This window comes from Rhipicephalus microplus, chromosome 2 (genome assembly GCF_043290135.1).
Source record: "Rhipicephalus microplus isolate Deutch F79 chromosome 2, USDA_Rmic, whole genome shotgun sequence".
NCBI classification, from domain to species: Eukaryota; Metazoa; Arthropoda; class Arachnida; order Ixodida; family Ixodidae; genus Rhipicephalus; species Rhipicephalus microplus.
The window spans coordinates 178,086,650-178,158,738 of NC_134701.1; the positions used below are offsets into that span (position 1 = coordinate 178,086,650).

Below are 72,089 nucleotides of genomic sequence, written 5' to 3' on the forward strand. Positions count from 1 at the left end.
TAAAGGAGACCTTGGCCTTAAAGTTGCAAGTGCAAGCTGAAAAAATTGACAAGCCTCGCATGTTTGACTAAAACGGCTTTATTTAACATCTCCATACATTCAGTATGAGCAGGCAAGGTCCTTAAACCTAAAGGACCTAAAACCAGAAAATGTATTAACAGTTTGGAAGACAGGCGAAAACAGTGCAAAGTTTGTTGTCCGTGGAGACAGTTTTTGCTTCCAAAGGCAGTCATAAGCCCAAGGTGCGGAGTGGTGCAATAATAAAGAACACAATGAGATCAAATGATGAGTGATGCCTCAACGTTGCGATGAAAGGTGCAAAAGGTTAAAAGGTGGTCGGAATGTGATGACAAAATCTCCATTATAGTGATTACATAATTTACCCGCAGCTGTTCACAAAGGCAATTACTGTAGCTAGATACAGCTTGAAAAGACAGGAGAGGCCTTGCCCAGATGGCTGAAGTGTGGCAGCTGATTCCAAGTACGACTATGGAAATAATACAGCCCATACACATGGTTATGTTCTCCGACAGTGGGGCCACGAACCGTTGATATTTTGATGTAATTTTAAAGTGTACACTAATTAGTACAGCCATGTATGCTTACAGCCTCTGATGGGGAAATGCTGCTGCTTTTTAAAGTTGTATCTGAATGTTTTGAAATGGGAAGATTACCCCTCTTGAGGAGCAAATTATTTGCCTTTTTTTTCTTTTGCAAGCCACAGCATACAACAGGTAAAGAAAAAGAAGAAATGAACAATTTTCTCATCTCTAAGACTAAATCATGTGGAAAAAGAAAAATACCTCAGTAGAGGTGGGTACAGTCACTTGGCACAAGATTTTAAGAAGGTCGAGAGAAAGGGGGGTTTGTTTTTCTACAGCTCAAAATTACAGTTTTATACTATACTTACTCCCCAGAGTTTTTCTGGCACTCCCGACTATCAGATGCACTGTTAAAGCAGGAAAAAAAAAACTTCGTTAAATTAAATGGTAAATTTTGAGCACGGCACATACACAGGCAGGTGTATCGATGTTATACAGCAAGTCTTAATTTTTGTTCACCAATATTTACAGAATTCTCACAGCAGTTTGTCAAAAATAGTGCACTTAAAATGTTTTGGCCTGCTTATAATAAAGCACTCTGCTATCTCACAAAAATAACCATCCAAAAATGATTTAGTCATTTTTTCACAGTAGCCATCACAACATTAAACAAGAAAAAATGCTCCATCAGGGCACATGTACTACAGCAAGTGGAACAAATTATAATTAAGGCACATTACACAAAAGATAGCTACTCCGTAGTCTCCACACAAAGTTCTTATTTATTCTAAGTAAACTGAAAGTTGAATTCAAACCCTTAGAACAAATAAATATCTTTGTGCTAACTCAAATGTTTTTAACACAATGATAATAATGTACACACATCAAATTTTTAGCATTAAGAAACCAGGATTGACAGCTGAATTGATAAATGTAAGCCTGCAATGATCAGGACAGTGCAAGTGTTCTCTGTTATTTAAAGCAGCAGAAATGAACACAAACGGGAACACTACAATTTGCCTACACCACTATATATGTGTCTTGTCATTTGCACCACTTTAAATAATACGAAACCGGACCAACTAGCCCAGCTGTCGACATCACTACAAGTGCCCTCTTCTCGCTGTTTGGAATAACGGACACACCAACACATTTCAGCCTGTAGAGCTGAGATGTATTATTCGTGTCAAATTAAACACAAACACTGGCAAGTGTTTGAAATGGTATAGTACACGTCATTACCATAGACAGGTACGCATATGGGCTGTGCAATACCAGCCTGAATGTGCATGCCTGTCCATGGGGATGACTGCATGGTGTGCACTACACCACAGCAAACGCTTGTCGCTGTTCGCATTTCATCTGATGCCGACAATACTTGTCCTAAATGCTCACAGGAACGAAAGCAAGAGCTATAGACTACAAAGCCTGACGAGCATATCATCGCATTCCATTCCGTTTTCTGCATACTGCCAAGAAAGGATTATAAAAGGCAACTGCGAAGTGATAAGTTGATGGCACCAATCGCAAGAAAAGAAAGAACAAAATAATATCATTCTCAAAAATATGGGGTTTGGTCCATTTCTCAGAGCAGCCAAGCATGAAAAAATTGCTTTGAAGTGTTCAGTGTGCTCGTACATGTATCCTCACTGATTTTTCTGTAATGCGCTCGCCGGCGAGGCAGTCAATGCGTACACGTTAACATTGCACATACATACAATCCATCGTTGTTGTAGCTGTACAAGCAAGATGGTAACTGAAGCTAGAAATGCCACTTTCGTGTGCCCTTCAGATTATTTAGTGTAACAGCCCATGGGACTACAATACCAATAATTTGAGAGAAAATGCCCTTTACCGTAATATAATAATTGCTGAGGCTACATTTACGTGGTTTCGCAACACCACAAACCACTGGCAATATCACATGAAAAAAAAAAAGGAGAACATCTGAGTGGAGTGCAAACCTAATTGAACACACCTTGTTGACTTTGTATAAAATACAATACGTTGTAAACATACAATAAATGCTACAACATCATTTAGACCACCTGTAGCATAAACATATAGACATAGCACTTTTCCTATGAGCAAGCATTGCCTGCACAAAACCAATGTTGACTACATAAGCATCACCAAGCAATAACTATAATTAAATGTGCCCACCCATGCATAATAACAATGTAACAGCTGCAGTGAATATAAGGGTGCCCTACTTTTAACTGTCAGTGCCAAAGGGCCTAAGCTATTAAAGGGGCACTAACACAATAATTTTAGGCTTGCGTTTTTTGCTGCAATGTCTTCCATCGTTTTCTGCAGTGCGTGGCAGATAATCAATTACAGACCCATTATTACCGACCAGTGTCAGTTTAAGTTTCAAAAATGACAAGCCACAGGGTGCAACTATCACGATCTAGCGGGTGCAATGCTTGACCATGTCAGCATTCAGAACTGTGGAACACTTCTGGGCGGTTCACATCTAGAAGTTTTTTCGAACAGCAAACAGGACAGCAATGTCATCGAACAGAAAACTTTCAACTCTTGCGCTGTGACCACAGACTCGCGAGCAGCTGCCGAGTAATAGTCTGCTGGGGAAAACATGACCTAAGAAAAACAGCGACTATGACGTCATCGTAACTTGCTGCAGCGTGCTCACGTGAGGAAAGTAGGGCGTCCTCAAGGGTCCCCTTTGAGGGTGTCAATAGCCCGATGAAGTCGATCGCTGCTGCAAACTTCAAAATACCTTTAAAATACCTTCAAAGCTATATATGATGCTGACATATTGCAGAAGATACACACATGTTCATGGGAATTGATCCCGCAGGCTATCTCGGCCACGAAATTTTGTGTCAGTACTCCTTTGAAGTAAATACAGCACTAGTGATTGTATTTGATCAGCATGCTATAAAAGAGGCATTCTCGATAGTTATTTACTACGAGACTAACATAAAATGCCTGCACTTCAAGATTTAATAAAGAAAGATGAAAGAATTGAATTGGGCATCAAACTAGGCCCATAAGAAACAAAAAAAATTACTACAGTTATGCTAACAAACAGCTTCTTTGATTTAAAACAGTAGAAGAAAGGATGTTGAAAAATGACTTCTTTACACTGAAGCTATAAGGTAAATGCTGAATAATGCTGACATAACAAACTATGTATAAAATCTCGGGGTAAGAATAAAATGGAACAAAAGTAGAAACGTGAAACATCTGCTATATACTCTGGCATTAATATTATATTTCACGAATTCAAATCAATAAAAATATAAAGAAAGCTTTTCTAATAACATGGTGGATATTGCCTACCATGCACACTTGCCTACTACGCAATGAGTTAATGCTTTGCATTGAGGCAGCTCTGCAGAGCACCCGACCCGGGGCCCCTGCATTTGTTTCAAGATTGATCTCTAAACTGTTCTAATGCTCTGCCTTATGGGACAAGTTTCCTAATAAGCCGAAAAGTGGGCACCTCAGACTAGCTGCTTACTTCAGAGCAGATGAGGCTACAATGACTCAGGTGCTACAGCAGACAGGACCATGCAAAACAGACAAGAAACAATACAGTGTACAGTGACTTTGATTCCTGAGTGTACCCATCCATTCATAGAATGTTACCAACTTTTATCAATCAACTGGAAATAATTTTCGGAAGCTTACATTGTACAGTGTGACACACACACACACACACAAAAAAAGTAGGTTCATAAGCCTGAATACTGCTGGTTAATGACTTCAGGAAGGAACCTTTGAAGATCAGCACATTACCTGAAGTGCGCAGCGTTCAGTGAGCTCTTGTAATTCGTGCTAGAAGGAGCTAGTTGTAACACACACTAGCAAGACAATCTTGCAGATGGCCATCAATGTGGCACTACTGAGCGAGTGAGTTTGAAGAATCTCCTGACCTAACTGCGTGCTAATCCACACCAAATATCACCAAGCAGCACGAATAGGGATGACAACTCTCGACACGCGCTGTTTGACACTGCGTTTGGATGGAACAGACAAAAATATTTGCAATGAATCCCAACACGAGGCAAAGGCTCGACTTGAACCTTCACTTAATAATGGTTTCAACATTTAGGCCTCATGTACGCAAACAGGTGTTTTCAAAACTGCCAAGGTCTAACTACTAAACAGAAGCAGAAGACGCAGCTTGGTGCATAAGCAAACAATACTTCGCAGCTCATACACCATGTACACACATAAGGCAGCAAAGACAATAATGAAAATAAAACAAACACATCCGGCCCCATAGAACGCACGTGTGGACCATCTCTAACAAACAGTAGTAGCAAACTACTGCTGTACAGTGGATATACTTATACATGAATAAAAGAAAACAGGTACCTAAACGAAGGTGTTACCAGCTACATTCTGGTTGCTTGATGGTTCAAGTCGGGTGAAAACAACACGTAAAATGAAAATGCACTCCACATGAAGTGCTATGTGCACCATTGTCTTAACAGCCTTCTGTTATGCAAAGCAGCGCCTTAAATTCTGAGAGTTCACAGTGCCCTCCGTACGTAAAACACGTCAAGATTAAGCACCCTTGACCAGACGAGGAGCTGCACAAGTCAGTCAGCCAGTAATTACAACAGAAAGTGGCATAACTGTAAACCACGTTACAAAGACTTTGCTGTCAGGGGCAAATTATTGCATGCCAAGTCCTGTAATACATGTAAAGTAAAAATAAACATGATTACACAGCAGAACAAGTTTGAATTGAACATGTAATGTAAAACAAATGGATTCTCTAAGTATCAGTGTGTGTGGGCTGCAGCTGCTACAAGCGAAACAAACTCACTAATTTGCCACAATTCAGGATCAACTTTTGCCGTGGTACAAATTTGCACAATCTAGTGGTGCCAAACACATCCACATAACTTTCGTAACTGCTTGCACATGAGCGGAAAATGTGAATTGTTGGTTGATGGCAGAATCGCACAGCTTCTATAACATTACAACGAGCTAACATCTATCTCTTTTATAAGATTTATAAAGGATGCCTGGGACAGACATTTGTATTTTACACTGAGATACCTATTCATAACAAACATACATTTTTAATTACCGAAGAAGTGCTAAAATGGAAAGCTACTGTATTGCTTGGGTATTTTGATTATGAGTGGTACAAACAATAATAACAATATCTGCAATTTTTCATCCCAAAACCACAATACCATTATGAGGTACACTGTAGGGGAGGGCACTAGAAATTTGGCCAGACGATTTGCTTCAACGTGCTCTGACATCACAGTGCACATTATTAAACACAGGCCTCCAGTGAAAACGTGACTGCCATGACCGGCATCGAACCCGCAACGCTCAGGTCAGCAGCTGAACACCGTAATTGCTGCACCACAGCAGCGGACGTGGTGCAAAGAAATGCGAGGTATGATGTTGATATCATGCTCAAAATAACAAAAGAAGTAATGCATATTTTTCAATATTTTGACTGCACAATATGCTTTCGATAAAGTGCTGAACAAGCCTGCCTTTTCTTTAGGAAAAGAATTGTGTGGCGCTATAATATGGTCATCATGTTTAAGACCTATTTATAGAGACTACCGATGCTAGCAAATGCACAAATCTAAAGAAATATAAGAAATAAAAGGGTACAGGCGACAGGACGGATATACTACCACACATTCTTTCCTCCTTGTCTTTCAAACCAACGACGATCCACATCGCAGTAGGCTATGACAATGCATAAAACACGTATCTCCTTAGCTTGCCCTGCACTGATTGAATTAGGAACAACGTTATGTTGGCACTCTGCTGTAAATATGGGGGGGGGGGGGGGGGGGTAAAATGATTTTAAAGCCGGTGCAAGTGCTGCTCTAACCCCCAGCAAATGCACTAGGCCATGAAACCTTCTTAATGAGCACCAGATCATCTTGTGAATATTAACTGAAGAAGACAAGATAATCACTGCGGACTTCCAAGTCTATTGATCCCTGTTTGACTCACGACATTAAAACTGACAAACTGGCCTGCCACCAATCATATAAGCAGTCTCCAAAAAAAAAAAAAAAAACATGAAAAAAACGAAAAAAAAAAAAAAACCCCAGAGTGATGATACAGAACGAAACGCAATTTACAATACCACAGGCAATGCTCTATGCCAAACACTGAAGTTGAGCTAGAACCGCTAGACTGAGCAGTTGAGTCTGACAAAGAGGCAAAGGCAGTTCCTATGCCATGCAAAACAAGATGTGAAAATAATACTAATATATGGACAACTCTCAATCCACAAATGATGATGGTACTAAAATTTATCAACTGGATTTGTTAAGTGCTTCATATAAAGTAACATAACTATATATAATACATGTGAACCTTCTGTGCACTTCTTGGAGACCTGCATACAGAGCAAGCTTTCCTGAGCTACATGTTGGTGCTCTGTTTCCTGAGCTGCCTTATAACAATGCTAGTGCCTCAAGCCAGCTGCATAACGCTGTGGCAACGAGAAATACCTATATGACTACCTTATATGCATCACTTCTTAATTAAACAATAAAAATGGGACACCATAACTGGAGACGTCTGAAGGCTGAGGAGACAAGGCAGCCGTCAAAAAATTCACCTGAAGTGCTAGAAATCACATATAGTACAAGAAATCAGAAGTTTGTCAGTAACACACCTCTGCTTGCAGTTGCCCAACAACACATGATGGATCTGGGCATAAATCTCTAAAAACAAACAAATGCTTCAAAGAGGAAAATCGTTTGCGGAGTAAAGAAAGTAAAAACATTTAACATTCAAACGTGAAACGTTAACATATGAACCCACATACTATGCGAGTCTACTTGTTGTCTTCAGTTTCCAGCAAGGCCAGCCACACCACATTTTTTCAACTGAGTAGTACTACTACTAGCAATCCCTCCGAAGTGATAAGGTTCTGGAGGGATTGCCAGTAGCTGCAACAAAGGTTCGTCTGTAGGTTCGAAAACTCAAAACCAAGTGGCATAGCTGCGTTCGTTGGTGTTTGCACCTGCGATTGAGACATGTGTCTACAGTAAACTTGTTTTCAGCGAAAAATCGCGAACATTGGCTCTGGAAGTGGTCTACAGCCAGCAAATGCAAAATTTCCGTACCTTCTATGACTCAAAGTAAAGCCCTTCAAGCGGAGAACGTGGAGAACGGCGGTGTGTAGAGTGAGGTTGCAGCTGGCCCAGCCGAGCTGAGTCGAGACTTGGCGACTTCAAGACTGAGCCCTGAAGTGAGAATGGTGGACTGGGCGTGTTGGTTTAGCATGTCAGAAATGTAAAGCATGAGACAACGACAATCGACAGAAGGAGAGCACGCGCAAAGTGACGCTCTATGTGTGTGCACTCTACCTCTCTCCGCTGCCATTGTCGACCCTTAAACTTCAAATGTGCGAGCTCCAGAGGCGAGGGAGACGACAGGCGGTCAAGGCTCATCAAAAGACTGTGCCACCATCGGTCATGGGGTTCACCATGTAGTCAAGGTACTCCTGCACGATCTTGCCCACACTGTGGGGAAGAATACTGGAAAAGGCAAGAGAAATGGTAACGTTAGAGAGGTTGAGATATCAAAGCTCTAGTTTGTCAAATCGTACCTAAACAAAAGTTGGCCTTAATTGTGGAGTTGAGTCAAAACATTTATTTATTTATAGATACTGCGATCTTTCTTCAAGATCTTGGCAGCATGGTACATAACAGGTGAACACAACAGAAAAATAACAATGGGAAACAAACATATAAAAATACTTACTGACGCACTTTCAAGACAAAAAAAGACAAGCAACATTATTCTAATTCAAATTGCACAGAATATCCGTTAGCACAAGTAAAAAAGAAAGAAAAAAAAAACGCATGAAGCATCTCGGTTAGACACGGAAACTGATTTCTACTGAAGGTGTGACTACAATTGCGACAGTGAGCCCTGTGTAACAGTTTTATTGGGCAGTTTGTTCCACTCGACTATCGTTCTAGGAAAGAAAGAGTACTTGAAACAGTTGACACGTGTTGTAGTGAATGAAGTAACAGCTAGTGAGTGTGTGTGCCTGGTAGCATAATTTGTTGAATATGCATGGTGTGACGTGTCTATTTTGTACTGACCTTTTATTAACTGAAAAAAGAATTTTACACAACATACACGATTTCGATTACTTATAGTAGGTAGGCCACTTTGAGATACAAGGTTAGTGATTGATGTGCGGCCATACATATTGTAGATGAATCGAACAGCTTTTTACTGTAAGCTTTGAAAGTTTGCTATTCGGTTTTAGTGAACATCTCATTAGACGACGGCATATTCTAAAGCAGGACGTACGAGTGTTTTATATGCCAACAAACATACTGCTGGTGTTGACTATTTTATTACACACCTTAAAAAGAATAACTTACGTCTGCAATTTGCTAGCGCTTTGTCAAGGTGTTTTAACCACGAGAGATCACTTGCTATGTAGAGGTCCGATCCGTGCGCATTCATTATGGGAGAAAAAAAAACATTGAGCAACAAAAATGATTCTTCGCGCATTTTGCGGGCCAAAATAAGCAATACGGTCATGCAAAATTTTCACTGTTATAACTCCCATGACTTCTTTCTCCTGTGCAATGAACCCTCTCCCCAAACTGACGTCAACTTTTCTGAAAAAAAAAAAGTGGGTTCAATACGCGAGTAAATGCGGTATATTAGCACTTCTTTTTTTAATGTTACCCGCATGTACACAGTCTTTTCAAAATTGATGCACCATTGCTTACACCAACGAACTACCATAGTAAATCCCTGTTTAAGCTAACCTAGTCTTTCCGATTTGTTATTTCTTTATATAGCACACAGTTGATATATAACAAAAAGAAAAGTGGTCCAAGAACGGATCCCTGTGGAATGACAGACTTGACAGAAACTATATCTGACACGGTTTTATCCACATCATTGAACTGACAGCGGTCAGTTAGGCTGTAAGCCATTCTATCGTTTTTTTCATTTTTCAACACAGCGCCCGGCTTAAGAAGTTTAACATGAGAGACCTTATCAAATGCTTTGCTAAAATTCATAAATATGGCATCTGTTTGTTTTCTTTTGTTCACACTGTTAGCGAAGTCATGTACAATCTCAACGAGCTGCATGATTGTCGAGTGGCCATTTGTAAAGTCATGCTTCCTATCTGTTAACACTTTATCTTCATAGAGAAAACTAATTGTATGTTTGTAAATGATATGCTCTAAGAGCTTACAGGAAGTTTAAGGTAATGAAATTGGCCTCTAATTTTTTATGCAAGCTTTATCCCCTGATTTATGCAAAGGCTTCACCCTAGAAATTTTCCAGTCTTTCGGTAATGTTTCCTTGTTAACAGATCTTGTAAACAAAACATTAAAGTATTTCGCACAGCACTCTGGGTAAAGCTTTAAAGAACAGTTCAGGATACCATCAGGTCCTGGGGATTTCTTTATATCAAGCTTTAACAGTAAATTTAGAATGCCATGTTTTGAAATAGTAAGGTCAGGAAGGGAAGGCAGTTTTGTAGAGAAGCATGGTAGACAACTGTCATCACTTATAAATACACTTTTGAAATGGTCATTAAATTTACCACACACTAATTTCTTATCCCGCACACTTTTACCACTTACAAAAAAAAAAAGTCAGAAGATGGAGAAGCCAGCGTTACAACCCTCCAGAGCCTTGTCAAACATTCAAGCCAACTAGGCAGAATATAAAGTTCTGTACTTCTATGTGCCGCTACAATAAACCTTTCTGTCAGCTACTGAAGTTATCTTGCCGACCTTGCACCACCACACAGTGGAGTCATTAGAAGGTATCGGTGTTCCCGCCCCAAAACGAGGTGTACAAGGTTGCCACACAAGACTGGCGAGACAATGAAGCCCGCTGAACTTGTGCAAGATGTATGCATGTAGTTACACTTTCTGTCCCTTAACAACTGTGACTACTTCAGAAGCAGCACTCACAGGGAAAGCTTGATGATGAGGTTGAAACTCTCTGGCAGAATGATCAGCTCCTGGTCTCGGAGCACCCGGCTGACAACAGCACGGGCCGCCACCTTGGCATCCACCGGGGGAAAGATTCGGGGGAACCTACACCCAAACAAGTAACAAGTTCAATTTCTCGCAATCAATATTTGTTAGACTGAATGTGAAGTAACAAAATATAACACCCTTGGACACCCAAAAAAGGAATAGCGAGCCTCTGCATTGGTTATAAACATTCAAATTCTTCACAGCTTGCCAAAACTGACACAATTCTAGAATATGTTTGCCTTGTTGGTCCAGATAAGAACACTGTTGTAGAGAACAATGAAATAAGGACTGTGGTGGATAGAAATACATTGAACATGTTTTTTTATACCGCTACATTAAAAAAATTCAGCAGATCCCGCGTACCTTGGGAACGCAAAGCATGCGGAGGAAAGGTGACCATGCTGTAATTGTTCCTTGAGCGACACGCCATGAAATGATGCCCAATATGTGTATAAATGTTGCATGCACAGATTTATGTTCAAGAGTTGCAGATGTTTATATATCCAGTTGTTTGCACTTGCACAATGGTGGAAACAGAAAAATGAGTATTAGCAATACCAGAAGCGATGAGTTGATATGATGAGCGTGTGGTTGCGAGGATGTTAGCCCTGGACACTGCTACATAAATCAACTTGAACGCATGGCACCCAACCACAATTGGCGTTAACCCGACATGGCAGCTGTATCAAAGGAACACATATGTGGGTTTGTCTTGCTATCAGAAATTCATCCAGCTGCAGCCATCAGAGCAACACAGTGGTGCTTACCAAAGCATAAGCCATCCACTTCCATTCTGCAGTCATCAGCCTAGTCCGCTCAACTCATTCATACTACGTTAGCTCTCATACTTGCCTTTATATTTCAGTAACGATGTACATCCAGACACACGCTGGCGATGAAATAGCTGCCTTTTTTAGATACGCTCGTAATCAGTGGCACAGCAACATCAGTTCACCACAGCTGCATCTAGATGGTGCTACTGCTTCTATTTAGTTTGATCAGTTGCCCATTTTCCACAGAAAAACGAAAAGGAGGAATGCAGTTGTACAGATTTGGGCTGTTGGTAAACGGTGTTTTTGCGCACAGGCACCATGTGAGTTGGTGTTTCACTCCTTTATATGTTAATAAAAGGCTAGCTTGTGCCACACAGTGCAACATGTGCTTGCATTCATACAGTTTCCTAAAATTAGCTAGAGGAAACACTGGTGCTGCGATGGTTCAGGGACCATGAGAAATAAGGTTATGACATAAATTTGCCTGGTCCTCAGGCTTGGCGACGGCGAAGTGCACAAGTGGCTTCGTTTATTGCTGTGTTTTGGATTTTTTTTTCTGAAGGAAAGAACAAACTGTTTTTCACTTCGTGACTTGATTTTAAGTGGCAAGCCTAAAAGATTAGGGTGGTGAAGCGTAACTGCGGAACATTTGCCTTTTTTTTTTGGCCGCGCGAAGCCAGAACAAACATAAAATACAAAGACTAGGAAAATTCATGTCATACTCATAATTCCCATGCTTGCTGAAGCGCCATGCGTTTCAGCTTCCATAGACATCATCAGCATCAGAGCTCCCTCTAGTGTATATTTAGAAAACTCTGTGCCTGCGTTGATGCTGACACGCACACTAATGCTTAAGTAAATGTTTTATGCTATGCCAAAGGTCGCCACAAATAAGCCTATGAAAGAATGACACCTGCTGCACCCACCATGCACTCAGGTAGGGCAGTCCCATGTTGGAGAAACCGTGGGACAGCACGGCGGGGCAGATGGTGGTCAGCCGGATGGCTCGTCCTGCCTCGGTTTGCGAAAGCTCTCGCTCCAGCGACATCATTAGGCCCATCACCGCAAATTTCGATGCGCTGCAAAAGTACGTAGAAAGTGAATGTAGCGTTCCAGTGATTTCCTAACCAAACTGGTAGGAACCTTGACAGCTTAGAAGCAGGTACTCAAGCAGTCAAGTTTGATTTAATGCCTGGGAAAAAATACACCAGTTAAATGCACGTCATTGGAACATGCTGCTCAGATGTTCTTACGTTCTGTGATTATTGGAAAATATATATTTGCATTCAATAACATAGTGCTATATAGTCACAGGCATACGTAAACAGTGGCATATGTTGTCTACATTACTGGTCCTATGAAAGGTCTCCAAACAGTTGATAGCCGCATTGGTGGCGGCTAACAAGTCAAGCCTCCAAGTAGTAGATTGATTGATTGATTGATATGTGGGATTTAAAGTCTCAAAAGCACGATATGATTATGAAAGACGCCGTAGTGGAGGGCTCCAGAAATTTCGGCCACCTGGGGTTCTTTAACGTGCACACAAATCTGAGCACAGGCCTACAACATTTCCGCCTCCATCGGCAATGCAGCCGCCGCAGCCGGGATTCGGTCCTTCCTTGGAACTGCGGGTCAGCGGCCGAGTACCTTAGCCATTAGACCACCGCGGCGGGGCTTCAAGTAATAGAGAGCTCTTGATACTTATTAGTGTCAATAGAATGGGCATGCGAATATCGGCGCATGAAAGTTTAACATGAATGCCATTTAACATGACGAAGTCTTCAAGTACATGGCGATGAGCTCTAATAAAAGATCTTTCCTGCCTTATCATACGATGCAAAACCTTGTTTTATATTTTAGACTTAAAACTGCACTGATATACTGGTTCAGTTTCTGTACACGCCTTCCTTGACAAGCGAAATGATTATGCTTACCCTCTCGAGAATTATACTCGGAGAATCTAGAAATTTTGCAAAATGCAAGCAGACAAAACAGCTTACCAGGTCAAAACTGCCTTTATGACCTTACACTAATAACAGCCTGCCTGTTTCTTCATTCTTCATCACGGGAAGTTGTTTACACTCAGGCAAAGCAATTACCTCAATCAGGTGGCTTGGTTGGGCCGGTGATGAGAAAAACAGATTGATAAAAGCAAGTGGTTCTCACATCTAAGCTTCTTGCCCCGGTTTCCAAGGCTCAAGACTGGCGCACCTTTATTCACGCTAAACTTACTAGACTGCACCGTCAATTTAACTGATCTTCGTTAAAGAGAAGAGTAAAAAAAGATAAGAAAACAAAGCACAACAAGCATGGTGCTACCGTACTTCCAAATAACATTTGTAGAAAAGTTAACAGAATGCATAATCAAAATGAAAGATAACCTGCAGACATGACACACAATGTTAACACCACTAAAGGCAGTGTGTGAGCTGGGTTCAAGACACCAGAGTGCTACCGTGTTTGACAATGACAACAGAGAACTGGTCGGTCCTTTAGGGTCAGAGCCGTAACTAGGGAGGAGTTGAGGGGGTCTTGACACATTGTCCAGTGATACTGAAGTATCAACACGTCTTCCTATTGACCACCATTTGCCAAAGTTAGCTATTCTATACATATATATACGTCCCCCCAAAAAAAAATCCTGAGTATGGCCCTGTCTCCTGTGGTATGAATTTTTCCTGCTTCTGTAGCCTCTCCTGACCACTTGACACATTCACCGTAAGTATGCATAATTGAGCCATTATAAAAGAGCTCTTTTGAGTTAGTTGCGAATTACTGAACTCGCTCGAACCCTTACCCCGTTGATTCATCGATTTGGGTTGAATGCAAGCCTAAACCTAGAAGCTGGGGAATGCCACTAAAACGCCGGCGCCATTGGTGGCATTCAAATGCGCGGCTCCACGGACGTATGAAAGAAGAGCGTAAACCGCAAGCAGGTACGACAGAGGTGAATTCTAACATCTCAAATCTTATTGCTGAAAAGGTGTAGAGTGCCTTCAAAAAGCCAGCATCATGTGAAAAGCCCGACCTGGTACTTGCACTCACCAATATTCGGTGTAGTTTGCTGCTCCCACCAGCCCAGCGAGAGAAGAGACCGCCACGATGTGTCCCTGCTTGCGCTCAAGCATCTTGGGGAGGAACTCCTGGATCATCTGAAACCAAACGAAGTTTACCAAAATAAAACACGCTTGCTTTGGACCAACGCTTTCAATAACACAATCACAAACCCAAATGCACAACTTTCATGAATAATAATGAATAATTAATTTATTACAACTACCAGCAGCAGAGGAATAAGGTCTGTCCCCATTCTTGCTGCAATAAGTGCCCGCTGTAAGAAAACCAGGCATAGTTGTTACCATCCTCATCTTGTGCACTCGCAGGCTTTTTAGTAAAATTGACAGGGCTGAGCGAGATACCACTCTCAGTGTTTTTGTGGCACACCCACTGCTCACTTTTCGATTTCGTACTACCCAAAGCAGAAAAATTTTCCATGTTAAAATTTATTATTAACTAGTACTTACTGTTCCTATGGCCAATCTTTTGGTCAGTAACAATTGCAGACAATGGAAAATGTTCTAGTGTGGCTGAAAGAATATTGTCACGTGCTTGCTCAAGAAAGACGGCAGTTGAGCATGTGCCACGAAGGACTAGGAAATGGACGAAGGAGAACTCGCTTGCGCGTTCTAATTAAAAAAGATCGACCTGCTTCTGGTGTCTCAATCTCTGCGGCAAGACCTCTGTTTTGATGTCGTCACAATATGAAAGACATGCAACATAAAGCAGTACTATGAACTGCATAAAGCCCATACAAAAGCAGCTATATCTGTGAAACCTTCCATCTTTCAGATGTCAAAACTGTGTTAACCAAGTTCCCTCAAAATATATAGAAAGACAACGTTATTTTTCAAGACGCATTCGATTTTATGGAAGTTATAATGCCATATTATGAGCACAAGCAAGACAGAAACAATGTGTTATTGCTCAACCGATCCACAATCCACATTTTCATTACACTAAATGCATCTGGCATATAGTTTCATGACAAAGAAACTAGGCAATATCTCTATGTGAACCATCAATATGGTCAATTATTCAGTGCAAAATTAATGAACTTGCCTAAACTTGATCCTTCTAACTTTAGGATTACCCCACGACTTCTTACATCCATGTCTCTGAAGTAAATGCCTAACCTCAAACCTTTGCAAGACAACGATTAAAGACACCTTAGCTTCCGATTTATCCAACTTAGTAGTTTTCAGTACGTCACAAATTGACATGATTAGAAAAATTATAATTCATGGTCAGCTGCTTCATTGAGATTACCTAAGATTTAGTGCCAGGTGTGACCATAAATGCCTCAATTCAGGCTTTCAAACATTCTGCCACAAATCACGTTGAACACACTGCCCAAATGAACCAGAAAGAATAAACAAACCTGACAATATGCTTTCCTCAATGAGTCCAAACCAGGTAAAAAAACAAAACATGCACTGCCTAGAATTTTCATTGTGGTTGATAAAATGCAGCCTGGAATTTCCTTCTTGTCATATTAATGTGAAATTAGATTTATGATAATAGACTAGTGAGGGCGAAGGTGAACTCAATCTTTATTCCTTGCACCTTTTAAGGTGTCTTAGAAAAGTTTACAGTTCTAGAATTACACATAGTTCCCTTTGTTTTACATGACATGAAAACAGTGTAGACACTCTTTAAACGAAACCTGAAGGGACCAGGAAAAATGTTTTCTTGAATTAGCGGTTCCATTTACTGAGACGAACAGGGGTGGGGAATTCGAATACGAAATCAATCATATTAGAGGCAGTTGTTTCATTTAAGCAGCAGTTCCACTGAATAGATGTATGTTTTCCAAGAGTCTACTGTATATCACTTACCCAGAAGTGGGACAGGGTGTTGACTTCCATGGTGCGACGGACCTGGTTTGGGTTCATGTTGAGGATGGGCATGGCCTGAGCGATGCCCGCATTGTTCACCAGAATGTCCACATCTCCGATGAGCCGGCCGATCTTCTGCGCTGTGTTCTTCACTTGGTCCTCGTCGGTGACGTCGCATGTGAACGAGAATCCTTTCCCGCCTGATGCCCGGATTGTCTTGGCCAGTTCATTGTTGCGTGCCTGCACAATCGACGTGAAATTTATTGTACTGATTCATGATTAAAAAAAAAGGAACATTGCTTAACTTTCACAGTACAGGGTAGTACCAACTTGCCGATAAACTGAACTTTACTGCAGAATTTCAGTGGTTCTCCATTGACAAGCTAAAAGAGAGATACGATATGGCACAAAAGGTATGAAAGAAAAATTGCAAAATTATCAAATAGTTTAAGTCTTGGGTTATTGGCATAATCAAAATTAAGCAATAAATAAGAGCCAATTAAGATGTAGTAGGCCAATGTTATTTATAGTGGAGGGGTATAATTATATGTAGCTTTAGTTTGAATTAAATGAGCAAAAAAGAAATATAAAGGCTGCAATGTGCCATAGAAGATTGTGAAAGGTGCAAAGTAAGTCTAACATTCATTCATAACCAGTATAATACAGGCATCTTTGATCCTCGACATTGTGAATTAGCATCAACCTTTTGAGGCAGGGTTGCAGGAAGAAACTTCAAAGGATATACTAGGTTTGAAGTCAAGTGTAGTTGAAGATGCCCTCCAGATGAGCTTCGTTTGTTAATTCAAGCATACTGGCAGTGGCTTTATTCATCGTAAGCTGTCGGCAGGCAAAAACACACACGCACACTTGACATTCGTATTAAAAGAACTTTAGATGTCTAGTGCATGACGGGTTTTAAACATATAGAGAGAAAATGACCTGCTTATGTTAGTCTGTGATGAACTTTGTCACTATGTTACTTCATTTTGTTTTGTTGATATAGTAAACTTCCTATGGAATTGACAATAAGTTCAAAAGTGGTGAGAAGCTAATATGTAGACATGTAAGAAGACACTGTTACAAAAATTCTTTGCCAATACATGTGATATCGACAACGAGGTGTATTAGGTTTAAGAGCATTTGAAATACATTTCTATAATATGGAAGAAACTAACAGAGCATTGTTCACAGCTATCTTGAGCTACTTAGGCAGACTTCTGAAGTGAAATTTACGAGCTAATAAACAAATGCTAATCATGAAAATATTTTAATGTACATTGCAAGGCGTAAAGTTGTACCAGTAACTGTTGCAACACACGTGCAGCGACATAATAAAAATTGTTTCCTCGATCTTATCACTAAGGTGTTTATTTTTTCTCTGGGCTCTGAAAAGGGTGTACAAGAAATAGAACTACAGAACCAGGCTCTCAAATGCACAAACGACAACACTCTCAAACACGCCTCGAAACAAAGAAGGGCTGCGTGCACATTTTGAAAGAAAGTAAGCAAGCAATAACAGCGTCCAGCAAGCACTTTGCTTTGAATATTGAAGTGAGCCTTGGTCCCAAGATATCAGAGATAGGCAAACAAAGAACCCGAATGCAAACACACTCATCAGAAACCTTTCTTTTACAACTTGCTTTGCCACCTCGGAACACAAATGATAGCACTATCATCTAAAAGTGCGAGAGAACAATTATCTCATTCTTTTTTTCCCACTTCGTGGGGTTTCTTCTCAGCTTGAATAAAGAAACAAACAAGATAACAGTGAGCAAACAATTTCAATCTGCCTTTCTAAGCTCGTTCAGCAGCTTTTAAAATGAAACCTATGATCTAAGGCAAACGTTACGAAGTTAATATAATTAAACTTTAACTAATTTGTAAACATTGAAAGTGAGTTAGCTAAGACAACTGCAAAGAATACACTCATAATCTGGTTCATCTAGGATGCACTCGCCCCTACGTTATGGTTAAATTATTTCAGTGCAAAGAGAAGTTATTTGCAGGAGCCTAATCTAACAAGGCAGCATCTATCGAGCACTTGATGAAAATCTGCGCACATTTATCGACATGAAAGTACAAAAAAAAAAAAAAGACAAAATCTGTGAAGCTCCTTTGAAGTCGTAAATGTGAATATATTTCAAATAGTTAGAGTAATTCACAATCTCAACTGTATTAGAATACACACAAAATTAGTACAAATCTACAAAATAGACAGGGCATAGGACATCATGGTCCTGCATGCTATGTCATTTTTGGTAGGTGGAATAATCTTTCATACCCCATGAAAAGTTATGTGCATGAGATGAATTTGCTTCATTTGTTATAGGTGTTTCGTTGGTGCTTGTAACGAAGAAACTACCAATAATAGTATAGGAAAACTGTTTTATGATTATTGTAATTATAAATTACAAACTTGCAAATGCTCAGTAGTCAAAAAGTATTCAAGAGACTACTTGTTTACGGACTAGTTATCTCATTTTATTCAGTCTGAAAAATCCCTGTTCACACACCTCTTGTAACAACGTTAACATATGCCACTTTCCCAAATAAACAGCATGTACGTTTCACAAAGACGAGGAGAAATGGACCATGATGACAATATTTTTAGGTGAACGAGCAATGGTTTCGATCATGCAACAAGTAGTAAGCAACCCTTGACATATTCAACAGCATGTGAGGCCCAGAGCAAGTGTCACCTCGCCAGGCAAAGTGTGCTTGCAATACTCAATTCTCGGTGTGATGGGCCATCTAGCGCAATGATCATGAAGCGACAAAAGAACTTTTCTCAGGGTGTGAAATAACTCGACAATTGAATATTTCGCGCCTTTCGGATATAAAAAATTTGAGAACAAAGATGAAAGAGAGCGCACATCTGAAGCTGTTGGCCTAGCATCAAATGTTGCCGTGAACTTCTAAACTTGTCTAGTAGCGATCGTCGCGACGTAATAGTTGTAGGCGCAAAAAAGAAAAAGAAGGAAACAACAACAATGAGGAGAAAGAAACGCCAGAACAAAAAAAAAATTCTTATGTATCGAGATGGCTTGTGGATTTCTTCCTCGTCCACTCAAGGGCACGCGCCCGTGAGCAGGAAAGAAATAAGAATCGGAGGGGGGGGGGGGGGGGGGAAGCGCATTGAAAACGACAAGAAATGCAATCGACGGCGCAACAGCTACGGGGAGAGAAAGTTGGTATTACACCGTATAAGGAAAAAACAAAAAACAAAAGAGGGGGAGGGTGGGGAGTACGGCGCGCGACAGGGAAGTCCATGCATTGGTATACACGCGAGAAAAAGAGCCATCAGGGTACGGACAAGCACTTGAATTGGTTATACAAACAGCTCGCGTCTTTAGATAAAGTTGGCGTTAGCCAGTCGTAAGCATGACGAGTGATGTAAATATAATTCAAAAGGAAAACCAAGTAGGCGCGCGAGAAAAGTACTAAAAAGATTGTCCACACACATGGCACACCACACCGCTATTTCGGGTAGCTTTTAGCGATAAACTCAATGAAAACAAACAGATAATAAAGCCAGGAAAGGTAGAGAAGTAGTTAATGTACTGTTTTGAGAGTGTTGTAGTAATCGTGAAGGAAAGTAAAGAGGAAGAAAAGACAACTTGCTGCCGAAAGGGCTCGAACCTGCTACCTTCGGACGACGCGCCCGATGCTCTACCAAATGAGAGCTACGGCTTTTTTTTTTTAATTATTACTATCGAATTGTGCAACGGCTGCAGCGAGGCTGCGGTCGTTCCTTAGAGCACTTTATCGGTATTTATGTGCACGCAAACGTGGGAGCGGAGTCGGAGTGCCAAGTTAACATGGGAGAGATTTCATAGGAACAAAAGAGATTGCTTCTACAGGCTGGTGCAGCTGCACAATGCGGTGTTGTCATCACGGTGAACTAAGCATTTAAATAGTTAAGAAAAAAAGAGCTGGTAGACTTAAAGCTTTGTCGGAAGCGCATTGGCTGCGCGTAGTGCACAAAATCCTTAGCTGTGCGCTCCGACAAACTCACCTGATCGATGTCGAGTAGCACAACCTTGGCTCCCAGGTTGGCGAACGAGCATGCTATCTCGCGTCCCAGACCTCGAGCGGCTCCCGTTACGACTACTACACTGTTCGAGACGTCCTTCCTCGACTTGGGCACGAGGGTGCGGTACAGAGACTCGACCGACGCCAGCGCGAGCCGGACGAACAAGCGTGCGAGCTCGACGCTGAAGAGGAGCCAGTTGAAGATGCACAGTATCATGCCGGTGGAAGGGTTGTCGTTGTTGCCACCGGAGTCACCACTCCCGAAGTCGTGGTTCGGTCGTCCGTTGCGCGTGTTTATCATCGAGAAGCTCCCGATGTCGCGCGTTGACGATTGAGGTGTTTCGGGTTCTGCGATGTCGCACCGTCAAACGGACCTTCGGATGCTCTGGCAGCTCACGCCTCCTTTCGTCGTCGGCGCCGATGTTGTTCGCACCGGCCAAAGATAGAGCGAACACGCTCAGCCAGTTCGGAAAACGCGCGCCGACGGGACGTAGCACGAGAAAGAGCGTGTGGGGATTGTTTGCTGGTCGCACGCACAATCGGCGGAGGAGAAAACTGGAGAAACTGAGAAGGTTATGCGAATCGAAGTTATCGAAGCCTTGAGGTGGACTCCTCGCCACTCTCGCTGAAGCGGAGATGGAGGAGGAGAGTGGGAAAGAGCTCTCATTCTCAACTGTTGTACCCGGTGTGTAAATTTGCACACCCGCGTTGAGCGTGTAGAATTTACTGGCTACAGCTGTAGCGCCCTTCGGCCACGCTGACAAGACCGGTGCGTCTCTCTGCGCTCGAAAATAAACACTTATTTCGTAGATAAACACTCGTGCGGTCGTATAATCCATGGCAATGTGCCTCGCAGCGGTGTGGCAGGGTCTGTTATCGTCACGTCGAAGACGCCGCGAGCGAGGTCATATATAACAGTCTCGCTTCAAAATACGTGCCTCACATACTGAAAATATTGGAAATATTCTGGGCAGTCGTAATATCTTGACGCCGTTACCCACAGAGGTGCACACGGCAGCATTTATGCCGTTTATGTTCTTCACATAACCAACTTGGGCACACATTTCCAGTTGACGTCACAGTTGCACAGGCCACTTTACTTCGATAATTCAACTGCAGAAGCGAAGAACGCGCCATTCTGATCGTTTAAAATGAAAAGTCATGCAATTCGTCACCATGCCATCCGTGAACTCGTCATATGCGTCTGCTATAAGGTCCGTTCGATTCGCCTGCACCACGTGAACCAGTTCACGAGGTGCTGCACCTTACCATTCGTTTCAGCGGTGCAGCATTGACGACCGCTGAACCCTGCCATTCGTTTCGAAAGGTGCAGAAGAGGTGCAGCACCGGTTCACAATTTTCCTGCACCTTCTTTGCTGACGGTGCCGGCTTGGTGCAGGCGCGCGTGCAGCTGAGCAGACGACGCAACACTTAGACGTAGGTGGCTTAGGCGCCGTACTCGCCTCTACAAATGCGGTGTCTTTTGCCAAGATGTTCTCGCCTCATAAACTGTCCGCATGTGCGTTTCGCCATAGATCGGTGTTTTTTGAATGTTGTAAATTAACCGAAAAGAAATAAGGCCAACACCTTGTCGGCACATCGTTATTCGTTTCGGGTGTCGTGCTGTGCCTGCACCGCTGAACTCACCCTGCACAATTTCTGAACTTCGCGTGCACAGCCGTGAACCTGTTCCGACCGGTGCAGATGAATCGAACGGACCTAAAATTTGCCCGAATTGAAAATGTCTCGCACATGTGTTCAGTATTATAAACTGCGCAGTTTTTGTTTTTATAAAACATATTTTATTACAACTAATCTGAATTCGCTTAAGATATTGTTTTGCGAAAAACAAAAAACAAAGCTAGTTTCGTACTAAGATTTTATCACAGCCAATTATGGCCAGAAAAAGTGCTATCCAAGTCAATCCTTGCCTCAACCTGGCCTTGTTACCCCTCTTTCTCATGCACATTGCAAGCGTGTTTTCCATGCGCACAACCGCTCTGTGATCGTATTTATTTAGCCGCAAAATGGGCAAAGCCAGTAAAATAAAGGTCGGCAAACAGCTCCACGGAGTGCCTCTGGACAAGCAGCTCCAGGAGCACGGGACGGCAAGAAAAGCCAGAGTTAAGTCGAGGAACCGGAAAGATGAAGACGAACAGGTAAGGAACTCCAGACACTACGTCATGTCGAATCAAGCGCATATTTCGGTGCCGCCTCGTAGATATCTGACTGCGTCGGTTTCTGTTATAGTTTGTCGACGGCAAGCTCACGAAAAAGATTCTTGACCAGGCCCGCAAGCAGCAGGAGGACTTGGAAGAAGAGCATGGACTGCAATCCAGGTAACGCGGACGACAGTTCGCCGCTTTTGGACGTACTCCTTGCTAGGCTAGTTGGTTCATGTTACTTTATAAGCCGCAAGAATATGGCTGTTTTGCACGACGCAAAACAGCCATTTGTGGCTTGTACTGTTCGCTGCTTGATGCATGCTCCTGCAACTGTTTCAGTGAAAACTTACAGTTAAGCTTGAACTAACATGACTAGCTGCCAATCGGCTGTATTGGCACGTGGTGGTGATGACATTGTTCGCGGTTGGGAAAGCATGTCAAATTGGTTACGTACATTGTTTCTTAAAATATTTAGTTTCACTGGAACACAGGTCGGCACCGTTCGTATCAATGCTTGCCGCCAGTTGTATCTGCTTCGGTGTTAAACAGCTGCCTTTCATTTTTCTATTTATTATGCACTGAGGCTACTGTGAATATTTAAATAGTGCCTGTGAAGTTACATGGTCCCGTTTATGGTTTACCAAAGTCCTAGTAGCTGCGTTTATGTTGACAGTGTACATTGCTACCTTGATTTATTGCTTTTGTTCTTGGCTACCTTTATTATTATTAATATTTTATACTACACAGTCTGCAGATGTTTATTACATGAGTGCTACACATTGCTTGCGTCGCTTCATCTTACCCACTCTGTTAGGCTTATATGGTGATGTGGGTAAGAGAGTATATATAAATAAATAGAAAAATAAGTGTCCATTAACACACCATGATCGTCGTACAGAGGCTGCGAGGAGGGGCATGCATTTATGAATATTTGCTGCAGCATATGCTATCAGTAGTCACAAAGAAAATAACGTAGTGTGCACGTGCGTCACGCAGCGCCCCTTTGTCACTCCCGAAATGCGCCATTGACATGCCCGGGTACCTACCGACTCCGTCGCCTACCGCTGCCGTGTTGTTTCTTCGTGCTTGCGCCCATTTAGTTTTGCCTCGCGATGCAAGCTTCAGAGCTGCTAGTGAGGCAAGTTGATTTAGTAGTCGACGAAGAGGGAGCAGAGCTTCGGGTGTTTCTGCGCCGAAAGTTATTACTTAAAATTGAGAACGCACATTGCGATTTTCCGAAAAATATACCAGCCTGTTTGGCTAGCGTGGATTAACGAAAACTACTTGAAGAACACAGTGATAATTGTGTCTTCAGGTGTAACTTCATTACGGGTAAGTGCCATAGCCAAGCACTTACCTGCAAACAGAGATAGCTTACCGTGATTACCGTACATACAAACTTGTCCACGACCACTGTGTACACAGTCAGCGTGTCAGGGAGGTGGTGAAAATTGTGATAGTGATCGCGGAAATTCGGGTATTGCATTGAAACAAACTGTGAAAATGGATGCGAAACCATATTAGTTTACTTTGAAGTATAGCCGATCGGTCAGAGTTGGGAGGGCTCAGGATTTTTAAAAATTGGTCAATTAATTCTCTAGCACAGTCTCCATAATTTTCAGTGACTTCACTGTACATTAGCGTACAACAAAAGTAAAATACAAGGTGAAAAAGGTGTCCAAACATACACGAAAAAAAGAGATGACCGGCATTACTGACCACGCGAAGTCTCCATCTGCCTCGCATATTTTCATCAGCTGTTTCCACAAACTTCAATCAAAAGAGGCTCAACATCAGCACTGTTTGAAACACTAGGGGGGAGGCGTTGCTACTTTGGTGGCGCGGGCCACTGAAATATATTAATATTATATCTCTTGTAAACTTGCCTAGCTCTGCACGACTCGTTTTCAATGGGAGCTGCTGCGCTTCGCTCAACCACTCTTAAAATTGCGGCTCGAAAGACTTTGGGCTTTCACTTATTCTTGGGCCATGCAATTTGTAGTGTTTGTAGAGAAAGCGAGATAATGGTCCCTTGTAGGAAGTGGCGAGCAGCCGGTTTACGCGGTAGCTGGTATACGTGTCGCACGTCTTGATTTTCTGGTCTTATATCGAGTGAACAAGCGAGGCCTTCCTGATTCGATGAGCTCGTTAAAGTACGACAACAAAAACCCAATGCTTCCCGTTCAACATCGTACACAGCAACAGATGACGAGCCCCGAACAAACCGCGCTGCAGCACCTGAACTGCCGTAGGTACCCAGGGAGGTACCCGGGCATGACGGGAGAGGAAGACAACGGCGAAAGTGACATCACATGAACACTATGTATACTTCCAGTTTCTGCTTGGCAAAAAGGTGCTCATATCTGTGCATGACTTGGGAATGTGCTCATTAAAGACGGCATGTCGGGCATTGTACCTTGTTACAATGCCCGTGTCTTTTGGGGGATTCAGATACTGTAGTATGTGCCGACATGACTCAGTATCGGAACAAACCAAGTAATATCACAGTTAAAAAATCGACATGTTGCTTGGAAAAATGTGTGATATGAGGTGACATTGATCAGTCTGCGCCAAGTTGGTTAGATGAAAAAGGACATCTGTTCTGGTTGCGAGTATGTCGGGACATATTTGGTAGTGTTCTTTTAATGTTTTTAGCCTTAATGATTCTGGTCTGGCAACATTCTCAAGAGGCTAGATGGTTCTGCACTCTGTGCATGAGTGCTTTTTGGCAGAAGTATCTTCCAGACAGATTAGTCTGTACCCTAGTGCAAAGGTTTGTAATGAATTGCCTCTTACAGTAAAAACCTCCCAAAAGCTTGAAATTATATTGTGAGCTATCTTACCTTAATAAAATTCAAGTGACCTATCGCAATGCCTATAATATTTACGTAGCTATTGTTTCTTTTTGTTTTGATTACATTATATTAGATTTGTTCCTGTGGCCTACCTGTAAATGCAGTTTGTCTTGAACCGACAGCTAAAATTTTGTCTTAGTTCAAACAAATGGGAAGTATTTTTCTTATCTGAAATGAATAAAGCTTATTGATTGATTGGCCTATTATTTTTTCTAGAATGGGGTGAAAAGTCAGCATTTCCTAGTGCAGCAAAATCTACCAGAGATTTCGTATCCTTGATCTGCCCTGCCTGTGTGCAGCTGATAAATTACATACGAAAGAAAGGAAATTTTAAGGGCCAGTTTGTCATTGTTAAGAGCAACTTCAATTCTGTCTGAGCGTCGGACACAATATACGAAAGTTGCTGGTTCAGTGCCTGGCAGCGTCGCCCTATATTTTAGTCCACTTTACTTTCATCACATTTATGTCATGTTTGCTACAGATAACCTCCTATATACTTTCATTGGCTTCCTTGTCTGTTAGTTATAATTAATGATCAATTTCGTAGAATCATAGGACTGTTCAGACTAAGTGCCTCTTTTTCGTATCTGACGTACTTATTCTGCACCTGAAAGTCGTGCGATTCAAGTCCTGTACCAGCTGTCGTGCTAATGGAAGCGAGCAACTTCTATTGTCTTTGCAGCTCAGCGAAAGTCGCATTTAAGGTGCCTGATGCCAAGCCACGGCTGCTTGTCAACAAGGGCGCGTCGAGTGATGAAGAAGATGATCATGAGGAGCCTCCCGAGGATGACACATTTTTTGAGACGATCGTGAGTTCTACTGTCGCAGGTCGTCAATTATTGTGCAATCTTAGTGGTCAAGAGAAAAAAGCATTTGTTCTAACAGAAGTGCAAATAGAGGAGTACTAACAGAAGTGCTTTAAAGGGGCCCTGCAACACTTTTTGAGCATGGTCAGGAAGCGCTGCCGATCGGTAGTAGAGGCTCCCGACAACACGCGAGCCAAATATTATAGCACAGCACGCGGACTTGAATTCGCAATAAATTATCTAATTCAGCTAAAAATTGCTTTCTCTTCTCTTGACAAATCACTTTATATGCCAAAAAATCACATGTCAACGACCCATCTATCAGCCATTTGCTGATTTGAACAAGGTGCGCTCGTTTGTTACAGATATGGATGCGAGAGACCGCTACTTGTCCACACGCACGCGCGATCACACTGAAAAAGTTGTGCATTCGAAGAAACAAAAAGAAAAAAAAGTGCTAAAGGTCGTAAAGCGCGCATGATGTTTTTCTGTGGCTCTGCCATGCCTCCCTGCATAGCTTCTAGTGCTTTCGTCGGGACGAGAGAAGAGAGAATGTAATTGCAGCATGCGACAAACCTTTGTAACTCTACTTGCACTGGACAGATTACTAAAATTTTTGCGGCGTTGAATTCGTGAGACAATAAGCTCTTCCAGTGAATTTATTCCATGGTTACTTGAAATAGTGTTCAGGGCCCCTTTCAACATTTGTTTTTTAATAAATATGCATGAATTTGAAAAGGAAATGTAAAAACTGCTATTTTTCAATACATTGCTTTATCGTGTATAGCTCCTTCGGGCACATTATATGAGCAAATATTCACATGGACATCGCAGGTACATCACGCACTGCGTGTTCCTTCAAATAGCTTGAAACGCAATGGGCATATTCGTGCATACTTCCTGAGTAAAGAAGTAGCTGTCGTTTAACTTCAGTGTGCTGCATGCTGCAGAAGACCATTTTGACGGCAACTCTACCGTGTTCGATGATCGTTCGATGTGCCGCATTCCATTTCGATTTGCGACGTTCTAGGACTGAAGTCAAGCATTTTTTTCTGTGCCCGTTTCGAGTACAACCAAAAACAAACGGCATGCATTTGAGGCCTAATATTTTATTCTATTTATGCAAGAATTGAAGTTAACTGCAGAATAATTAAATAGCTAATTACATGCTAATTAGCATTCATTACCAAAGCTCGCGCAACAGAATTCATTCCTTAATTTTCTTTTTTGGAGTGTAATATTGAGGGCCGTGAAATCATGCCATGTGAATTTGACACTTTTGCAGACAGTGTGTCATGGTTCGCGCCTCAAGGGGATAAAAAGTAGTGAAGCACACAGATTGTAAATTATTGTGTGGAAATTCTGCTGTGCACATTGGCTCTTGCTATTGGCAGCTTCGCCATTTAAGCTGAAGACAGAAAAAATGCAAGTTAAAAAATTGGTGTTCGTGCTTATTATGTCTATGATTTGGTCACTCATTACTCTGCTTTCTTGATGTTTCAACTAGTATACTAGGGAATCCAGGGTACTACAGCTACTTTATATCAATCTGCATTGAATAATGAATGCTATAGGCATTGATTCCTGTTCCCAAAATTGCATGGTAATTATGGTCGATATTTTTTGGAATGTCTTGGAATTTAAATTCGTATAACATGAATTCTGGTGCCACATGTATTCACTCCTCCCACTTATTTATGTATATATAAAAAAAAACCCTAAGCTGTTTATTAACTGCTCAGTGCATTAATACTGTCTCTTTTTAATTGCTGTCAAAGTTGTCGAAATCATTTGTATTCTTAATTTGGGACCCACAAACAAACTTGTGAGGCCTTAAAGATGTTAATGCCATATATATATAAACTGAAATTGAAAACGATATTGAAACTTAAAAGTTCATGTGTGACCATTTTATATCTGCTCTGCTATGAATTTCTTGAATAGGGCGCATGGTGTGGGTGTTTTCGATTTTTCATTTTGCAAAACCTTTTGTAGGAGATTGACGAGGCGGATGAGAAGGCTCTCGAGTTGTTCATGAGCGAGAACAGCAAGGCTCGGCGCACGCTGGCCGACATCATCATGGAGAAACTCAAGGAGCACGAGACAGAGGTGGCCACCTTGTTATCAGGCGAGTGCTCGTGCGTTTTGGCAAATCATCCACTTATCACCTTGTTGCATCTGCCTATTCAGGCTGCTGTTGAAAGGTGTCGTGTTGCCATCTGGATTGTTGAAACAACTAAGATTAGCACGAGGCTGCTCATTGCTGTTTTGCTTGTGACATTTATTTACGAACACGCCTGCATAATTGTACGGCACATCGTCAGTAAGACTCGCACGCAACTTGCTCGTGCATGTTTGCAGAGAGTTCTGGGATTTTCACTTGCTTACATGCGCAGCCATATATAAAGCGTGTAGGGGATAGTATATGGCTTATGGCCTTCAGGCATGCAGAATTGAAAAACTTAGGGGGTTGGGTTTTGAAACCACCTTGATTCCTCTGCCATGGCTGTGCCGTTGATGGCCTTGTCTGACTCTGCCTGTGCTCATGCACACACATGAACAAAAGCGCATACTCGGCACACACTGTACTTGAAGAATGCACCATATTGGAAAATCGCTGTCTTTCACAAAAGCTTATGTACGGTATTTACTGACATAATAGGCGCACTTTCTTTTCCAGAAGATTTGGCACCAAGTTCAGGGTGTGCCTATTACTCGGGGCGAAATTCCAGAAAATTTTATATTCGACTACTGCATAGGCAGCCGATAGCGTAAGCCGCCAAAGTCACAAATATCCTCACTACTGTCGAAACAACCTTTTTCATAGGCTACACTGGTGAAAAGTGTGTTGAGCCTGCAGTTTTTCGTGTCCAAGAATCAAGGCATGAGATGTGATGTGCTTACAAGCATTCAAATTTTCCAAAAATAACCCTCGAAAGACCAGCGCTGCCATCTAAATGAAGGTGGAAAAAAAAAAAAACTATGAAGAGAAAGCTTGACTGCGGGAATTTGCTGGTTACGTTTCAAGCTGCCACCGTAATTTTGTGTGCTGAGCAATACGATTGTTCGAATTTCACGAGCTCACACCCCATATCCAACAACACTGCAACCGAATTGCAGACCACCATTTGAGTGTTATAAGCGCTACCCACGCCCCATTTCCTTCAAGTAGAGCCACCGCAAAAAGTTACATTGATTCCGTACAAAACCGCAACTTCGATTGTCCATGATTGCCAGCGAAAAGTAACCAATGCTGATTAGGCCTAGCCTAGGGTTCGGCATGCTGTCATGCCAAGTTTGTACAAGACAACATGAAGATTGGGCATGGAAAGGATCGCATTCAAGCACTTATCCAGGAGTAACACGTGTGATACGATGTTTAGGTTCGCGGCCGGGAAATCGATGCCCAGAAAGGTCTGCTGAGCTAATGCAAGTTCGCGTATACTGTAGTGGCAGCAAAGGCTCGCGTCAGAAAGCCGAAAAGCTTTTAAATTTGCGGACGAGACAGAAAATGCAATAACAACAATGCTTTTCCCGACAGGAAACCAAAAGCGCTCTTGATGGGGACGTGATCGCACGTTCCATGCGTAGTGCGTGTGGCCGGCACAAAGGCTACTCGGATGGCCAGGCAACTGCCCTTCCTCACTTGGCAAGCTCGCGCAGCAGTCTTTTTTTTTTCCTTGCTCCAGCTAATGTAAGAGGGCATCTAATTGCAACTGTGCGAATACGGTACAGAACTACTGATTGAGGCCAAGTTCGTGGTGTGTCTATTATGCGGGGGGAAAAAAGAAAACTGATTTCTCGTGACCGAACTAAGGGTGTGCTTATTATGCGAGTTAATGCGGTACTTATCCGCATTTAGCTCATTGTGCACCACATGCTGTCGAGGTTACCATTGGGTAGATTTGAAAAAGAGCCAGAATTTAAACCTAAATGTAGGTGAAGTAGGCATGCCATTAAACTTTTATTGCCAAACTTGTAGCTATATAGAACAAAGGCGTTAATACGATAACAATTTTTATTTTTGAATGATGAGTAACTAAAGTTTGATGAATCAAGGCCATAGCATTAAGGGTACACCTGTGGTTTCCTCCCTCTTTCTCGTTCTTCAAGCCACAAGACATAATAATAAAAATAATATCGGTGCATCCTCATATAGATAATGTGGAATGGATTTCGAGTTCTTGCCAGATACAGCGGGATATTGGAGCATTCCAGCCGTCAAGACTGCAGGAACGTGGAATCTTTAAACAGAGTTTTCCTGGAGCTGCTGATTGCGATTCATTAGTAGATTACTATAATTACTATAATGCCAGTCCAGCTTGGAGTAGTGAAATTTGTTTGAAGGTGAACAGCCTAACTTCATGTTGATGTATCTCTCTTTTGTCATGCTAGAGTGTGCCTGCGCATCAGAACTTGCGTGTAGCATCAGCATACATGGCGGGCAGTGCGCCAGCCATAAGTTTCCCATTGCGCATGAATTTTCAACACTCTGTATTTGCAGTCACCCTGTGTGTTGCATTTGGCCAATGTGCACGAACTTGCTTGTTGGGGGGGAGGGGAGGACGTCAAATGCATGGGCTGACACGACAGAAAATGCTTAGAAACAGCGTCTTTTATGTGCAAATAATAATAAAGATGGTTGCTTAATGCACCATAAGAGAAGTTGTGAAGCAGCCAGAAAGTGGCGATGGAGCCAACCTAAAATCTTCGCAGCCAGACGGGATCGTAAAGTAGCCAAGTAGCCATCAAAGGCAACCCCGATTACAATGCTTGCTTGTCTTTGTAACAGCAGGCGACCCGGTCCGGCTTTGGCTTCACTGACGTTTAGCTGCTTGCTGCAGTGCTTCCTTGTTTGTTGCTCTAATATCTGAATCATTGCAGATGCGGGAAGTATGCAAATGGCTGACCTTGATCCCAAGGTCGTGGAGATGTACCGTGGTGTGAAGAAAGTGCTTAGTCGGTACCGTTCTGGCAAGTTACCCAAAGCGTTCAAGATCATCCCTGCACTCTCCAATTGGGAACAGGTAAGCAGTTGATCCGTCTCCCTTTTTGTGGTTACGGAAAACTGGTATATGGCTCAGGGAGCCACATTTCTTCAAAACTGCAATCACTTTCTATTTATAGAAAATGGTAATGTGAACAAAGTGCTCATTTTTACAGCTACATATTGACCTTTCATAATTTGTAACATGCTGCATTATTACTGTGACTAGCTAAAGTTTTCAGTATTAGAATGTAAATGTTGTTTTATATTATTTAAAAACTGTTTATACTATGTTCCATAGTTTCAATCATACTTGGCAAAATATTGGTCTCTGTGTCGACAACACTCTGTTTGGCAGGTGCTGCACCTGACTGATCCTGATTCGTGGTCATCAGCAGCGATGTACCAAGCGACCCGCATCTTTGCTTCAAACCTGAAAGAAAAGATGGCTCAGAGGTGAGTAACTCTGCTCGTGCATGGGAATACTTCTACAATGAAACTATTGTGGGACACAAAAATGTTTGCTGTTGCAAAATTTCATTGCGTTGATATTCATGCGCAGACCCTTCAGAGGAAAAAAAATGGCAGCATATCCACGGAGTGAATGATGGAGAATGGGGCGAAGCATTCGTCCGTCCATTCGTTCTTGCTTCCGTCCGTCCCTGCGTGCGTCTGTGCATCCGCCCCTGCGTCCGTTCATGCATCCATCCATGCATCTGTCTGTGTGTCCGTTTGTCCATCTATTCAACACTCCAAGTACCACCATCTCGCATCTTTTCATCATATATTCCCCATATAGAAGCACCGCCATCCAGCGGACATTCCAAGGACTTAACGAGAGGTGGCACACGCACACTTTCTTACGGCTTGCGCTTCGGGTCTACTTCCCACCTTTAACCACTTTGAGTTCGTGGTATATACTAGTTCACTGTATTCATGGCACTGCGGCCCAACGCTCGCTAAACCTTTCTAAAATCAAGGAGGTTACGCTGAGCGAGTATGACGTAGCAACCTTTTCCTGTCAGATAGTGCTCAATGTACATGCCAATGGCTGCTAATGGGAAATGAGAGACAGGAGAATTTGGCTTTTACTTTCTTACTTCTTGCGCTTCGTATCTACTTATCACCTTTAACCACCTCGAGTTGATTCATAGTATGTACTAGCTCATTGTATTCATGGCACTGTGGCTCAATGCTCGCTAAATCTTTCTAAAACTAAGGAGGTTACACCCAGCGAGTATAACGTAGCAACCCTTTCTTGTCAGATAGTGCTCATTGTACATGCCAATGGCTGCTAATGGGGATCGCAGCGTGCGCGTTAATTAAAAGCTGAATGCTCCTGTCTCTCATTCCCCCTTAGCAGCCATTGGCATGTACATTGAGCACTATCTTTTATTGTTCAACAATCAACAGAAGAAATCTCTCACCGGCACCACCTTGGAGGTCAAAATGTTATACTTGTTACACACTACAACGGCTACGAGGGACGAACAGGTGCCGCTATGAGGAGCTTCGCCCCTAAAAGTAGTATGTGTATTATTTAATTGACACTGTGTTCGAGATCAATGCAGTGACTTGGATTACTAGAGACCCCCGGAATGCCTCTTGCACGCTGATGCACGAACGGTGAGTACAAATAGACCTTCAAAATGGCTTGACGATGGTGTTCCGCTCAGTGCAAAGGGAACGAAGCACAGTCAGTTTGCGTCGGGAGCGCAGCATGTATAGAATGCTGTACAAGCTGTGATGCCTGCCGATATAGCGCTTGTGCCAGCAATCGCGACCGCGTCCTTAAAGTCAAGGTTCACAATTGCTGCTCAAGAGTAGGGGTTCTCGAAGTGGGTTCCGCGAGCCACTTGTAAATCTTCCGTGGTTTTGCACTCACCCACTCAACTTGCATAGAGGGCGATCCCGAGGTGCGATTGATTTAGGAAACTTTCTATAGTATTCTCACCCGAGCATCAATAAGCACATCTCGGTGTGTAACAGAAACGTGGGAGCTGCACATTAAGTCCCGCCAGCAGTTTGTAGCCAGCCAGACTCTGAAAATGAGACACCCGGTGGCTTAAATCTTGGGGGGGCCTTGTCTTAACACAATGCGTATTTTGGCTATTTGAAAATAGGTGCCTCTATGTCTAGTGTCCGCGCATCTGCCACGCTCGTTTGTCCACCACCACCAATGGCCACACAGGCACGTCAGAGGGCTATGCGCAGTGCTGTAGACACAATTGTGCGTCGTTTAACATGACCAAGAGGGCCAAGCATGTAGAGTTTACCCCAGAAGTTTTTTGCAGTACAAAATCATAATTTATTGAAAATAAAAATGAAAGAAAACTCACTGCTGTGGGGGTGGGGTTTCTTGGCACTTATCTAATGTAGCTTAACAGGGTTCCCTGGCACAAACATGGTTGAGAACCCCTGCACCCCCCCCATCCCACCTTGCGTTCCTTTCTGACAGTAGCAATCGATGGCGGGCCTGGCGCGCGGCTTGATGCTGTCGCAGGCGCCCTCCGTGCAATGGAGATAGGTCGACTCTTTTTATCTGTGCCTCAGCCGCGATCGTCACCCATTGCACACAGTATGTAAAACATACGATGTCCAGGGGGGGGGGGGGGGGCATTATCGATTTGGACAGTACACAAAACATGACAGCAAGAACTAGTCCAGACTGCCCATATAATTGCTATTGTTCATTAGAAAAATATAGCTTTTGCATTCGAGTGTCGTCTTAGGCAAATGCATACGAGTCCCGTGTGAGTTTCTTTTTTTTTTTTTTGCCATTGCTTTCTGAGGGCACTAGCAGATTTTTGTTGTACAGGCAGAATTCCCTAGCCCAGTGGTTCTCAGCCATGGATGTGTTGGGGGCTGCTTGTGGACTCGTGGAAGTGATGAGGGACCCCTTGCAGTGGAGGGGAAGGAGGGGGGGGGGGGTACGTAGGTAAATTAATGCAACTGGAGCGTGTGACAGGCGCCTTTTACTGCTACCAAATACATCAAACAAATGTGCCATATCACTTCATTTTGCACAGTTCAGCAATACGTGGCACAGTCGCGCTTAAACAGAGTTGCACATTTGCAGGCACAATCAACCTGTTTCGGTACTTACTTTGAGTCACGGCCGGACTAAATTCCAAAAAATGTAAAAAAAAAGCAGTTGAGGGTTTCGCGGATTATAGAAGTGGCTTCACAGACCCCCATTTGAGAACCACTTCCCTAGCCATATACACTTTTGCTGCAAAAGGAAAACGAAGTTGCGTTGGTAAATCATGTTGTCCACCTTTCAACATACATCCTGACGCTGTCACGTAAGCTTAATTTAAGCAAATCCCTACATATGGTTAGCCTAGCGCATGCGCAATTGATAGTATGGAAGCACGGTGAGAATAGCCTTGCTCCAGCTAAGAGAGGCCTCACAGAGAAAGAAGGGAGTGCCGGAGAAGGTTGGCTCTTTGAGGCTACCTAAGTGCAATCATGTTATGTGCAGCAGTATAGTAAATGATAGTGAAGAAAAAGAGCCTCCCTTTCTCCTAGGGGTCATTTTAGGGGAATACATTTGGAACACTATCATTCTAGCTTTGAGACGATGTGTGTCGCAGCATTTGGGGGCCATGTCTGCTGACAACCACACAGGCGTATTATAATGTTATTTGATACAGTATGATTTCATTGAACTAGTATTATGTTTATTTGCTCTGAAAATGATCGATGAACAAGTTGTTCCAGAATGCTCAACCACCTTGCACCATTATTTTTGCATACACGTCTGAAATGGGGAGTGCTCCTAAGATGATTGGCTCCATGAGGGTTGCAATGAATGGACATATTTCTAGCTCTTCATAGGAGCCCCAAAATAATTATTCATGTCCTTGAATGTTAATGCAATTTGCTTCTGCAGTGTACTCCAGGATGTGAGTTTAGCTGCTCCAGAGTAGAGATGTGCACGGGCTCCGGGTAGCCCGACCCGACCCACAAGCTGGGCTCGGGCAGCCCGGCGTCTTTTCACCTCGGGCCCAGACCGAGCTCGGGCATCCTTGTTGAATCATCGGGCCGGAATCAAGCCAAAAATATAGATGATATGCCGGAATTCTCGTTCATATGTGTCCTTTATTTGGAGAGAAACCGGCATGAAGTTAGGGAGTACTTGCGTACAGAATCACTAAGCGCGTGCTCCAAATTTGAACTTCTTGAGTTTTGGAAAGGGAAAGAAAAGAACTATACGAAACTCGCCAAACTTGCAAGAAAAATCTTGGCGATTCCAGCTACAAGTGCCAGCAGCGAACACTGCTGCAGGATATGTAATGCACGAATGACGCACTCGATTGAAGCCCGAATCGATGGACAACCTTTTTTTTTCTGCATGATAATTTGTGAATGGTTCTGCATTCACTCTCGACTTTTAACAATTGGAAAAAAAAAGAAGCTACAGGGATGGGCGGCATGCTTTTTTTCTTAATATATATGCATTTTGATTTTCTTGTTGTCATGTGCTTTATTGCGTCGTTTGAGTCAGGCCGAGCCTTGGGTATAAGACGCCGGGCCGGGCCTGGGCGGCCCATCCTCAATACATCATCAAGCCGGGCTGGCCCGCCTGTGGCGAGCATCGGGCTCGAGCTGGGCCACGAAATTGCGGCCCGTGCACATCTCTACTCCAGAGTGCTTGTAGATGTAATATTACCTGCTCCAATGTGCTCCAAAATGAAAATTTTGCTGCTCCAAAAATTGCTCCAATTCAGAAGACCTTGATAGCATCACTGAACACAGTAAATGTGCGATGCAGGAGCTGTTATAGTGGCAGTCTAATACCAAGTGCTGGAATATGGACTGCTATAGACCTTTTCAGAAATGTCTCCCTGGGCGCCGCCAAAGTCCTTTTTGGGCTGTGCAAATTGGCCTGACCCCTCAAAAATGCACTGACAAGGCTGTGCCCTTAGCCTTTGTACTCCCGCGCACAGCCCATCATGGCGGTGTTTTTTTTCCTCCTGTCAAAAGGTGTATAGTTACCTGTAAACAACTGTAAAGCCGAAACACTTAGTTCCTTTTGTTATGGCATTATTGATTTAATCAACCGCCATGTTAGCCACATGTCGTCAGAGCTGTGAGGTCACTGGAGATAACATGACATTTTTTACTGTGAATTCACCTGCAGCAGTTGTGGAAAATCGTAGTCCTGGTTTGACTTTATGTGCGTCATTGCCACCTCTGACCATGACCGGCCAGTATCCATGATTGCATGGGTTATGACTCTGCTTTCATCTATAGTAATTGCAGCAAGCACCATCTTTCGGATTTATTGCATGTTGGCCGTGCCACCTATGATTGCATCGGTACTTATAGAGGTTTCATCTGGAGAAGTTTTGACGAGCAGTATTGCTTCGGCTTGGGCACATTGGCTGTGTACAGCAGTTTTAGGAGCGGGGTGGACGCTTTTCATAGTTATGTTGGTACGATTGCCCTTTTCACTGCGTTTGTGGCAATATGTATTCCCACCTCGACTCAGTGTACGTGCCTTCAGAAAATTGTGGTCGTGAGCCACAATTGGGATAGTATTGATGGCGAGAAGCACCTTCGTTGCAACACGTTGCTGTAACTATAGGTCGGCAAGCATGTGGAGCTCGCCCAGACTCGCTAAAAAATATATATATTGCTCCTGGGGCTCGCTTGCACTCAGACTCATCAAAACATTTCTCGCCCGAGCTCAGTCAGACTCGCGGCCCGATCGATGTGTGGGTGAGTGCGAGTGAAGCCATGAGTGTGTTTGTCGGCATGCGGGTGTGACACGATGTGCTGAGCATGCAATGTGGAAGACATGTTAGAATTTACTGAGGTTGAAGTAAGATTCTCCTGTGGCCTGTATACACAGTGAACTTGCCAGCTGCATCATGATGTATGGCCAATATATTGCCAACCTGCTCAATGACAGTCAACTACTAATTGGCATGCGTGCATAGCACATCTCAGGTGGATACTGTTGTGTTAATATCAAGACTTGTGATGCAGGCAGCTTGTAAAGGAAGCCACAAGCATTTATGAAATTGTGTTGCTGCTATATGAATTTTATACTTATCTTGGAGAAATGCTCCTTTGTGTCCAGTTGCATTTGGAAAAATTTCATTAAAGTGGAAATAGTACTACACTCAAACCTCATTATAGTAAAGTTGCATGTTACACAAAATGAAGTTTATTATATCCAAACATTTATTTTAAAGGTATATTTTTAACACTGTATCTACTACAAGACTTTGTTATAACACTTTCATTCACTTTGTTATAACAGATATTTCGTTGTATATGGGTTCGTTATATTGAGGTTTGAGTGTACAGTTAAACTCCAGTACAACGAACGCTGCTTCAACGAAATTTCCGCTACAACGAAAAATTCACGATTCTCTGTTAGCAGTCCATAGGAGTCAATGCCTAAATATTGTCGCCACATGAACACATTTTCTTTGATCGCCTTGCTTCAATGAAATTTTACGATGCGATTCCAGGCTCAGATACCTTTTGCTATGCAGTAAACCGAATCTTTAACATTTCGATGCATTTTCAGAGCCTGAAAATACGTCAACGAAGTCTAAAACAGGTGTTGGCACCACCAGAAACCGCCGCTATACCGCCGCACTTCAGCAAGCATGGCCGCCGCCATTGCTCGATAGCGATGGCAATGAGACTGCCCTGGCCCTGCTTTTGCCGCTTTTGAGCCACAGATGATCCGAAGCTGAAGCTCGGTAGTTAATGGTTTTCTTCATGCAGCTGCTGGGTGCAACTGCGGAACGATGCCTTTTCTAATGCTTATCATTATGTTCGCGCTTGGCCAGTGTGGTCACTAATCAGAGTAGCTGTTTGTCTACATTATCAACAAAATGAGGTAGCCGCGAGTGATGGATGATAAGAATGGCATGGAATAATGCAAAAATCGCCGCTCCACGATACCCTGCCTCCATGCCGACGTCGGATACTTTTGACGGCGGACAGCTGCTGGTGTTAACGTGTTAATGCAACTGTTTGTTCGTTCACGAAGGCAGTTTTAGGCATTTTTTTCAGCGTGCTTTTCACAGTGGCCCCGCTATGCATGAGTGAGAATGACGCCGTGACGCTGCTGGGAAAGAATAGGAAGCAGCGGACATTTTTTTAAATTTTAAGAATAAACTTTTCTTTGTTTTGCTAGCTCAGATCAGCTATATTTTTTCGATTTCACTATAACGAAATTTTCTCTTCACTGAAATTTTTTCCACGCCCTGTTAGTTTTGTTGTAGCGGGGTTCGACTGTAGGTCCAAAACACTATTTGTTTAGGGAAACTTTTTTGTATTGTTTTCTGTAGCCAGCTGACAGGGATCAGGTAGTCTTTTGTTATGATGAATGGGAATTTTGTTGTTGATGCACTTGCTGTAGTGAGATTTGAGTGTACTTGCAATCAGACCTTGTTTGTTCTTGTTTTTGTAAAGAAAAATGTTATGTAGTTACAAGTTGTTCTAAGCCCCAATTTTTCTTTTCTTTCTTTTTCCAGGTTTTACAATCTTGTCCTGCTACCACGAGTGCGAGATGACATAGCTGAGTACAAGAAGCTGAACTACCACTTGTACCAGGTATATCCCGGAGCCGTTGCTCTTGCATTAAGTGGCGGTAGTATAGTTGGCAACTTTAATAACATGAATGTTCACGTCTCAAGAATACGCATAGTTAAGAAAAAAGTCGTGAAAGTTAGTGACTTGGCTCAAAGGGGCAATCTGGATTCATAAGAAAAAAGAAAAAGAACGAAACAAAACGTAAGACTGCTTCAAGATGTGAAAACAGCTATGTGTTTGGGACATGTTGGAAGAATGCCAACTAATAATTATAGAGAAAAGATTTTTATCAGGAAAAAAAAAAGTTAATGTGTACTAGCGCATTGGCTTTCTTTGTGGCCTCAGTTGCTTGCGAGACGTTGATATACAGGGGTAATACATCTGTTACAAGGACATTTTTGAAAGACCATAAAGTTGATGGCTATCGAAATGCCGAAACTCTGTCGATCCATCGGAGTTATCGCTTTTCTGCATGGCAGTTTCGGACGGCCGTTGAGTGCTTATGGCATTTCTTGTAAGGATTGTGTGCTGCTGTAGATCTTCATTTTCGTGTTCATTCCACCGAAATTTGAATAATACAAATGTTAAAAGTACAAACATGTCTGTTATTTTTGTTTAAATGGTTCATGTGATTGTACGTTGTAATGAATACACATATTTAACTCTTGAGTTGAACAGTGATGTCAAATATGTCACTGTTGTAAGGAGCATGTGCAGTTTCCACATTTCAAGGGGTAGTGGTAGTTTGTTAAATTACACTGTTTGCGCTATTGACTTGGCAGTTTTCAAAGCATCACGTGCATCATCTCATGCTTGGCCATTCAGGGGTCTAAAACTCGCCTCAGCTAGTAGGTGACAGTCTCTAAGCTTAGTCTCCCGGTGGGCTGGGATGATTAAGGTTGGGATCTGGGAGGAGGGTTGCCATTTCAGCAAACTGCCAGCTATCGTTACTGGTTAAGATTTTTGCCACATCTACTATACATGTCAAATTTCAAGGGGATTCAGCATCGGGTTTCGATAAACACATCGATATTGATATCCAGGATGACTGAAATTTGGACATCGATTCGGAAATATACAGGTTTTGTTTTACTATTATGTTTTGACACATGGTGACTGGATGGTATGCCTCGCATAAAAGATGCTTGAGACCATTCAAGTCTGTGCAGCTCCCGAACATAGTTATTAAGAAAATTTCTAGAAAGTGGGATGAACACAGTCTTGTGCAGGTTGTGCTGCTAGCAAAGGGGGCCTGTGGGTCATGTGTTGGGTCAGTAGAGTATCGGTTGAAAGGTCTTACATACGCCTGTGTGACATAGATATAAATAATTCATAGTATGGTGAGATGCATCTACTGCAGGTGCATTGTTTACACATGTAGGGCAGGGATGACTGACTTACTTGCACGTCTGTCACCAGCTCGGGGAACGGTGTGGTTATCTCACTGATTAAGTTTTCTTTTTAAAATTTTTGATTTCATCGTGTCCTGTCCTGCTGCTCTTCCAGGCCCTGCGGAAAGCGCTGTTCAAACCGGGTGCTTTCTTCAAGGGGATCATACTTCCTTTGTGCGAGGTTGGTTCACTTGTACATCTTTTTCATGAATCGAGCTCTTGTGGTGTTTTCTTCACATAATTCTTGGAATCTGGCTGTGTTTTATGCATGCCAACACCAGTTTGTGATTGTTGAAGAGACCTAATTGGAGGGGTGGCGTTTGTGTGAGCGTTCATTTGAAATCTAATCAAATTTATTTTGGGCTTTAGCACCAAACGTATGTAATAAATATGCAACAGCATGAATATAACTATTTATGAATCCTGGATGTCTTGGTAGCATTGCTAATTGGTCATATGAACCATGCATGCAGTGATCTGCCTCATGTAACGCATAAATGCCTGTTGGAGTTATCTGCTTGCTTGCCGTTCAGTCACCACTTTCAGAAACTACTGGGAAATAGTGCTGTTGATGGGCAGTGCTTTGTGGCAAGTAAAGATAAAGAAAAATGAAGAACATTATTGTATTTAACTGTAGTTCATTTTTGTTTAAGTTGTTAGTTTTTGTCTATGGATGTTTAACAAATATATTTGTATATATATTTATGTTCTTGATAGATGTTTGCAAAGATGAGGTGGGGGTGATAAAGGAGGCTTTTCTTTGATAACGTGGTAAGGTTATTATACAGTAGAATCTCGATGATACAAATTCGAAGGGATCGCCTAAAATATTCGTATCAGCCCGAATTCGTATGAACCAAAAACAACTTAAAGCTGATAAAAATGATGAACAAGAACTTCATTGGCAACTACACCTTGCTGAAAAAAGTTGGTGATGTAACTTTCCTGCCTTCACGGCCTCTTAATTAAGTGCCGTGGTTTTCTCGCTCATGCTGCTGGCCCAGCGCGTTCACAGTTGCCATCAGAGCGAGCAAAAGCGGCCAAACTCATTGGAAATTCATTCGCCTCCACGCTTAAGCAGAAAGAAAACCGCGCCGCGATGTTGACACGAAAAATAATGAGTCCTAGAGAATTCGCGTTGGAGAATTCAAGCGTAAGTCCGAGCGCGGCTGGAAAACCACGTCCGCGCCCGCCAGAAATGTTCACATTTGTTCTGCCCCTCGTATACATGCCACCCCCGCCGCCGCCATCGCCGCTTGAGAATTCATTCCATTTTGTCCATTTGCTGGGCACTGAAGTTCGTACGGAGTTATAAATATGCATACAAGGCACTGAAAAGAAACAGTTCACATTTTTACTAACGTTATTTCGGAAGACACGTCAGCAGAAATGACATGAGCAAACACAGCGGCGACGGATTCAGCCGGCAGTGCAAAAGTAAGACACGTTCGGGCAAGCCAACTCGCTGCTGCTGCACTTCTACTTCCGGTGTTATCAGCAATCGTAATTCAAACCAGGCTGTCCACGACCGCGTCCTTGTCAAGGTCGTGAGCTTTGACGTGCCACTTAACTTTATGGCCGCTCGGGTACTTCGCGACAGCGCCGACGCGACCTACTGCCGATGCCTTCGCCGCCATGTTGATTTGCAGCTGGTTGTTGACATCACGTGGTTTGAGCGATAAAGCAGGCGGTGAAGCCAAAGCCGGGAAGCAAAAACGGGATACGATGCTATCGCGTGGCGAGAAAATTGGTCTCGGACTGATTTTTTTGCGTTGGCGTGGTGGCGTGTTTTGTCGCGTTGCACCCCTGGCATGCAGCGGTCAATCGCATATTCGTATCGTCCGCGGTGGCTAGGGAAACCATTCGTACAACACTGAGTCACGGCGCATTCTATATAATGTAGTCCATCCAAAACAACCTTAAGATTCATATCATCGCAAAATTCGCATCAACCGTAATCATATCATCGAGATTCTACTACCTGGTTGCAGGTAAAGCATGGCAGATAGATGCACGACTTCATAAAGGAAAAAAGTATTATACAAATATAACCATGAGATCTGTACAAAACGTAAAGGGGCCGATGTCACCAAGAATTTATTTCTGCCTACCTATCTCCCGGATTGTCCGGTAGACTCCCGGGTTTTGACCGTTTCTTCCGTTTGTACAGTTGTCATGAAAATCTCTCGGAAATCAAAATTTTTGTGCGGGATCTGGCCGCATTGACAAAAATGCAGGTTATACCGCTCCAGGCTTCTTGCGAGCCTACCGCATTTTATTATAAACGAATTTAGGAGACGTTAATCTAAGCGTACAGTAAAACCTCAGTGATACGAAACGGTGGCAGATACAAATTTGTGAAATTCCCCATCTAAATTCCAGTCTGTTCACTGGGCCGAAATTCTAATGTTCCAAACACTTTTCCTAATTGCAGCAGGTGATGTGAACTTAACTACCGAAACAAAAGGTTGAGAGCAGCTTGCTTGAAGCTTTGGAAGGACGCATGCGACCAGTGCATGCACTGTCTTCTAGAGTGCATGTGGTTGTCGTTGCCACAACCTCTGTGGAGGAAACCGCCGTCGTTCTTGAGGCGGTCATATATGGCGACAACATTACTGACAGAACTCTGAAAGTGTGCGCGCGTCCAACACTCGGACAGTCAAAGCAATGCTGCTTTCCACAAACTCTGTGAACAAAACCGCGGCAAGTTCGATCATAGATAGCATAAAACAACTTAGTTTTGAAGGCACGTGTGCAGCGAGCGCACGTAGATGGAAAATGGAAATACTGTTTGCTGCAACCCTCGCGCACAAAACTGTGGTTGTGGCGGCGCGATAACGATCTACGAGCTTCGAGGGCACACGGATAACGCAGCGGTAGATTAATGGGAGTAAAGACGTTAAAAAGGCTGGAAGCGCTTTGGCATTTCTGTCCCAATAATCTAGTAGCGAGCAAAGCTTTGAAGCGTGCTTTCGCAGGAGCCAGCTGCGTTGTTCTGTCCGTTCACGTGTGTTCCAGAAAGACATATGCGAGCTGTTGTGACGGAAATAGATTTTGCTAGTCGTTTTAATGAGGGGAAATTTCGAGAGTATATGCGCTCCCCCTCTGAGACTTTCACCGTAGTGGAAAACCCTACCTTCGTGTGTGCGGCCACTCCATGCCATTATGAGATTGCAACGCCGATGTTTGTGCTTATGAATGGGACCCCCCTCTCCCCTCTTGTTTTTCGCATTGTTTTTTTTTTTCTTTTCGTGCCAAAAATGGGAGCAAATAATTTTGCGTGACTCCCCCCCCCCTTCCCTTTTAGGAAATCTCCCGGATTCAGAATCCTTGAACTTGGCAGGTATGTTTCTGCGTGATACAGGAAAATTGCCTGATCTCCCTTTTACCCTTCTATGTAATTCGCTTATCCATCTTTTTTTTTTTCTGTGCCTGTATGCTTTGCGAGATTAACCTTATTGGTATGTTTCACAGCTCCATAATTATGGTGCATTTTGATGGCAACGGTGCATTGAAGGTGAGGTACAGAAAAAAGTAAGTTAATCCCAGTTGTAATCGAAATATGGGAGTTGGTGCAAGGTTCATTCGGGCATTGCACTACATACATGTCTAATACAAAATCCGGTCCATAATTTGTCTCACTAAGGTATGTAGCCCTGGAAAAAGCTAGAGCCCTTCCCCTTTTTCTGTAACGGATGCCTTTCCGTAGACGGCCGTCTATTAAATACACTTGCAAACATAAAATGTTCAAGCAATTGCTCGTCCAAGAAAGTAGTAAAGAATGCAAAAAGAAAAGAGGTTATGACAGTTAGTAACAATGATTTTGTATATGCTTGCCTATTTTGAAATTAGTGTGAACATTTCCTTAGTTTCGGGAATTGAGCTTCTGCCCACTGCTGAATGTTGTGTGATGCCTACGGCTCCCTCATTTATTTCAAAGCACGTGTTTCTTTGTGAACTTGCCCAGATTTATCTAACTGGGGCTGGTGCTATTTTGGTTTCTGACTGATCCTCGACAGAGGAGTCAAAGCTCAGCCACCTCGGTCCTACAAAACAGCAGCCTGATGGGTCGCCATTAGCTTGTCATTACACACTTGCACACCACCCCAAAACAAATGTGGCCAGCTTGTCTTCTTGAACATTCAGAAAGCTTAATATGTTAAAAGATGTGTTACGTTCGTCTCCAGCACAAGACATGAAGAAAGCCTGACAGAGCAGTGGAATGTGGAGCAAGGGAAATGTTGCCACAAGATAGAACCACTGTACACCCACATGTTGCAAAAGCGAGTTTCTTTGTGCATGCCATATTTTCTCGCGTACAGCCTGCTAAAAAATATGCTGGTAATTTGGAGCTGAAGTCGCAGTGCATGTAAAACGTGAATCACGTTGTGCAAGCTTGCTTCACGGCATGACTTTGCTGTAATTTAAGGAAGGTGACTCCTTTCAATACACATCTTTAAAGATGATAGTTTTTCTCAAGATACTTCAACTCAGAAATGTTAGCCTGTCTTTCTGTCAAAACGATCCAGCCGCACGGTGAAAGTTTAACTCCTTGTTCAATGTCCACCCAACTTGGTCTGATGGTTGCATTTATACTTGTGAGCATTGCCAATCAAAAAGCAAGTATTATGCATATTTGAGGCGGAACATCTGTACGTAAGATTAGGTAGTGTTTTTCTTTATTTATAAAATGCATAGATACATAGTTCTAAAGACCGCAGTGTTTATCACACAGCGTTGACAATGAACAAAAAAGCGGGTGTTTCCTATACTTCGCTAAAACAACATGATGCTGCCACCTACCAATTACGTTCTAAAAACTTTAGTTTCTTGACATTACTGCCAGATGGCATCCATATCTCGCATATCGCCTCCAGACAGAAGACTATCGTCTTTCGACATGCTTTGCAGTGAAGCATGCAGATACGAGACTAATTTTATTTAGGAGCGAAGCTTCTTAATCTTGCACGATGTGCATTGTTGCCGTCGTAGTTCCCCGTCAGGCTAAAACACAGCTGTTACATATACCGTACATAAAGCATTCATAGCCTGCATAGGTTTTAAAAGTATGCTGTACTCTGTCTGTCCATCTGACCGTGCGTGCATCTATCCATCTGTACAAGCGTCCGTACATTTGTTTGTCCTTTATACGAGTTGGCGACTTCAATGTAGACATTATAGATCTTAGGACCTAGCTTCGCTCCATCACCAGCATTCATTTCGTGGATCTGCAGCCATTTTTAAAAGATGTTTTTACTATATTATGGTTTCAAGTGAGGAAGTGTGGGTTATATGCAAGAAATCATGGATTATCACAGGGCGTGTTGGATCCACTGCCACTCTGGTTCTCCAAACTTTTCTCATTGCAGTCAGGAACTTGCACCCTACGTGAGGCCATCATTGTTGGTAGTGTGTTGAGCAAGAACTCTGTGCCCATGCTGCACGCTTGCGCAGCCATGCTGAAGATAGCGGAGATGCCTTACACAGGCGCGAACTCCATCTTTCTGCGCCTGCTGATCGACAAAAAGTACACTCTCCCCTACCGGGTCATCGACGCAGTTGTGCACCACTTTCTCAGGTGAGCCCTGTTTGTTACTGGCATCGAGATGTGACTACCCTACGCCACACTCGGACAAGTGCAGGCGAACCCCTTTACGAGAGACATGCACCAGGGAGCAGTCCTTGTCCCTTACATGAGGTGCCTCTTATGAACAGGATACCATGTCCTCATTTTCTGATCAACACCTATTTCAATGTAGGCACACCCGTGTTTCTGATTCCCAATTGGGGCTTGCATTAGCGTTTCCTAATAAGAGGTTTCAACTGTTATTGCATATTACTCATAGATGTGACCACTGCATCAATAGCAACAGAACGTAGTGATTTATCCTTGCATATCCCGACCATAGACTTTAAGCCTTTCTTGCATGAAAAGCTAAGGAAGTTTCGACTGGGTTTGTGACACGAACAAACATTCAATGAGTTTCATGTCGTAAAAACAACACTTTGAAATTGGTCTGCGATAACGAAGATAGGCTGAAACCAAGTCTTTTTATTGCAGACTAAGAATGGGTCAGATGTGCCCCACATGCCTATACAGTCGATCTTGGATATATAGAACTTGAAGAGGTTCGTGAGATAGTTCAAAATGCCGATCATTTGAAATGTGGAATATGCATATTTAACATATTTAATGCATATATAATGCGTTGCAGGTCTCGAAATGGTTTTCGGAAATTGTAACATGCGCTAACATGCCGATTCATTCACAACATGAACAAAGTGACAGCTTCTTCTCTTGCAAGTTACTGCACTTTATTCTGCATAAAATTGTCCGTGAATGCATTGAGTTTCAAGAGGCTGACTCTTTACATAGTAATTTTAGTAAAGTTTCATTGAACTTGTGTGACCAAAATAAGCAATAGAGACTTCGAAATTTCTGACGTCGCACTGATGTTCATGTGCTGAGGTTTTGGTGTGAACGTCAAACATGAAACTAGAGACAGTCGGGTTCTAAAGGAATAACTTATGTGTCTAAATTGACTTAAATGTTTGTCCTTCAACAATTTGACGGTTTCTGCTGTACATGTACAGTAAAACCTCGTTAATTCGAAGTCACTGGGGCGCGAGAAAGCTTCGAATTAAGCTGGTTTTGAATCAACAGAACATATAAGAAGTGGGATGCAAGGAACTTGAACTATTCAAAGTAATCAGTGCTGGTCGTTTGCTGTGCCGGCTAGCTTGCGGCTTCAAGAGTCATGTATTCCAGCAATACCTGGTCTTTATTTTGCCGTGAACGTGGAGGAACGCTGGGCCTCGCTGCTTCCACCGAAAAAAAAAAAAAAAGAACACGCAGTCGTAATCGATTAAAATGTGCACCTGCAGAAAACAAGACAACTTCACTGCAACACAGTAGTGACATGCGGGCAGCATGTTGCTTGCTTCTCGCGCCGTCAGCACGTCATGATGCGACCATTCGCATATTCCTTCTATTACAATTACGACTATAATAGTGGCCAGTGTGACAAAGTTCAAGATTTGTTTTGGCTGGAGAAATGATGTTTGAAACTTTCGAACTTAGTTTTCGAAGTAGGTGTTGCTGGCAAGAACTCCGCCAGCATTGCAAAGACGCGAATTGCTGGAGCAACCGGCAATCGGAGGTTCGCATACATCGCGATTTCTGCTAAACAATCCTTTATTAATTTTTTTGCAATTCCCAAAAGCATGGGTAAACCATGACCTGCTGACGTTGCGTGAAACATGCAATCAGCTGCCCGCGTGTCACCGCTGTGCTGCAGTGAAGCACGGCTCGTTTTCAGCAGGTGCACGTTTTGGTTGACCACGAGGCCGTTCTTTCTTTCTTCCTTTTTTTTTTTTTGCGCTGGAAGTAAGGAGGCTGGGGTGCTTCAGCTGCCACTCATTAGTATCGATACGTTGCATTGCCTTGTGGCTATTAATAGCCGTCGTTCTGCGGATTTGTGGCGAAATCGGGATCTAGAACTGGCATATGGCACCCAAAGTTTTCGAATTAACCGGACTGGTGCCGGCCGCTTGAAATTATCCACTCGAACTTCCATTGCAAAATACGGGACCGCGAAAATCCTTTGAATTAAGCGGGATTTCGAAATAACGAGTTCGAATTAACGAAGTTTTACTGTATGTTGGCAGTTTCCTGCCCTGCGAGGCCTTTTGCTGTACAGGTATGTTTATGACCCTCTGTTTGAAATTTCATGCCTTAATGAGAACAGAAAACGTACGCTCACTGGGAGGTGCTGCCGCCTCCTGAGGCTTACTAGAAAAGTTTAAAATTTGATTGTGTTATTTTCTTGCCCCGCCACGGTGGTCTAGTGACTGAAATACTTGGCTTTGGCCCGCAGGTCGCGGGATCGAATCTCGGCTGCAGATGCTGAATTTTCTATGGAGGCGAAAATGCTATAGGCCCGTGTGCTCAGATTTGGGTGCACGTTGAAGAACCCTAGGTGGTCGAAATTTCCGGATTCGCGTTGCAAGAAATAGCACAATCTGAAGTACTGTTGAATGAATTGCAGTTATGTGTGATGCTGACACCAAAATGATGTTCCTGATTTTTTTGTTTGTCATTTTTTCCAGACTTAACACATATAACACATGCGAAATTCCCAATAAAGTAATTTGTCCATCCGGAAAATTTTAAAATATATCACTCCTAAAAGTGTTAAATGTATGCGTGCCTGCACGGTTTTCTCTTGTGAATAAATTCATCGAATTGGTCGCCACCAGGTTTGAGCGGGAACAGCGGGAGCTGCCTGTGCTGTGGCACCAGTGCCTGCTGAGCTTCTGCCAGCGCTACAAGGGCGACATCTCTTCTGAGCAAAAAGAGGCCCTGCTGGCACTGCTGCGTGCCCAGTCGCACTACAGCATCACGCCCGAGATACGCTGGGAGCTGCAGCACGCCACGTGCCGTGACGTCGAGGTGACCGAGCCCATGCCACAGGAGGGGGAGGAGGCTGCCGTTGCCAGCAGAGGGGGAAGCGCAGAAGAGGAACCTTTGTCCGAAATGGCCTCCTGACGAGAAATGGGATATAGCGCAGGACAGCCTGTCCACAACGAAGTGTAAAATAAAGCTGTGAGCGATAAGAAAAAGCTGTCAACATTGTTAAAGTAGTCGGCCTTCCCTCCAGGCTCCAAAACTTAGTTCCCGTATATTGCGGCATAGTCCCTTCACTACCTAACAAAGATCTAGGCGAGAAAATGAGATGCTCTTCGCAAATTATTATTTCACGTCGTTCCACAAGTGCAAGCAAAAAAAAAACGTTAGAATAAAAATTTCACTTTCAAAAATTAAAATGAATGTCTGCAAACAAGGACTTTGGTTACACATGTGGTAAAAATACTACCCTATAGGTAAATACAAGTTTGGCTTTCAGTGCTTCAAGTATCTTGAACGATTCACAATGATAAGGAACATAATTGTTGCTTTTGTGTACTATTAAAAAAAATTGATTTCCGAACTTTAAGCAGAAAGGTCAAAGCAGCTGATTACTGCACAATCTTCCCACCGCTAATCTTTTTTTTTTCTTTTGCTTGCAAACCAGCTCCTAATGTCGGATTCTGCTGGGCTCTCTTGGAGTATGGGTAAATGACACTGTGGGCAACAAAGGTGCAGGTTTTCAATGACTGAGACGTATAGGAGAGGATAGATAAGGATTTGCAATGAATGTGCATGCATGTCGCACATTTACGTACTCAGTTGCGCCCCTTTATATGGACTCGCACCATAGAGGAGATTTCGTTCCTTGTACAAAGGGTCTCTTATAAGCTCGTTACCATGTTCTAATTTTCTGATCAATCCCCTTCTCATGGTGGGTGCACTGGTGTTTCTTATACCCAGTTTTCGCTTACATCAGTGCCTCCTGGTTCAACTGTAGTTCACTCGATACACCATCGTTGTCACTTTTGCTTCCTCCCCCTTTCTTTCGTTCGCCTCATTCCTTTCGCATGAAAACATTAGCTGGCCAGAGGCAAAGCCCTTCTGAATGACTCTTAGATAGAATCTCATTACGGTTTGATGGGATTAATTACTAAAATGTCCCCTTTATATTCGGTTATTTGTTGAAGTATATTCATTGTATTGCTGAGTAAGCGAGTAAAAACTTTATTTACAATTTCTGGTGGTATTGGGGGGGGTGGGGCTACAAGCAACCAATAAGAATAGTTTTTTATTTACTTCATTGTGTTCGATAATTTAATCAATGTACCTTGGGAGAGTTTGCAAAAGGAGAGTGTCTCCTCCCGCCCCTCTAACGCCTCTGAAGATGAAATTCTGCCATCTCCCAAAACGTTTTTTTTACACTGTATCTACGTACATGTATTATATATGCTTGAACATATGCACGTGCTTGTAGATGCAAGCCACCAATACCAATAGAAATTGACACTGTCTATGCCTGTGTTTGTGTAATTAATTATATTCGTGCTTGTTTTATTGAGGTTTTAGTATGCATTAGTGCAAGCAATGCCGGAGACCAGCAGCACTATTAACAACAAAGAGTGTGCTGTCAACATACTTTTACTCAATGGGTGGGGGGAAGAATTCCTGCTTTATCATATGCCATTTGTGCGAAAAAGACTCTGTGCAGCACCTCCTGAGCCTTGCACAAAATCTTGCTACCAATAAGAACGCATTAGGCTTGTTTCAATTAGTAGGCAAGCACACCTCAAGGCCATTGGTCATGTATTTTGTTTAACTGTGGGAAAGCACACGCTCACGAAAGCGCAAGGGTCATTTTGGGTGCACTGGTATGCGTCGTTGAAAGGGGTCATAAGTGGGTAGTAGGCCTTCAGCCTTTTGTCAGCATGACCGATAGTAATTTGCCTGTGTCGCTGTTTCAAAGTACCTCCTTGAATTGTGTGTTGGTGAACCTGGTTTATTTAAAAGTCTGAATTTTTGGGGGCTAACTCTTGCAATCAAAATCTAAACATGCACCGTCAGTAAAGGCAAGAGAAAGAGAAAATCAGGGACGCTACCTAATTTCGCATTTGCTTTTCAGCTATACCCACAGCATATGGTTGTCCCATATGCTAATTCAAAAGGTTAGTGTGTTTTTTACTCGATAGCGTTAAAGGGCTTGATTTGCAGAAATTCTGGTGTCAACGTCGTTGGTTGTAAGCGAAAAATCAAGAAGGGTGGTAATGGAAATAAATAATAAAAAACTTCTGGGTCTTATTAGGGATCGAACCCGGGTCATTTGCGTGGCAAGCAGGCGTTGTACCACACACACAGCCATGTTTCTAATAATTCCTAATAATTTCCTCTGCTTGGAAATGCAATGAAAGTAACTTTCATGCTTTACAAACACGCGTCCTGTATATATGCTTCGCAATACAAAAAATATTGCCGTAATATTGTGTGGTACAAGTGTACATTGCCATCGGGTGTCAGAACATTGGGTTATCACAATGACTTCATAGTTTAAAGCCACCCACAACAAAAGGCACACATGCTACTGCACCCTTAAGGCTATGTAGCAGGTGCATAGCAAGTTCGAAAAGATTTCATGCACTACGTGTTTGGAGTACGCACTAGGGACAGGATATCGCTGTCAGGTTCAACTCTTAAAGGCAAAGGTAAAGGGTCATGCAGTTTTTACTTTTCAACTCGTACTGGGCACACTGTTCTTGTGGGAATGTCGATTGTCAATGGACGAGTATATCAGAGGGGGCGTTACCTATAGCGAACATTGCAGAGAGAATAAAGTTACGAGAGGTTAACGAAAAAATTATCTGGCTTGCTACCATGAAATGGGGAAGGGGAAAGAAAGATAGCGAGGGAAAAAGAAAAGAGGAATGGATAAAAAAAAGCCGCGACTTCAGTAGCACTTTCGTCGCTCTCTGGTAGGATGCTCGAACATTTTGACACTCGAAATTGGCGGCTTGAAAAGCGGCCGGAACGGGCTCTGCTTTTGTCTGGTAGACGCGTTCCTTGAAGATGCTTGAAGACCAAAAAAACTTGTGGCGCTTATTCCCAGCAGCATCCAAAAGGGCTGCTATTTTACTTGCTGAAAAATCACAGCTTGGCTGCAAGGGCAAAGCAAGAAATGCAATTTCAAAAAATTGAAGTGTTATCTGAAGTAAGCCTTTATCATTCGATCTGGTGTAACTCAAAAAAGCTGGTGTAACGAGCTGCACCCACGGCTGCTGGTGAAGTAACTTTTTGTGCTGCCTATCACTTCAGGGCAAACTTAGTGGCTAGAATACAGCATGTGCAGAGGTATGAATCAAGACAGGCGTGCAAAACAGCACCCAGCTAGAAAAACCATGTAGCTTCTGCTGGAGCCATGCATCCACAACTCCAGAACGCTTTAAGACAACCAGCATGTTTCCTTCCTGCTTGAGATGGGATCATCAGCTGCCCTTGCACATTTGCACATGCAACATGTGATGCGTAGGGGGATGTTATCATCTTTGGTCTTTTATAGAACTTCACGGCAACTTCAAAAGTATGTCTGGAGTGTCCATATAATTGCTCTCGCAACTGCGTGACGGGACACACACGAGCTTTCAAAATGGGCGTAGCAATTGTGACTACTGTGTAATGATTACTTTTCAAGTATGATGCCATTTGCCAAGTTTGGCTCTGGCTGAAGTCTGCATGCTTTCCAGAGCTTGCGGCATACACAATTGTGTTTTGCCAGTGACATTAGGAATAGTCGTGTCTTTGCCAAGGTAGCAGAAATACCAAGGATGCGCCTAGAAGTCTGTAGGGCATGGGCGTTATTGAAGTTCATGAAGAAAGTGAGCTTGGTAATGACCATACTTAGGACAACTAGTCATTTCAGTGCTATATGAATGAACTTGCATTGTGAATGCACTCGTATATAAGTTCTTTCTTAATTTTTTTTAAACAGGCATTACAGAACTGCACAAAGGACACATAGTGATGTTTGTTGACAGATATATCAACCTTCGTGGTGCATGGCAGTGAATTGCTTTACTAATTAGTTATTTTTCAATGCAGAATACAGTAAAGTGATTGCACAGTGTGCTTATACATAGCTCACCTGTGGCCCTTAATGCAATAAAATGGCCTAAGGTTATCAGCCTATTGTTGAACAGTCTTGTTAGGTTTATGTTTTGGTATGTGATGCATGTCTTACTAACGTAAAGTGAAGTATGCTATGCCCTGTCTATTCCTTCTGAAACAGTAATTTAGCTGCTCCAGTAGTGCATTTTACTAGCTCCCAGGAGTACTCCCAAACATATTAGGTCCGTTCAATTCACCTGAACCACATGAACCAGTTCACGAGGTGCTGCACCTTGCCATTAATTTCAGTGGTGCAGTATTGACGACGTCTCAACCCTACCATTCCTTTTGAAAGGTGCAGAAGAGGTGCAGCACTGGTTCACGATTTTCCTGCACCTCCTACGCTGATGGTGCCAGCTTGGTGCAGCCGCACATGCAGCTGAGCAGACCACACAGCACTTACGTGTAGGCGCAGTACAACATCTACTAACGTCATGTTTTTTGCCAATATGTTTTCATCTCGTAAACTGTTTGCATGTACGGTTCGCCATCGCTCAATATTAGTCAAACGATGTAAATTAAGCGAACAGAAATAAGGCCTGAACTTTGTTGGCACATTGTCATTCGTTTCGGGTGTCGCGCTGTGTTTTCAAAACTGAGCTAGTGCTGCACAATTTTTGAACTTCGCGTGCACAGCCATGAACCAGTTCTGATTGGTGTAGGTGAATTGAACGGACCAATTGTGCTAGTTCCACCTGCTCCCAGGAGCACTACTAGACATATTGTGGTGGTTCCACACCCCATTTACTGCTCTTACATTACCAGCCAAAATAATAATTATAATATCTGGGGTTTAACATCTTAAAACCACCGTGTGATTATTAGGGACGCTGTAGTGGAGGGCTCCGCAAATTTTGACCACCTGGTGTTCGTTGACCTTCACGTAAATCTGAGTACACGAGCCTCGAGCATTTTCTCCGTATAAAACGCAGCCGCCGTGGCCGGGATTCGATCCCACGACCTGCGGGTCAGCAGTCGACCACTAGACCACCGTGGTGGGTAACCCAGTCAAAGTACTTTTGCACTTTTGAAACAGGGTGTAAGAACAGCTCAGCTGCTAATATTAAAATGCTGGCATTACTGCTTGTATGTACAGTACATATTTTGGTACTGGGATGCATGTTCGTCTCCAGAATGTAGGCCTTTATTGCACGAAAACCAGTATCAATATGGAGTGTAGTGTTGATCGCATCTGTACTTCAGTGTAAACAGCAAAGTTATTCCGAAGCAATGAGTTCGACACAATTTCAAGTATATATTTATTCCGAAACACTGTGCGCAACTGCACTGCGACCATAAATGACTGAGATTTCTCTAGTGTGTCTTCCTGTAAGTAGCTGTATTCTGAGTTTCTTGCACTTTGGCTATAGTAGGGCTAACAAAACAGCAATCACTGCTAGCAGGTCTTAAAAGAGTCCCATAAATTTATGCTAATACGCAAGCTTTCGAATGTCTTGCATACCATATGCTGCTCCATTACACCGTTGTACATTCTCACTGCACAGATTACTATTTTGTCACTCTTCAGTAATTTCTACAAATATATCGTTTGAACTCTCTCCTCTTAATATCCGTTATTTACTGTGCATTTGTCTGCTGTGCCTACTCAGGTGTACTCCTTTCTCTTCAAAAAAAAAAAAACGAAATATTCATTTTGTTTTTAGAGATAATCTTTACTTCAACACCATATCTTTTACCCATCTGGTATGGAGGGCACATGCAGTACTTATTAATTCACAGAAAGGCATCGAGGGAAGATAACAGAATCTTTTTAGCTAGTGGGATATCTGTCAAGTTGGAGGCATAGTCTCTGTTTCGGGCTGATGCACTGACCACATGGTAACACGCATATCTCCTTTTATGTGAATGAACAAGGGCTTATGTATTTGCCGGGTACTTTGTCCACAATATTTGGACATTTGACCGCGCAGACTATCCCGACTGTTGACTCTATTCATGGCCAAATATTTCGTATTAAGAGAGAGAGAAAGATAAAAACTATTGAAAAATGAGAATTTCGCCAGTGTATGTTAGGTGCCCACATGGTACTCTGTGTAGAGGAGGCAGTGATACACACCTGTCAGAGACAGAGCTTTTCCATTTGCATGTGTAAATCAAGTGCGTCCTAAAGAATTCTGACCTTAATCTTGTTGCACATTATGTAATCTGCCACAAATATGAACAGGAGAAGCATTTTATGGAAGCGTTACCAATATTTTGATTATATTCCTACTTGTGAACTCACTGCACTGTCAATACGTTACGTTATATGGCCTGTACTGTGTGATTGTTGCCTGTGTTTTCTATCGGCTTAGCCAATCACAAATAAGTGGACTAGCTTCCACTCTTTCCCAGCATGCACCAGTTTGTTTTTGTCCACAATAAGCAGATAGCAGCAAATGGCTTATTGCCTTGTTGCAGCATGAAGTGCAATTTTGCAGTTGATACATATTTGTTCTCAAAACAGCTCCATGCACACATAAAGTATGAATCGAGATTGTCTCTGTAAATTTAATCTATCAGTCTTGGAAAAAAACCACCGCTCAAGCACTTTGTAACCAGCGATGTGAAAATGTGCAGCCTCAATGTTTACCACTGGGTTAATCACGGCTGTTCATTAATGTATTTCTCAATTAATAATTACCTCTGGCCAGAAATCATAATTGATGAGTTCTGTCTGTGTCTTTTGTTCATTTTTAGTGGGTTAGTGTTGAGTAGAAGAGTTGATATCTGGGCCAGTTGTTTCATTTCACTTGGAGAAAAGCCTGCGAAAGCACGGGGCACGAGCCGTGTGTGCCTTTGCTTATTTCTCGTGTCCTGTGCTTTTGCTGGCTTTTCTCCAAGCAATAGGGTTGAGTAGTAAGGCTAGTTTAATTTCTTTCGTTTAGTAAAAATGATTCTTTTTTTCTATATCTTGAATAGTTTATAGAAGCTACACAATTCTTGCCGACTCCCCCATGTTGGGTGTGTGCAAAAATTTTTATTATCTATGTGGGACATATTTTGGTTTCGCTCAACCATACACAACTTCGCGCTAACGAATTAGTTTACACGGAACTGGCAGTTGTTAGAATTGCGCTTTGGCCATTTTAGCGCGCTTCTGTTTGATTCACGTTTTCAAGGTCAAGCGCACTGCCGAGAAGCGAACACGACTATCAAATATGTGGAGGTTCGCTATCCACCGTGTACTACGTTGGCGCTTAAACAACGTACCGCGACGCTGCTCTCGACTATAGTGTACGTCAGAAGTGTACGTCAGAAACTCCCAATTGGCGCTTGGTCTCGCAGAGTCGCAGGCCGCCTATCAGCTGCGCGCTTGCGCCGCCGCCAGCATCTGCCTGCGCGGCGCGTCCGGCAACACTGGCTGTTGCTGCCTTGGCAGGTATCGGCAGCGCGTCGGGTCGCTTGCCCTGGCTCCGCTCGGGTGCCCCACTGAACATTCACCTGCCGCTCGAGGACAGCCTGTCCGAGATCGCGCGTCCGATCTGCCGCACGCAAGGTCGGCTCGCATGCTCGGGGCCTGAATTCCGCCGAACGCCATCCATGGCCTACCAAGAGCCAACAACGCGGAACCTCAATGGCGGTGCGTCCAACGGCGTTTCGAGCAGCCTACTCACGCAGCCGTCGTCCTACCTGTCGGGCGGCGGCTACGCGGCACCGCTGTCAGTGAACCGCGCTCCCGCCGATGCTCAGTCGTCGCTCAGCAACGGGCCGTCGTCGGCGGCTGCCGTAGACTCGCGCTTCCCAGCCACCCATCCGCTGAGCGGCTCCAAGCACCTCTGCTCCATCTGCGGCGATCGGGCATCTGGCAAGCACTACGGCGTCTACAGCTGCGAAGGCTGCAAGGGCTTCTTCAAGCGCACCGTGCGCAAGGACCTCACTTACGCCTGTCGAGAGGAGCGGCGCTGCGTGGTGGACAAGAGGCAGCGCAACCGCTGCCAGTACTGCCGTTACCAGAAATGCCTCGCGTGCGGCATGAAGCGCGAGGCCGTCCAGGAGGAGCGGCAGCGGGCCAAGGACCGCAACGACAACGAGGTTGAAAGCACCAGCGGCGGAGGCAGCGTCTGCATTGGCGGCGCAGGGCCCGGCTCTCCGGATATGCCGCTGGACCGCATCCTCGAAGCCGAGATGCGAGTCGACCAGCCGGCGTCGTCTGTGCCGTCCGCTGACGCGTCGAGCCGCGATCCCGTCAACAGTATGTGTCAGGCGGCCGACCGGCAGCTTCACGAGCTGGTGCAGTGGGCCCGACGGATTCCGCACTTCGAGGAGCTACCTGTCGAAGATCGCACGGCCCTGCTAAAGGCCGGCTGGAACGAGCTGCTTATCGCCGCCTTCTCCCACCGCTCCATGAACGCGCGCGACGGCATAGTTCTCGCCACGGGCCTGGTAGTGCAGCGGCACAGCGCGCACAGCGCTGGCGTGGGCGACATCTTCGACCGTGTGCTGGCCGAGCTTGTCGCCAAGATGCGTGATATGAAGATGGACAAGACCGAACTGGGCTGCCTGCGCGCCGTGGTGCTCTTCAATCCGGACGCCAAGGGATTGAAGAGCACGGAGAGGGTCGAAACGCTCCGTGAGAAGGTGTACGCTGCCCTCGAGGAGCATTGCAAACGCCACCATCCGGACCAGCCGGGCCGCTTTGGTAAGCTTCTACTGCGGCTGCCCGCCTTGCGCAGCATCGGCCTCAAATGCCTCGAGCACCTGTTCTTCTTCAAGCTCATCGGAGACACTCCCATCGATGTTTTTCTGCAAAACGTGCTCCAGACACCCCCCAATCCCTAGCCGTCAATCTTGAAAGGGCTGCTGCAGTCGTAAAGTTTGCGACTGCAACATCGCGATTTATACGTTACACATCTGCAATTTCACCATTGCAGTTGTCACGTTCGCAGACTTGAGTCATCCGAAAAATTCTTTGTGCGATGCTTTCGACCCCAGTGTGCCAGCCGAAATGCATTTGTTGCTTTGCACATGGCAGCATCCCGGTAAATCTTTACATCATTTTGAGTGCTATTTTTGAGGGCGAGTGAACAGCAGTTGTTGGGTGTCCCCACTTGAGCTGGTCCTGTAGCTTGTTCAAGGTTTGCTCGAAATGTGTGAAGCACAGATGAGTGTACGAGCTTGTATGGCAGAGATCCTTGTTTCCAGGTTTTAGTGTTGAGTGATAGAGGATTACTACCGTACGAGCTTCTGATTAGAGCACCTTGGAAACATGTTCAGGTTCCTCTGCCACATGCCTTTCGCCACCCTTACTGATGCGTAACAGTGTTACTGGCCATCTTGCCAAGAACTGTGTTCTGGATTCTTCGCCATTATTATCCAGCATATGTTTATAGATGTGGTGTGTCTATGTCTGAACGTATTTAATGTGTTTGTTTCTCACGGACCTTTTTTACGCTCCGTAATGAGGTGCAAGTATAAAATGAAATATTACACAGGTTTGCAGTGCATTTTCTGCAGGTCGGTAATTTTGAATGTTATAAGCATCTATTTCTCATCACCTCATATCAATGGTGGCGTAACGGAATTGTGCATAGAGAGAAGCCAGCCCTACTTTGTCTCTACTGCATTCCACTCTAGGCCATATGTCATTGTGTTTGTTATCTCTTGATAACTAATGGGCCTTTGCTTTTGTGAAATACGTAGAAAATTGAAATTAGCTACTACTTATTGTCCAAGACAACAGTGGTTAGCATGCTTCTTTATAATGCAGTGAGGAATGTTATTGACATAGCTCTTTATGCGCTAAAGTTCATTTGTTTCGTGTTTGTCTTCATTTATGTGTCAGATTTGCCAGGCGGCTGCAGATTTTTAATAGTGCGTTTTCACCGTGTACCACCGAGTGCTAGTGAAGACCCCGTTTATGGGGACATACTAAGTTAACAACTCTTATGAAATGTCCACGAGCTATATCTTTAGCTTAGCTAAGCTGCTAATTCCAAAGTTCTAACTGGCCCTTAGTGTTTGTTCATTGAGCCTTGTCCAGAGCTCTTGTATTTTGTATGCTGTCCATTGAGCATCAAGGCATTTAACAATGCAAGATAGACCTTGTAATAAGCCTAAAGGCTTTTTAACTGATGCACTGTTATATTACATGAGTCGCTTTATGTGTCCGAAAAAAATATTTAGTGGCAATCGTGAAGATTGTTTTGCAATTTTTAATTTAAGTAGTTCATAACGCAGGGTTGTCATTTAACTCTCATGAAATATGCTGTGCTCGTGGTACATGAATATTTAGGGCGATTTTGACAAGGCATTCAGACTGTAGATGAGTTGAGTGTAAATGAGTTTTCTTTAAAAAAGGCTTTTAATGGGAGCTTTAAAAAGATATCGGTAATGAGGGAACATAAAATTTCTTGCCGAGAGCAGTGAAACCTTGTTCACGCTTTGGTTATGTTCGGAAAGCAGCCGTGGTACATGTTTATGAAAGCTGCAGCCATTGAGCGGGAGCTTTGTCTAGACATATTTATATTAAGAAAAGCCCCAGATGCGTAATCAAATGCCAAAATTGACCGTCTGTGTCAACATGGGTGACGAAGAAATGGCGAGGTGACGTCACAATATGATGTTTTTATGATGTGACAGATCAATAAAATCGACGTCAGCTGGACGTCATTGTGCGACCCCGTCACTTTGTCAGAGGCGGTGGGCCAATCACAAAGGCAGTGCAAAACCAGGTAAAGTCCAGAAAACTTGCAATGATTCTGCCTTCAGAGGCAGTGCTGAACCACTTCAGGTGCAGAAAGTTATTGGAGGAGAGTGGGGAGCCTTGGGAAGGCAGCAGAAAAGGATATATTGACCCGGAGAAAAAGAAGCTGGCTTTGGCATTTGAGTCGTATTAGGCAAATACATTAGGCACCCCCTGAGATTTTTTGTTGGATTGGTGTATTATTTTTACCGTGTTGACACCTTTGTATGAATGGGTTTTTGAAAATGCTTTTACAATTGTTAATAATCGACTTGTTATGTGCTTGTTATCTTATCCGTTCAAAACGGAGTCTTTTTAGGCAATTCAGTACTATAAGAATTGCTAAAGTAGTGGGATATTCGTGGTTATGTGCTCATTATCTTATCCGTTGAAAACGGAGGCTTTTTGGGCAATTCAGTTCTGTAAGCATTGCTAACGTGGAGGGATATTCGTGGTTATGTGCTTGTTATCTTATCCGTTCAAAACGGAGGCCTTTTTAGGAATTCAGTTCTGTATGAATTGGTTGAGTCGAGGGATAGTCATGAAGTGGAAAAAGAGACTGACCTCCTTACAACACCATAGCCCCATAAAGGAAACCATATCTATGATCATCGCCCTTGTGCTGTGGCAACTACCATCCAAGTTGCTCAGAGTATAGTCACATAACTGAGCCAAATTAGTTAGCAGCTATAAGCGCAAGCATACGCACAGTGTTCACCGTATCTCACAGTGCTCATGTTTCATTACATATCAATAGGATCTGTTGTGTGTTTTCTCTTTATGATATCGCTGGGCGGAAATTTTTTTTCAATTTCTATTGCGAGAACACTTCTGAAACTACACTGGTTTGAGAATTATTGTCCTAAGAAAGTATGTTTTGTTGCCTGTTAACGTTGGGGCTGGTGAGACACATATTGGCACCCTATCTGGAAATGCGAGCACTGTGCATTTGGCAACACAATAGTCTTCTGTGGGCAGTTTTCGGGCTTCAACCCACGTATCTACCTGAAGCACTTGTTCAAAACATCTTCAACCTTCTTTTTTTAATCTTGGCTGCTCACGACTCTGTGCAATGATCATGGCATATCTCATAAGCAAGTGAGCATTTTACTTCTTCTTTACTGCACCATACTGTTTCTGAGGCTTTCTGCAGCGTAAGCGCGTGTCCTGACATCAGTGACGTTAAACGTCGGTGTTGTCATTTGTTGTTGTAATGGTCATAGAGATCACAAGAGGCCCAGCCCCGGTAGTCTATAGGCTAACGTACTCGGCTGCTGACCCGCAGGTCGTGGGTTCGAATGCCAGCTGTGGCGGCCGCATTTTCGATGGAGGCAAAATGCTGTAGGCCCGCGTGCTCAGATTTGGGTGCACTTTAAAGAACCCCAGGTGGTTCAAGTTTCCGGAGCCCTCCACTACGGCGTCTCTCATAATCATATGGTGGTTTTGGAGCGTTAAACCTTATGTATCAATCAGTCAGAGATCATAGGAGTTCTTTTGCTCACTCCAAACATAAAGGGACGCTAAAGTCAAATAACAATTTACGTCAGAGTGAAAGCTCAATGTGTGACAACATCTAAAACGACAATATTATCAACAATAGTGCCCTACTTACCTAGAAACTAAGGTAAATGTACAATAACTCATATGCCGCAGTAGGACATTTTCAAAATGATCCCGATGACATTAGACGGACCGCCTACAATTAATCACTAGTAGTCGATCTAGCTGCACTAAATAAAGAACCTTCCGTGCATGAAGATACACAATAAAATGCTGCTTGTTCATTTCTGTTTGATTCGTGGAAAAAATAACCGCTGGACGTAACTATGGGGAATGGCGCGAGTGGTTCAAAAGTTCAATTTTCGCGTGGTTACACCGGACATGTGCCATCTAGCAGGGCGCAGTTGAACCAAAAAACATCTGCAATCTCGAAGCCAATGGTGAGAAACTGGTCAATGGCTGTTGTTGCTGCTTTTGGTTTGCTGCTATTAGCGCAGTAAAGTCGAGCAACGTTGTGTACGGCAACAGTGATGCGATTCGGTCCGGTTGGTCCGCTTCTTGAGGCGGGTAATTTGAAGTGTGCTAACCCGATGTGGACCACTAATACGTGATTTTATTTCAAAATAGGCCCTTCCTTGGCACAAAAGTAACACTATGATATTTCTGGACCACTATTTCAATAATCAATGTGGACTTAATGGTTGCCTTAGTGGACCTTTAAGAGCCCTTCAGTATTAATTTGAGAGCAATCTTAGTTCGGGCGTATTTTGCAGGCAAGAAAGAACAGTTCGATTATCTTTACATTAGTTCTAAGCAATGAAATTTCAGCATGCTCAAGTCCAAATCATGCAAATGTAATGTAAATAGAGGACACCTATGCTCATCTACTGCGGAGGGGGATGGGCAATGTTTGATCCATCATATTCTTTACCATCACTATAACTAACGTGGTGGTTGATTTTGAAACAAAAGAAATACACCTGCTGTGCATTGAGTGCAGTGGGAATCGGCAGGCACTATTGGTTGAGATACGGTCAATTTCATTTTCATATAAGGCATACCGGTTAGCTGGACCCTTTCATGCTGAGAACATCTTGTAACAGCGTGCTTTGTTGGTAAGATGACGGTGATTTGTGTGTGTCTCAAGAATGCTTGCAGATTGAGACATTCTTTGCTCTCTGTAGTCATTTAGTATGCATTTAGTATACATTTAGCATACTTTTGGGCTGTTCCACTATGGATGTACTTTGCATCGAGAGGCTTTTTCGATGAAATTACCAGCAAAGTGTAATGAATATACGAGATACGCTATTTTATTTCTAACCTGCTTATGCATAATACTTTTCTGTCGTTGTTGGATTGTTCATGTGCTTGTTATTGTTAAATTATGTGCCGCTCAACACTCTGCCGCTCAACATTATGTGTTGTCAGGAAAAGAAGTGAAGAAAACTGTTTTCAAGTCGGGCTGCTGAAGCTGCTTTTTATTTGTGAAAGTGTATGTACACCGTCCCAATTTCCTAATCTTAACAAATGTCGACCGGCGTGCCGATAAGTGCCGTTTAATGGTGTGCATCGGCGAAATAAGCGAGAATACGCACATGTGCGCAATGAGCAGTTCTGTGTAGCTTTCTTTTGGGCTGTTCCAGGAGCTGGACGCCACCGTCTTTGCTTTTTAAGAGCACCGTTATCGTCGTCCTCTTTTCTAAACGCTGTCGTCAAGTTATCAAGAAAAGGTCAAGTGGTCGCGCTTGAGATGGATGGGATGTGGGGTACAACCGGTGCTTATGCGATCTGCATATCAGCATTTAAAAAAAAGTTTTCCTGTGGTTGACACAGCACTTTCCCGAGGCAAAATAGATACAGCCGCAATTCAAAAACAGGACAGTAAAGAGTCACTATGAAGCAGGTTGGGTTGAGTTTGTTTCGCATTACAGCCTGGCAGACGAAAGCTGCACCAAGCTTTTCGCTGCATGCCTGTGCATGTTCTAAATCATTTCACTGCTGCGCTCCGTAGTATGTCGCTTATCGACTCTGCGGTCGGCGCCTGGACGTTCAGTTTGAAAAATTGGTTCGGTGTGTACGTGTCGACAAAGATCTGGACTGTAAAAACTGTGAATACACTCGAAACATATTGTCACCTGTTCAGAAGATTTATATGCAGCCTACATTAAGGAGATTAGCTGCCAGCTATGCGGAGTTTTCTTTTTTTTTCCCTTTTTTTTAGAACACATGCTTGGGTACCAATAATTTTAGAGCCTTTTCAGTTATAGCGCTTCAAAAGCAGTTTTTATTTTGGAAACTCATGTAAAAAAGGAAAATTTTATGAGTGACAAAGAAAGTTGGTTCTGGAGGCCGGCTGTTCAAAATTGAAGATTGCGAATGGAGGGATACAAAAAAAAAATCAAGAAAACATGACCTCTTTTTGTGGCATGAGCCTGCAGCTCGGGACTCCAATGTTACTGCAGGAATTTGTTGAATACGAAATTGTCATTGTAATCACGAAATTTCGGTTGCATAGGACCCACCTATATTGCAATTCATGTGAGAGAGCACATCACTGTGTTAAATTTCAGGCATTGCGACTATGTTTTCAGTTACTTGCACACTTTTGGCGCCGGTATTGGTGCGGCTAAGCACCGATGGTGTGCAGACTGAGGGAACGGTAGAGCTGGTAGTATTTCCCTCCTTTTTACTATACTTTCTCACTCCTTGCTGTACTATACCGTACAAGCACTGTGCTATACTTCACCGTCTTCCTCTCTTCACCGTCACAATACTCCTCACCCGCCTTAATATGCTAGACAAAGATATGCTGCGCTTTACCCTTTCCCCTCCTCCCCTCTCTCCTCACCCTCATTTCTCTTTTCCACCAGCTATGGGTTCACATGGTTCTTATAAATGTTTGTACTTGGTAGTGGGGCTTGCCCAATAACTGTGGCACATACCCACCCTAGTTTTCTGTACGACCCACGTAGACAAAGAGAAAAAGATGTACAGCGCCACTGTAAAATGCTTTTCTTTGGCATACACATATCGCATGGGGTATTGTGCGCTCAATTAACAATGATTTACCTTTAGATAGGGCTTACTCGTCGAAATTTTGAGCTTGAAGATCATCACATCGTTCTAAGATCACAGTGTCCTTTTTTTTCGTGTGTGTGATCAGAAAGGCTAGTGCCCAATTCTTTCTGCTTCAGAAAGCTGCGTGAATAAACTTTGTAGAAACTTGTCTAAGGCAAGCATGTCTAAGGCCCCTTCAACGTCCTTTCAAGAAGTTCTAAAGGTGCAGTTGTATATTGACAATCGAATCATATTCGCAAAGCTCAAGACAATATTTGTGAAGGCATAGTATGCCCTATAATTTGAAAACATTTTAAAAAAATTTGAGAGGGTGTAGGTTTGATAATGTGAATCAGTGGCTGCTGGTTTTGTAGCTGTTAAATTTTAGTTAATTAATTTCATGAGTGTGCTGATGCCTTTCTAATAATTCACCGCCTCTGAAGCGTAAAAGACTGCTGACAGATGGGGTTGCATTTGTTCCTTACGGTATGAAACGTTATGGTCGGTTGTCAGATACGTAGTTGTTGTGCATCTGTATGCAGGATTAAAATGAAGACCTGGAATGCTGAACTGAGTTGGTTGGTTTTGGTGCGTGAAATCCAGGAAACATGTGTGCCACTCGTTTTCCTGCAGTCTCATTCAGTTTCATGCAGTTTTCATATGCAGCCGTATTCTATGGCAGCAAAAAATTTTGTGTAAACATTGGTCATGGCGGATAGAGGCTTGAATCAGTTGCCAAATGAATACTTTGTTTTCACAGTTGAGCGAAAGGTTTCACACCTGATAAAACCTCTTTAGTATGGAAGCAGATGAGGATGAAAGAACTGTGAAGGAAATACCGAGTTTTGACTGGTGCTATTTTTAATGTCGTCTTCTCTTCTCGGAATTGTGCTGCAGAAATACTACGGAATTTTGAAGTCGGCCTTTGCATGTGTTCCTCTGTTGTTGCCTTTGCCGTGGCTGTACGGCAGAGTGGTTTTGATTAAAGTATTAGAAGTAATTTTTTGCAAAGTCATTCGCAAATGGCTGTAGCAGATTGTTGCTATGGAAAGGGGGCTTATTAACAACATCTGGTAGCATGTAAACAGCTGGGACACCCAGAAACAGCCGAACGAGCTCGGCGTCCCCAGCTGGCGCTTCCCACTGATGATTGCCTTGCTCCACTACGACAATATATTTTGCTTCTGTTCACAGTTGTGTTACTTCGAGCAAAAAGGTATATAGGCGGTTCTTCCCCTTCATGAGCTCATCTGACTTTTGTGGGGTCTTGAAATGGAGAGACGAACACAGCAGATGTGGTAGGACCAAACCAAACAACACATTTATTCAACTGCTTTTCACAACGACGATATTGTCAGCCGATTAAAAATACATCAGTTGTGATCAACACGCTAAAACAACGGTATACGATATTCCACAACACTCAAAAACATGACAAACACTAGGCAGCCGCCAAAGGGACCGCTTATCTCTCATGTGTCGCCACGCAGGCTTGTCACCAGGCGTCACTGCTGGTGCTATTGTGCTAACCATGATGATGATGGTGGTAGTAAAGGCTCGCGAGCACAATGCCAGCTACCGCTCAATAGTTGTGAACCTCAAATGCATGCACCATGAGGCACAAACGACTTTACAGGGGGTGTTTGCACCCCCACACTTTCTAAAGCTTCCACGTCGCCCTCATTAGTGCAAGCACTCCCTAACTCTCCCCATTATGCAGAATACAAAATTAAAGGTGCTTATCTATTATTGCTTATCTACCAATGCTCTTTATCTATCAATTCAAAGCATTCCATTCAATTTTCTGCGTCATTTCTGCATTGTTTAAATATACAGGAATATTACGGGCCCCATGTACAGTTCAACTTCAGCTGGGTAGTACCTTCAAGCGAGCTTAAGCAAAATATGTTGTCTGTCGTGGGCCATTTGTGTGTAATAATTATGCTTTCCGTGGCTTTGTTATAGATTTCTTTCGTGCGTTTGTGCCAAAAAAATTAAAGTGGCCCTTTGTTCCACTTCCCTCCTCAAATTTTCATCCAGCATGTTCTGCCGACTCTTTTCGATCTGCTCCATCTCCGAACGCGACGCACGATTCTCTATTGTTCCTCGCTATGCCTGCTCCTCCGCATATGCTCGACAGCATTCAGAATTCCTCACTTGCTGTCTATGCAAGCAGTGACGTCTGCCGGCATCTGTGGTTCATTGGCTTTCCTCTGTGCACTTGTAGCCCATGGCTGATTAGCATTTGAACTGAATGTCGCTTTTTTTATCTTTGTGAGCTTTACTTCCGTCTTCTTTGACATTTAAGTCGGAACACCTGGTGTGCTTTTTTGCGGCCCTTTTTTAATGTGATCTTGCCTTCGGGAGGGGGCTGACTAAGATCGGTGGCCTGTTTGAGACATGCCCATTGGTAGCAACGTTGCCTGAAAAAGAGAACAAAGACAGTGGCCTTTCGCTTTGATAGGCAGGCCTAAGGCAATGTTACAGTAATAAAACAGATGATTGATTGCCGTGACATTTTGGAAGAGAAAGGTCGCTCCCATTTTGAGAGACCGAAGCGGCATTGTAAAGAGCATGGAGCTGACGCAATTGCTCGTATTTTGCTTTACTGCACAGCGTGCTTTTATCTGACGCAAGATGGGTTTTGGATGGGTCTGTTGCTTGTTGCAGCAAGGCCGTTCGCAGTATTTGTTTTCAACATTCATTAGCCTGTATATAAATTTCTGTACTTTGCCTCATATGATGTGTGGTTGCTTGAAATGAAAGAAGTATAAAGCAAAGTGTGTGTACACAATTTTTGATTCAGACACATGATGCATTAATAGCCAAAAAAAAAAGTACTGCTTAATTAGAGAAAAAGGATGCCTAGCCTTTTGTTGTGCTGTTAATATTTTTTTACTTAAATGGTTCTCAAATTTTCTGCTTCAAGTTAAGAAATTTCTCTACACAACAAGGTAAACCTAAGCTGAAGAGCATTCGAGCAAGTGTGATTTCTGAACTGCACTGCTCTCAATACCACAGGTGGTTCTGGGATGTGGTGGATCTTCTGATCTTTGAAAACATGCGTGCGGCATTGTTAACTTTTTTTGCAGTTGGGTTTGTGCCGCACCTGTATGTTTTTGTCTCGCACCATTTCCTTGTTATCCAACCATTAGTTCTGATGTAGTCTGTGACAAAGCGTCAAGTCTGTATAAAATACTTTCAATGCTTAAATTATGTCTGTGTGAGCAGGTGCACACTGTGCACAATTTCATCCCAACAGCTGGAAACATGAACAGTGGATATTTTGCTTCTTTGGCCTGTAAGAGTGCTTTAGTTCGAGGGCATTTAAATGTGTGAAGGTCATCTTTGCGTAACTATTTGGAACTATTTATTGTCCACGGAGAGAATATGCATTGATTTAATTGTTGATGCATTGTATTAAGTCGACATGAATGTACTGTCACTGGTGATTCTCTGCTCTGGTTAACTTTCTGGTCTGTAATGGATTTCAGCTATAGTGAATCGAATTTTTCGCATTTGCACTTCTTTAATTGTCTCATTGCGAGGCCGATTGCGATGCTTAAGAAAAGAACCTTGCAGGACTTTGCCATTCAGAAGTGGGAGGCCGTTGAACTTATTAGCAGCAGAAAACTTGTAAGCCTTTTCTGTTCACACAATTTCACATGCTGGTAAAAGTGATGTAGTCCATGCCTACGATGTCTAGTTGCTTATATACAACAATATGCAGTCTCCTTGAATTGTTCCCCAGTGTACATTTGAGACTTACTCGGTAACATGAAAGATTTCACCCGGTGATCCAAGCTCTCCTCTCTGTTCAATCTCCCCATGTTGCTCAAATCCCGTGACTGAATGAACTCCCTCTGAACAGGTAAGCAAAGTATATGCTTTTTTCTCGACATAAAAGGCACAGCTTTCTCTGTGGAGGTAGCAATTATGCTTTTCATGGTGCATCTGCAAGCTTGTACATTGCTTCACTTTGCGATTCCGGTGTTCTTGCTTTTGGAGGGAGAGGTTCAACAATGATTGATGTGGAGTCCTTCTAATCCATCTGCCAATCCCTTCTCAGTGTTTTCGGTGCTTGCGTTTGTTGCGCACTGCCTTTTACTGTAATCGCTGTCGTGTATGTGGCAGTAGTGGGTTTGTTAATGGACAGATGTGTTGTCGACTTATAGTCGACCGAAGCAGTGCGAAACACCTAGCAAATGTGAACAGCGCCTTGTTAGCCTGCACGAGTCCTTCATTCTTAAAGAGCGGTGCAGATTAAGGATAAATGTGACATGCCAGGACGAAGGTGAACTGATCGAATATGTGCCGTCCCTCATGAAAGTGTCCTCTCATTTATGTTCTTTATCCTGTGTATGCACTGCCTAAATTAGCATATCTTGTTAGACTGTCATTGTGTGAACTTTCAGTGTGGCCAGTCGTAGAATTTTGTGAGAGCAGCATCCGCAGCGTACTTGTCGTACTGCTGACAGCAGATACCATGAAAATCATCTAATACCTGAGGCCAAACCTTTTTTGAAAGTGTTGGACAGGTGCTTTGTTTGTTTTTGGCAAGAGTAAATCCTTCTTTTTGGTTGTTTGAGTCGCCATTTTTGCCTCGTGAAACACACATCGAGGACTGACACTTCTAGTGTGTAGAGCGGGTGCTGTGGAATGTAAAGGTGTGGGAAGTAATGTTTGTAAAATTGTTGGATTGCGTCTTCCTGGCAGCCGTTGGTGGCAGTGTTTGTGGACTGTTTGAGCGGATACCAATAAACTGGTCGAAAGCATGGCTGGCATTGTGATATTGGCTTTTCTTGAGAAGAGTGCTTTGATGTGCAATATGCTTGTAAATGGTCAACTAGTTACACTAGATTGCTAAGCATGTGCTGTAACATTATGTTTTCACTAAAAACATCGAGTGTGATAATTTAAGCACGTAGCTTTGAGGCAACGGAGTAGTGTGCCTAAGTTACCCTGAAACCGTATTTTGAAGGTTTGTCAAAGTTTAGGCTAGAGCGTCATCAAACCATTCACACCACAAATTTAGTGACACGCCGTGTGCCAAGGCTGCTGCGGACAACTATATCATACCCTCCTTTTCACGTCTGCCTGGCCTCCTCAACTCATGCGACACGTTGGAAATTGCAGAGCTCTCATGAGCGCGCTAGATGATTTGAGTTTCTACCAGTCTGGAACTCCGTGATGGCACACCGACAGGTTGTGCGCGGTCTCGGAGGTCATCACCTAGTACGCCCGGCAGCGTGCACGCCGTGTGGCAACAGAGATGAGGGTCACGGAGTGATTCATATCTGCTCTGACAAGTGCCGCCACCCTACCAGCCGATCTGCGCATTCTACAGCCCATAACAGCCAATCAGATTGGCAGCCACGGTGACGTGGCTGCTGTTGTGCTCTGGCATCGTCAAGTGGCCAGAGCATGTGGCTCTGTGAATGTGCTTCGCCAAGTCACAATGATGCACTGGTCTGCTGCTTTAAAGCGCTTTAATAAATTACACAGATTACGAAGAAAGCTCAAAGCGGTCTTCAAATAGCCCCTGGGACTTTGTCTATTGGCCCAATGTGCTTGTGCAAAGTCGCCTAAACCGTATCAGGGTTCCTTTAAGTTGGTTTACTATTTTGTTTGGTGTGTCTGTTACGGGAAGTCGGGCTAGAGCACCGTTTCTCAAAAGAAAGAGCTGGCGAGTAGGTGTTTGCAGGCAGCAGTGTCGACACAGTTTTCGAGCTAGACGTCGTTATACACGGCGTATTGAATGTGTGACTGCATCTAACTTGGGTCTAACCTGTCGGACTTCTGCGCCGATGCAATAACACCACTGCCTAACACGAAGATTATCCTCGTTAGTGCCTACCTCAATACCTGCAAATCATGACACCCTCTTGCTATGTATTCACTGCACTGATTTTTATTAATTTAGTTGCTATTAAAGGAAGTAGTTTGAACATACAGACTATGTGGTGCACCTATTTTCCACTGCAGTTCATTTTTGTTAAAGCATTGCAAAACGTAATCTGCAAAAGTATCGGAGCAGCAAGTTCACAGCTCGATAACCTGACAGTAAAAAAAAATATTGCAGTTCTCAGTGCATCACCGATTAAAAAGTGGAACGTGAGCAAAGGCTTCACACATCGCTATAAAATGAACCACTTATATAAGGTTGAAATATTGTTAAACTCTAATAAATAATGCAAGAATTCAGTTTAACGTTGCTGAATCGCATATTTACTTGTTGCTTGAAGATGCTGAGATTGATGCGCTTTAGAGAATGGCAATAGTATGCGGTGTTATGAATTGGACACTTCGTAAAATAAACCTTATGAAACACATTTCAAGGAGAATAAACATTTTTCAAGAACGATGAGGCTGCAAATAAGCATATCTTACTTTCTTTGGTCTGTATCACTCTATCTTCTCTTTGAAAAAAAAAAACAAAACAAAATAATAAAAGTTCCATTTCAGTCTGTTTGGAAGTTGTTGAACGAGAACATATGAATGTTTTGTGTGTAACCGAACACGAGAATCACAGGTTTTTTAATGGATTCATTCACGCCGACCTACAAATGCAAGATAACGTAGCAAAGATAATGTTTGCTAGGCTGTGGTGAGAAAACTGAAAATGCGAAGTAGGTGCTTGGGGTGTGACATCCCAGAGAGCTTGGCACAGTACAACCCTGAATAATAATATGTAGGATTTTATGTCCCAAAACTATGATACGGTTATTAGAGACACTGTAGTGGAGGACTCTGAAAATTTTGACCATCTAGTGTTCTTTTACATGCACTGACATCGCATAGCACATGAGCCTCTACCATTTCGACTCCAACGAAATGCGACCACCGTGACCGGGATTGAACAAACGACCGTTGGATCAGCAGCCGAGCGATGTAGCCACTGATCCATCGAGGCGGACAGAGCTGAATAATCAAGAGTTATTTCTCTCCTAACACAAAATGAATTCAGAGCGCAGACGTGGTTTAGCCAGAAACCTACCAGCTCACTGCAATGCTATTCTACTGCTTGGGAGACGATGGATGGTCCATTAAAATTCATTTGTGGTTTCTGTTAGCTTGGAGTCAATCTCCAAGATAATCGTTAATTTATTCGCATGATGCCTCGGCTGGGATGGAATTTCTCGATTGGAAACGCCTCATTTTCACAAGATGCAATTCTCAGCTAGTCATGGTTGAAAGTTTGATTCCAATCGGGGCTCAATTGAAAGTGCTAGTGAGACAGCTTCATCGCTCTTGCATAATTGTAATCATTAAGACATTGAACAGAACCAAGCTTTGATGTAGCAGCAGTTTCAAGAAGCAAGAGATATCCATGCAATATCTTATTGCTACTATTGCCTTGCGATTGTTTTCGAGTGTGGCTACTTCGAGCAACAGCAGAGGTTACAGAAGGAGGCGCAGTCTGTAGACACTAAAGCTGCACAGAGGTTGGACGAATCCACAGCAGCCACTGCCACAAAAGGCAGCAACAAAGGCTTGCTGAGAAACAGAGCACACCAAGTCCAGTGCAGCAAAATGCACTAGCTTTATTGGTCACCACACTTCATTATTAAACAAGAGAGACCAATGCATCTGTCCAGCAGGCTTAGTGTGTGGCGGAGGGAAGTAATGTACAATTGTATGCAGCCATTATGCACTAAAAATAATGTACATGTGCCCTGCGATGACACGAAGTTGTTTTGGCGCTGGAAAGTTGCAGGCGGCGGGTACAAACAAAGGAAACAGAAAAAAAAAACAAATAGAAGTCTATGCCAACATGAGCAAGTAACACAAAGAAACAGCAAAGCTGTCAAGCTGCATTCTCACAACATTCGGAAGTACACCTTAGGAGTCTGTCTGATGGCTTCCCTATGGAAGCTTGGTGGCTTTCGCAACAACAGCCTTTAAAAACTCCTAGATGACTTCTAATGTTGAACTGGTGAGGCGTGACATAAGAAACAAAAACTGCAGATCACTAGCTGTAATAAACAGCACAGGTAATCTGCTTAATATTCAAATGCAGCACACGTAAGGCAGCATTCATTTTATGAGCACTGATGACTACACTTCAAATTCTGGCTGCTGTTTAATCAATTGAAATTACCAAGCACACTGCTGCATGCCAGCCAACATCAATGCATAGAAACTACTATGAAACTCCCTTTTAACGACTTTGCTGTCAGAAAAAAAATGCACATCTTTCACCAAATCGAAGCCAGCATCATACTAAATACTAAAGCTAACTCATACGCACAATACTAAAGCTAACTCA

At 43.1% G+C, this 72,089-nt stretch overlaps 2 protein-coding genes and 1 pseudogene across 4 annotated transcripts; 2 read left to right on the forward strand and 1 right to left on the reverse strand.

Annotated features, from left to right (window-relative positions):
• Positions 1–7,650: 7,650 nt before the first annotated feature.
• Positions 7,651–20,671, reverse strand: LOC119170559 (short-chain dehydrogenase/reductase family 16C member 6). Of its 3 annotated transcripts, none has more exons than XR_012893849.1 (7): positions 20,230–20,671; positions 16,215–16,454; positions 14,365–14,471; positions 12,246–12,398; positions 10,478–10,603; positions 7,883–8,053; positions 7,651–7,759 (listed from the first exon to the last, which is right to left on the reverse strand). XR_012893849.1 is itself a non-coding variant. In XM_037421751.2 (6 exons), exons 1-6 carry the CDS (start codon positions 20,545–20,547, stop codon positions 7,966–7,968), a joined length of 1,032 nt encoding a protein of 343 aa, XP_037277648.2. In that variant the 5' UTR covers positions 20,548–20,671; the 3' UTR covers positions 7,828–7,965. The 3 variants fall into 3 exon arrangements, 1 of the variants encoding a protein (XP_037277648.2); XR_012893848.1 differs by having other exon boundaries at positions 7,660–7,778; XM_037421751.2 differs by lacking the exon at positions 7,651–7,759 and having other exon boundaries at positions 7,828–8,053.
• A 1,497-nt stretch (positions 20,672–22,168) lies between these two features.
• On the forward strand, positions 22,169–48,635 carry bys (Bystin). Its single transcript, XM_037421747.2, has 10 exons — positions 22,169–22,405; positions 22,497–22,585; positions 25,949–26,075; positions 28,068–28,200; positions 30,957–31,099; positions 31,418–31,515; positions 38,565–38,643; positions 40,129–40,194; positions 45,383–45,591; positions 48,273–48,635. Exons 1-10 carry the CDS (start codon positions 22,274–22,276, stop codon positions 48,559–48,561), a joined length of 1,365 nt encoding a protein of 454 aa, XP_037277644.2. The 5' UTR covers positions 22,169–22,273; the 3' UTR covers positions 48,562–48,635.
• A 7,283-nt stretch (positions 48,636–55,918) lies between these two features.
• On the forward strand, positions 55,919–57,603 carry LOC119170557 (retinoic acid receptor RXR-alpha-B pseudogene; annotated as a pseudogene).
• The last annotated feature ends 14,486 nt before the right edge of the window (positions 57,604–72,089 follow it).

Excerpts from the sequence above, each read along its gene's own strand:
- LOC119170559 (XM_037421751.2), bottom strand. The coding sequence starts at position 20,547 with ATGATAAACACGCGCAACGGACGACCGAACCACGACTTCGGGAGTGGT. Across the intron at positions 12,399-14,364 it reads GCAAACTACACCGAATATTG|CGCATCGAAATTTGCGGTGA; the intron begins GTGAGTGCAAGT and ends GTACTTTTGCAG. Across the intron at positions 8,054-10,477 it reads CTCATCATCAAGCTTTCCCT|TATTCTTCCCCACAGTGTGG; the intron begins GTGAGTGCTGCT and ends TGCCTTTTCCAG.
- bys (XM_037421747.2), top strand. The coding sequence starts at position 22,274 with ATGGGCAAAGCCAGTAAAATAAAGGTCGGCAAACAGCTCCACGGAGTG. Across the intron at positions 28,201-30,956 it reads GGTGGCCACCTTGTTATCAG|ATGCGGGAAGTATGCAAATG; the intron begins GCGAGTGCTCGT and ends GAATCATTGCAG. Across the intron at positions 45,592-48,272 it reads GTTGTGCACCACTTTCTCAG|GTTTGAGCGGGAACAGCGGG; the intron begins GTGAGCCCTGTT and ends GGTCGCCACCAG.